We start from the raw sequence: 70,983 nt of genomic DNA on the forward strand, positions 1-70,983 counted from the left end.
GCGCTCTACCACTGAGCTAAATCCCCAACCCGCAGGCCGACATCTTAGGTTTAACAACATTGTCAGGATGCTAAAACCTCGGGAACGGCTTCATGCATACATAGCTATCTAGACCAAAGGCAGAGGGGTCTTAAACAGAAGGATACTTGGTAAGGATCCATTACAGCAGCTAAAAGCTTCGTGGCAGATGATATAGCCTTTCCTTTCAGGTGTTCCATTCCTCAACAATGGCGTCTCGATATACAAATATACAACAGGTTGGATGCAAGAGTAACCGCTGGTCCAAGTCAAAGAAGGAGTCTGGGACGCCTTCCCACGGATCTAGTCATCAAACATAATACAGCAGAAGTGATGTAAGGCGGATTCCACATCTAGGTTTTTCTCTTTCACTCTCGTAGAAGCCAGCTACCACGTAAGGATATTCAGGCTGACAATCTACATGATGGACGAGAGGCTAAATACATGATGAGATTCCCGGATGGGGAACAGCAGATTGCTCCAGCAGAAAGGAAGCACCAAGTTCAGTAGCGCAAGGGAAGCCACGTAGACTTTCCTTCCAGTCCCGGTTGACATCGCAAAGCAAGGCCTGTCGATCTCTACCGGACAGTGCTTAAACTCCTCACCCTGGAATGGTGAGCAATAGAGCATTTTCTATAGATCTACGTCCTAGAGTGGTATGCTACCCAACAGTAGACGACAAATATCAAGTCGTTTTGGTTGGACACAAAGGGGTTTCGAAATAGTTACATTTGGAGACAGCTATGAGTGGTCATGGCCAGGCAGCACGTTTGGGCTTCCCCAAATGAGATGTTACAACATGGAGGCAGTTTTCCATGAAGTTTTTATAGTAACAGAACAAAGAAAGTGATAAAAATCAAGACACTTTTAAAATATAGAGATATCAGAGGTGGGCTGTAGCGAGGAGAAATCTCAGCTACAGGCTTCAGACACTATCTGATAACACTTAGCTTTAGAGTGAGTGAAAGCTAGTGGTCTGCTCAGTTAACACATGCCAGTGGAAAACTAGTGCTCTGTGCACTCCAGGTGATTTACCTAATGGCCACAAAGCTACCACGTCAGATCCACAGGAGAGTAATAAATGGCTAGCAAGAGAGCTAAAGCTGGCTTGAGAGAACTTGGCTCTGGACCTGCAAAATCCCAAACTCTCCAAGTTATTGACGTTCTAATCAGTCAGCCATGCAAAGGTTAATTTGAAGGTGTAGCTCTTTCTTGGAAGATTTGCTCACCCTTATCTATTTGGGATTTTTAAATTGCTACTTTTTCACAATGCCTATGATTATTGATAGTTCTAGAGGCTAATGGACATCGTTCCCAAATATCTGATTTACATGTTAGCTAACAAAAGAGAATTTAGTTGTTTCTATGTTATCACCTTGTTACCCTTTTATTAACTTTTTGAAATAATTATAACTAAATGTAAAACTATTCATAAGGAATAATTTGGTGTCCTTAACAAATACAGAATCTCTCACAAAGTAAAGTGCCTTGCTTTTCGAGGGGGAAAGTTGGGGTTAGAGAAATGGCTCATCAGTTAAGAACATTTTGTTCTTCTAAAGAAGCACAACCATTCCCAGCACTCACATATGTCTGTAACTAGTTTCAAGGGACTCATTTGATCTCGGTAGGCACTGCACACGCATGCCGTATAAACAAAGACACAGATACACATAAACAAAAATAATAAAAGTAAATATTTTAAAATGGAGACAACGGGGGGGCCTAAAAGGATGGTTCAGAGGTGAAGAACATTTGATGCTTTTGCAGAGGACCAAGGTTCGGTTCCTAGTATGTACAAGGTGGTTCACAACCATTGTCACCGGATTCAACGCCCTCTCCTAGCCTCTACCAGCAATGAGTGGTGTACATACAGGTATAGATACACAGAAACAGTAAATATTTTTAATAGAAAAACCCGACTTTAAAGGCGTGTCTGGAATCGGATCTGCGTCAGAGCACCTTGGCTTTGTGCAATGACTAGGGCTTCAAATAGAGGACGCTGCGGCTTGCAGTGAAGAGCATGAAGGGCAGCTATTGGACCGTTACTGGTTTTCTCTTATCAGGGGCCACGAAAAAGAGCTGTTAAGACAGGAAAATCTGATTATGGAATTGGAAAATTGGGTGAGTAAGAAGGGAGCAACACAACAATGGAGCACAGCGGGTAGCAGACCCGCGGGGTGGGGCGGGTGGAACGCAAGGCTTTTGTGTGCGCGCGAGCGGAAGGGGAGGGACAGACGGAAGGTCGGACGCTGGCGAGCGGAAGGGGCGGGGACGTGCCTCAGGTCTTTGTGGCTAATGTCCGCCCCCTGTGCTGCTCTTGCGCTGTACCTGGGGCTCCGGTCGGCGGGAAGGCGTGTGGCAGGTCCTGAAGAGACCCCTCGACCGCCGCTTTCCGCTGGACAACCCCCGTGGTGCCCCTTCTGGCACGCGCCTACTCTGTGCTTTAACCCGGAAGCTAAAAATAAGGTGCGTTGCGGCGAAGGTGTGGGGCGGGTGTCTTGTTAGCCGGTATGGGTAGCAGTGGTGTCAGCTCTTGGGATCCTTTCACTTGGGACTGAGGTAGAGGGAGGGAGCGGACCGAGCGACTGAGAAGCGCAGGGCGAGCGGGTCAGCGTCTGGGTGAGAGCCGCTTGAACGCCGCGCCAGGTAGTACGGGGGTCAGGAGTTCCAGCTTGCAAGGACGCAGGCTTAGTTAATGTGACCCGCGCTGGTTGTCTGTAGGGGAAGCAAGGCATACTGACATTAGACTACTTGACAGGGGTCAGATTTCTCTGGTGTGGGAGTGGGGCTGGGTTAATGTGTAAACGGGGAGACCAGATATTAACACGCACTGGCGGGTGGTGGGGAGGGCTCTCATTCTGCTCAGCCTTGTGAGCTTAGGGCCGGGTTTTAACATAAATGAAGGAGCATATAAGTCTCTGTATACATTAGAGTCGTGTCTGCTCTTTATCTCCAAATCTAGTAAATGATTACTGCCATATTTCATTTGAATTTGGAATACTCAGGCTTTTGAGAGCGAAGTTGACTTTTGGCGTCCATAGTAACATGTTTTTAATCCAAGCTAAGCACTTTACAGTTAAGAGAATTCCTCACTAAATTCATTCATAAGCCAATCCTTTCCTCAATACTGGCTCAGAACAAAGTCCACACAAAGTAAGGGCCTCCACGTTTTTGAAAATTTCAGTATATGAATGGGACCTAATGACAAATATACAATATTTTAAAGAAATTTATGTTCAGTGCGGATTTTAAAATTTTAAAACCTTAAATGCAGACCAACACTACAGTTACTTTAGTATACACAGTTACTATAAACAGTAACTAAAGAAAAAAAATTAAAGCCAAAAGCTGGGTTTGGTTCTGCATGCCTTTAATCGAAGAACTGCAGGGGCAGGAAAGCTCTGAGTTCAAGACCAGCCTAGTCTACATAGCAGGTTCCAGGACTACATAGAGACCCTGTTTTAAAAACAAACAGGAGAAATCTGCAGCCTGTATTTTATTAAAATTGTCTGTGGTTGGGGATGCAGCCCTGTGGTGGAATGTTTGTCTAGCAAGAACCTGAGTTCACTGTCAAGGGTGGGCAAGGATGTAGGAAACTAAAATGTTTGGCCTACTGTTTCTAAGGCCCTGAATTCATTCCCCGCCGGAGGAGAGTCATGAATTCCATCAGGACTGAAAGATAACTGAAAAGGACAGTCATATTAATTTGCATTCTTATACTTCTAAAAGAGTTTTTGTCAGTGGTAGGAGTTCTACACAGTAGATGATTGTTAATGCTTTGTCTATATTTAGTCTTGAACCTGTTTATTTTCAATGTTACAAGTTTTTAGAGTTGTTTTTTTTCCTACGCTGTAAGTTAAAATGCTTTCATGTATTGTAGGAAAGAAGAGGTTACTTGGGAAACTCCTCCCCAAGCACAAAACCCAACTGTACTAAGCTTTTTGTGAGCTATTTCAGCCCAGAATGGCTATGGAATCCAGAGCAATTTCAACTTTAAAACCTCAGGATCATCAAGAAGAATTAATACTCGTGAAAATAGAAGACAGCAGCTTTTCTTGGAGCCAGAAATGTAAACAGAATGGGAGTGCCCAGTCTTGCCAAGAACTGTTTCGCCAGCAATTCAGGAAGTTTTGCTATCATGAAACACCTGGGCCCCGAGAGGCTCTGGGAAGACTCCAGGAACTCTGCCATCAGTGGCTAATGCCAGAGTTGCACACAAAGGAGCAGATCCTGGAACTGCTAGTGCTGGAGCAGTTCCTGAGCATCCTCCCTGAAGAGCTGAAGATATGGGTTCAACAGCACGGCCCAAAGAGCGGTGAGGAAGTTGTGACTCTGCTGGAAGATTTGGAGAAAGAGTTTGATGATCCAGGGCAGCAGGTGGGAACAGAGATGATGTGTTTTGGAGAAAAAGTTGCAGTCCTAGTTGTAGTATCTTCTCTGGTTAGAACATTGTCTCTGAGGAACCATGACCTTGATGTCACATACTTACCGCCTTTACCCTTTTTCTCCCTATCCTTCATCCGTGGCAGTGGTCTTATTAACCATGTAAGAGTCTTACTAATTATATTGTGCTGGTTTTAGGTCCCAGATAATCCACAAGGACCATCAGTGTCATGGAAAGATTTGACATATCTCAGAACATCCCAAGATTCAACAAGCATCCAAGTCCGGCCTCTGAAGACACAGCTGAAATCCTGGAAACCTTGTCTTTCCTCTAAAAATGGTAGGAATAGAAACTTATTTTCAGATTTATGGAAGTTAGGCCTCTGGTTTTGTAGATGCAGACTTGCATTTATAAACTTATTCCACATGAACACTTGTATTAATCAAAACCAGAGGTGCTCACTTGAGTGGCTTTGTATTCAACGACCCTCACAGGAATTGCAGTCATCCTTCCTTGTGTGAGTTTCCCTGTCATTGATTCATTTAACCATTTTATAACTTTGCAAAGTGCTAAATTGTCTAATACTATGGTAGACACCATGTTTTCATCTTCAAGTAATTTTCAGACCTTCATTAGTGGTTCATAGAAAAGCAGAAGCATCCTAGGCGGTCTAATGGGTGCCATGGCAGCACAAAGTGACACCAAGCTCAATATGAGAATCAAGAAGGGTTGGAAAGTTGGCTTAGTGGTTAAGAGCATTTGTAGCCCTTGCAGTGGACCTGGGTTCAATTCTTAGCACTCAAATGGCGGCTTGCAACTATCTGTGACTCCAGATCTGACACCATTTATTGACCACCTCCACTACCACGTATGCACACGACCCATAACATACATGCATGCAAAACACCTGTACACATGAAAGAGTCTAAAAATAAATAAATAAATGAATAAAATTTAAAGAAATACTCAAGGAATACTTCCTGGAGGAAGAAATACCTAAGCTATAATTTGAATTATGAGCAGGAGAAAGTCAGGTAAATAGGTAGTACAGAGCCAGTAAAGTGAGAATACAACCTATTACAGACATTTAGGTACTTCAGTTTGACTTGGAAACTGATAAGGAATAATGAAAGAGAAACTAAAGGAGGAAATGAGGTCCAAGTTGTTAAAGCCTTTCACTCTATTCATTTCATACCTGTGAGGAAGTGGCATTATTGGATTTGTTGCTTAGAACTCAGCTTCAGAGTACAGAAATGATTTGAGACTGGAGGTTTATTAAGAGACTTGGAATCCCAGAGGCCACAGTAAATGAGGAAACCTGTGTTACTCTGGGGCATAAAAAAGACTGAAGCTGAAATCTGTTCCTCAGCATTCAAAGTGCACTGTAGTAGGAGGTCGTCATCAAAAGCAAATCATGAAAGAGAAACAACTTGATTAATAATGGTATTGTTAAGGAAAAGAAAAAAATCTGATGTTTGATTATGGGGCATTTGAGTCCAAATACAAGCAAAAATCCAGTATGACAGTCTAGAGTTTAAAGTAGACTTGGAGATCTAAGAAGACGTGATTGTAGTAATTGACATCTAGGGTAATTTCCACAGTGAGGATACATTAAAACACAGAACAGATGCTGAGGGAACATAGTTTTTGAGTTACACGCTCCAAAATAGAAAGGAAAGTCTGGGAAGTGGGAGGGTACCCAGAGGAGAGTCATGTGTAGTGTCTCACGTTTTTAATTCTACCTTTCGTGACTGCAGGATTGCCCTAAGTTTGAGGACAGTCTGGACTGCAGAGTAAAACCCTGTCTCAAGAAGAAAAATAGAACAGTGGAAGGTGTGGGTCTCCGTGTCATGCTATAGAAAGGCTAAGATCCAAAAAGTACCCATTCAATTACGTACAGTTATAAAATCAGTGACCTTGACAAGATTCCTATCAATAGAAGTAGCAGAGTTCAAGAAGGTAAACTAGAAACCAGGCTGCAGACTTTAGACAAACCCATTAGAGAAATTTAATTGTGAATGTAAATGAGGCTACTTAACAGATACATAAGCAAGGAGCTTGGTTTTTAAGAAAGGAGGGGTGATTTCAGCTTAAGCTGTTAAGTAGGATTATCTTAGATTTGTTTTGGGTTTCTGATAAAATACCAAGGCAAAAGCAATTTAGAGGTGAAACAGTTTAAGTTCATGATTCCAAATTCTATTTCATCATTAAAGGACAGTCAGGACAGTGAGAACTTGAAGCAACTAGTCACATCCACAGTAAAGAGCAGGGAAAGTATGACTACATCATGCCTACCGCTAGACTTACTTCTTCCACATCATCACAGTTTAGGACCTATATCCAAAAACTATCTAGTCAACAATGGACTGGGTCCTTTCACATCAGTTAACATAATCAGGACATCTCCAGCCCTTCTTCCCCCAAGACATCCACACAAGCAGACCTGATCTAGTCTGAGACATTCTTCCTAGCTGATGTCAGGTTGATAATTAAACACTAACCATTACAGGAAAGAGATTGAAAATAATAATAGTGATCAGTTGAAGTCTTAAAGGGAAGAAAAGATGAGTCAAAAGGAAGGTGTAGACTTTAGCATTGGGAAAGAGAAAAGATCCCAAGGGACAATGTCATCTTTGTAAATAGACCCTTCTATTTCCTCTTATAGAAAAGGAGACTAAGCTAGCCATAGTGGAGAGGAGTTATAGTCCCAACTACTTGGAAAGCTGGGTAGAAGAATCCCTTGAAACCAGAAGTCTCAGGCTAACCTGTGGAACATAGCAAAATCCTTTCTTATTTTTTTTAAAGACAATGACTTCAGAATAACTGAAGAAATGTAAACTCTAGGATTTTATTAATTTTATTTTGCTTTACCATTTCAGATTCTAAGAATAATGAAACAACAGCAAAAGAGGACATTTCAGAAGAAAAAGCACCAGAATTCTCTTGGGATCCTTCATTTAGAGGTGTCAGCGAGCACAAAAGCAATTTAGAATGGCAGCAAAGAAGTTCCCCTCTCCACAGGGGCAGCTTTAGTCAAGTGATCTTCACACACAAATCCTTAGCAAAGAGAGACCATCATGATGAGTCTCAAAGATGCTTGATTCTAAGTACAAACTCTGTTACATGTCAGAAAGTTTCTACAGATGACAGACCTTATAGATGTGACGTATGTGGGCATAGCTTTAAACAACATTTCTCTCTAACACAACATCAGAGAATACACACTGGAGAAAAGCCCTATAAATGTAATCAGTGTGGGAAGGCCTTTAGTTTGAGGTCATATCTTATTATTCATCAGAAAATCCATAGTGGTGAAAAAGCATATGAGTGCAATGAATGTGGAAAGGCCTTCAATCAGAGCTCAGCTCTCACTAGACATCGGAAAATTCATACAGGTGAGAAAGCTTGTAAATGTAATGAGTGTGGAAAAGCATTCAGTCAAAGTTCTTATTTAATCATACATCAAAGAATCCACACTGGTGAGAAACCCTACAGGTGTAATGAATGTGGGAAAACCTTTAGCCAGAGTTCAAAGCTTATTAGACACCAGCGGATTCATACGGGAGAGAGACCATATGAATGTAATGAATGTGGCAAAGCTTTCAAGCAGAGCTCAGAGCTGATTACCCATCAGAGGATACACAGTGGAGAGAAACCTTACGAATGTAACGAGTGTGGAAAAGCCTTCAGTCTGAACTCAAACCTCATAAGACATCAGAGAATCCACAGTGGAGAGGAGCCTTATCAGTGTAATGACTGTGGCAAAACCTTCAAAAGGAGCTCAGCCCTTGTTCAGCACCAGAGAATCCACTCTGGAGATGAAGCTTATATATGTAATGAGTGTGGGAAGGCTTTTAGGCACAGGTCAGTGTTGATGCGCCATCAGAGAGTCCACGATATTAAGTAACTTAATACAATGATTTGTAAATACATCCGTATATTTTTCTCTATTAGTCATAAGGTTGATTTTGGAGCAAGATTCCATAAAGGTAGTTTAAAAAAAAAAGTTTTTAGTTAGTCTAACTTGCTTTGTGCAGCACTTCCCCAGTGCTAATGAAAAAGATACAAGACCATCACTTTAAGCTTTGTAACATTAGGAATACTCAGGTTAAAAAAAAAAAAGTAATGCAATATTGAGACCTCATTTTCCATGAGAATGACATGGGAAAAGGCTTCATTCTGCCATTCTGTCAGTGTGCCAGGTTTGTGAGACAGTATGGTCTGCATTAAGAGACTGCTTAAGGAACTCAAAGTCAACAAGACAACGGAGAAGACAGTTTCATTGATGATTTGTTGATCTGAAGACAGGCCCAAAATGAAATCAGCTTGAAAAGTAAAAGATACGAGTTAATTTACACAAGTGGAAAGTCCCATCTCTTCCCTACTGCCATGCTGGGAACTGAACTTAGGGCTTAACATGCTAGGCAAGTGGGCAGGCCTATGTAATTTTTTAATACTTGTTTTGTGTCAGGGACTAGGAATATAATGGGGTAGGGGGGAATGATTTCTACAGTTTAATAGCTATTACTAGTCAGATAATAAAATGACACTTAGTGTGGTCAGTCTATTAGACTTTTAAGAGTGCTTCTTAAGCACTTTCCCCAGTTCCTTGTCCAAGAACTTGGATAAAGGAAATTGAAATAAGAAGATTGAGGAGTTAACCAGGAAGGAAAGCCAGGTAACAAGAAAGGAAGAGATCTTTGTGTTTAATGGCAGGAACAAACCATGGAACATTGCCTAGAGTTCAGACTTGGCATCACATCTGTGAGAAGTATGACTGCAGGCAGGCTCTCACGCACTGCAGAGGAGCCTAGGAAGACAATGGTAGGAGTAGACTATATAAGAGAACAGCCTAGATAGAGACCCGTTGAATTCCTTAGAATACTGGAGTTGCTGGAGTTGATGTGTTAGAAGATGCCACAGCAACTGTGCTTAGAGCTGCTTCTCCACCATTTTTCCATCTTGGCATGACTGCCTGCACTTGGGTGCTCAAAAATTGTCAGTTTCTAGGTCTTTGGATTTTTCTCCAGATACTTCACACATGTCTTATGTTAGCAATATTTAGCAGTATCTTGAAAAAATGTAAGGACCTTGCTAGAGAAGGGACAACAAAAGTGTAATTCCTGTTAGTTAGGACTTCCTCTCTTCTGAGGAACCCATCAGAAGAGAACGGTAAGGCTGGTGCATAGTGCAAGGAGGAAGTTAATCAACTCAAGCCTCGTCATCCCTGTACCCTGGACAGTGAGACAAAAGAAGGTTGAAGCATCCCTGGCTAATTTAAGCTACATAATAGGCCCTAGGACCCCATCTCAAAATACTGGGGAAAAAAGCTGTTTGGAGGAGTAACACACCAAACTCAAGTCTATGTAAAAAGAGAAAAACAATTTTTATGAGGACACAAAAGTAATCCTGTCTTGGACATTTATAGGTGAGTATGTACTAACCAGTAAGAATAACAAGCCAAATGCCTAATGTAGTTGTTAAGTAGGATAATGTTTACAAAAGGGAAATATTCTGGAGCTCTTACATAGATCAGAGAGAGATGTAACAGGTGCTTGCCAAGGGCTTTGTGTATGTGTTAGTCATTAGTACAAATCATATTTTGTACATAGGAAATGGAGACTTGTAGTTACAAGGTCAGAATTTGAAATCAGAACCCTTTTCTGGGAGCACATTAACACTATCCATGAAAAAATTGATTAACATTTTAACAGATCCCAGAAGTGCCACTCAACAATCCATTTATGTTCGGTCTTACACCATCATATTGGCGCAAGAATGAAAGTGATACTTGTTTTTCATATAAAATTAATAAGGATTCAGGCAAATTAGGACTCTCTTGCTGATGGATGTGACTGCATATTTCTGCCAATCAATATCAGAAGCCTTAAGCACTCACTGCCTTTGTCTTTGAAATTCTACCCAGAAATATATTTAAACCATGACCATGCAGTCTTAGCTGTTAAAATGTGTTGAAGATTCATAATATATTAAATACATAATCTATACAACAGTGACCCCATGTAAAACACATGCATTAAAATAGAAACATACAATGTCAAGATGTTACAGTAGTTACTTCTGGGTGGTAAAGCTACAGGTAATGTCCTTTTTTATATTTCAGGTTTTACTACAAAATCTAATACTGCGTATAGAGCCAGGGGCTAGAGAATAATTCAGTTGTAAATCATGAGCTCACTGTGTTTAAGGCCCATGCTTGATCCCAGCCCTGTGTGGCTGGTAGGGAACAAAAACAGCCCAAAACAGCAGTAAGAGTAAGTACTCGCTTCCTCTAACCCCTGCCTTAGCTCTAACAGACTTAGCTCTGGTCTGTCACTGTGATGAGTTCAATGCACACTTACCTGCTCCATAATGTACAAGAGTCCCCTTCCAGTCTCCTGTGTGGGTAACTCACATGCTTAAAGATCTACGGCTGAGAAAAGCGAGTCTTGTAGGTGGTTAACAGCTTTGGTCATTAGTGCTTTCCCATGAATTCAGCAGGCATACACAAGTTATCTTGACTATATTCTCATGTTAAAGAGCTGAAGATGATCTTAAGTTTCAGTCTTTATGAAACAGAGTGGACACCAACATGAGCTGAAAGAAAAAGTTGTTTTGTCTTTCAACAGCCTTTTCTTTTTCTTTTTTTTAAAGATTTATTTATTTTATGTACAGCACTCTGCCTGCATATGTGACTGCAGGCCAGAAGAGGGCACCAGATCTCATTACAGATGGTTGTGAGCCACCATGTGGTGGCTGGGAATTGAACTCATGACCTCTGGAAGAGCAGTCAGTGCTCTTAACCGCTGAGCCATCTCTTCAGCCCTCAACAACCTTTTCTGAAAGAAAATAATGCCCTTTTCTCTGCTCCATGCCTTTCTCCCCTTTGCTCCAGAGGCTGTCTAAAAAGTCTAGAAAGCAGCACTTGCCTTACATGACTCTTAAATCAGTCACCCTTTTTCTTCCTCATTTCCACTGCCCGCAACCAAAACTGAGAGACTTGAACTTTAAGACATTTGACAATGGCCTAATAACCTACTTTTGTTTGTGAACTGCCAAGGAGAAAGTCACATCTCTTGGGCCAGCCTAGGCTTTTATGTGAAACCCTGTCTCAAAATTACTCAAAACATAGGACTAGAGAGAGAGCTCAGTGGTTAAGAGCAGGACTACTCTTACAGAGGGTCAGAGTTCCATTCCCAGAACCCACATTGGGTGGTGTACCCCTGTAACTCTACTTCAAGTGTCCTCTTCTGGCTTCTGCAGGCATTTGCATTCACATACACATAATTCTGGAGTAGTGATTCCAAAGGTCTTTCTTAGTATTGAAGAAGGAGGATATCTAGGTGGATTTGTTCTCCTTCTCTTCAACAACTCAACCTTAAAGTCTGAGCTTCCTGATGCTATTTATTTAATCCAAGAAGTAGAAATTAAGTGTGCTACTTCTCTTTTCTACCCTTTCCACCCTCCAGCATAACTCCACTCATGTTCTGTTCTTTACTGGAATGATTTAAAAGCAAAACTTTAAAATTTCAGTTTTATTACAGTACATTACCATTACACGCTGACAGTACTAAGCAGCTGGAGTGCAAACTGAACATATAAATGTTAAAGGTTAGCAAAGTCACACTAGATTCTTACCAAAACTATTAGAATTGGGGAAAAACTTTAATAGGAAGTTCAAAAGTTAATTTTGCTATGGGTAATGGGATTATGGATGACTTGATTTATCAACATTCACAATTAGAAAAAGGATAAATATTTAAAACATTGACTCATTCACTTGTCACCTATAAGAAAAGGCAATTCACTGTCCATTTGAATGATCCCTTTATGGTAGATCTTAAATGATAAATTGCACAACCTTTAGAAGTACCATATCCAATGTCACCTCATTTACTCACAATAGCGATTATTACCAAGTGTTTTGTTTTTTTTTTAAAGTACACTCCTAGGTAGAAATTACCCACAGCAATTGTGGATTAATTAAAACTGCCAAATTAAACTCAAGGAAGAATTCTGTAGAATCCGAAGGACTGGCTCTGTATTTCCCTCAAGTGGCTTATCATCTGCAAACCTAATGCCAAGGACGCTCCAGACTCCAGTGTCCTTCAGCTTCCCATGCCTGCTGTTTCCTTAGTATACAGGCATGACTTTAGAAACACCAGTTTTATTTTCTATCATAATTCTGAATACTTCTAGATCATGTAGGTCACTTATGATGTGAAATACATTATCCAACTCAGGCTATTACCAACAGGAGAAGAAACCAATCTGGCTTCTGAACGAGGGTCAAAATACAGGAATGTCTCCATATCCTCTTCTCATCGTGCCATGTATGCTATGACCTCTGCCTCTGTTCTGCCATTAGCCAAGCTGCTGCTTCTACATTTTTACATCTCAATATCACATCCAAGGAATTTTTAGTTAACTCATAGATCAGAAAACATCTCTGATATGTCTTCCAACAGAACCCTGAATTTATCTGGCAGTTATTGCCACACACTTAAATATGTATATTCTATTAGCCTTTAATTTGGAGAGTGCAATGACCAAGCCTGTTCTCCAGTGGCTAAGCCCAGCAATTTCCAAATAAGGAAATAGACTGCAGCAGAAAGCTAAGGGTTAAAAGCACTAACAAGGGTGCTTTTCCATTCCTCAGATATGAAACTGATCCAGGACATGACATTTCATAGCCTCAATTAAACATTTCAGGGTTCAGTAATTCTTAAAATATCCTGTCAGGCACAAACACTAGACAGATCTTATAGAGATCTTAGGATCTGTGCCTCAGTCATGGACTTACATGAAGGTGCTCAATGGCAGTTCTATCTGCAGTGAAGTGGGATGAAGAACAGATGGGTTAGAGTCCTCATCCAGAAATGAGTCAGTCTTTTCCCCCCTTAGAAAATACCATTCTTTGTAGACAAGTTCTGGATAAAATTCTTCTTTCAATATGCAAGCATTTTGTGTGGATCTCTTTTTTTCAGAAAAGAACTGGGCTGGAAAGACAAAAGTCCTGCCATTAGGAAACTTCTCTATCTTCTGTGGAGTCTTGCCTTCAAAGAGAATTCCTTACATTTCACAGTTGTACAACCACTTACCCTCAGAGTTTAACTCTGGTGTGTGTTCTCTGATGTCGCACAAGGCCTGACCTATGCCTAAATGTTTTCCTACATTCATTACATTCATAAGGTTTCTCCCCAGAGTGAGTTCTTTGGTGAACAGTGAGTGCTGTGCTTCTATTAAAGGACTTTCCACATTCATTACATTGATAAGGTTTCTCACCAGTGTGGATTCTTTGATGTTCCCTAAGAACATAACTTGTCCAAAAAGTTTTCCCACATTCAGTGCATTTAAAGCCTTTATCTCCACTGTGAATCTTCTTATGCTGAATAAGAGCAGAACTCTGGACGAAGGCTCTTCCACATTCTTCACAACTGTAAGGTTTCTCTCCACTGTGAATCTTCTTATGCTGAATAAGAGTAGAACACTGACTGAAGGCTCTCCCACACTCATCACAACCATAAGGTTTCTCTCCAGTATGAATTCTCCTATGCCTAGTAAGCCCTGTGTTGTTCCCAAAAGCTTTTCCACAGTCACAGCATTTATAGGGTTTTTCACCACTGTGAATTCTCTGATGTCTAACAAGGTCTGCTCTGAAACCAAAGGCCTTTCCACATTCTTTACATGCATAAGGTCTCTCTCCAGTATGACTTCTCTGATGTCTAATCAGCTTTGACCTATTGCAAAAAGCTTTCCCACAATCCATGCATGCATAGAGCAGTTTCCCTGTGTCAGTTCTGGGCTGTGTAGTACCATGTAAGTTTTGACTAAGGATCCCTTCACTTTCATTATACTCAAAGATGTTCTGTTCTGTAGGCGTTTTCTTGCTAAAGGGTGCCAAACTGAAACCGCCTTCCTGAGAAGAAAGCGGACTCGTTTTGTTGCTTGTATCATCACTTCCTTGTTGCTTCTCGTTGTCCAGAAATTCCATAGTTTCTTCAACTCTCTGTACTGGAGAAGTTTCCCTAGGAAGTCTTCCTGGAGATTCCATGGCCACTGATGCAACACATTCAATCCCTTCTTGCTTTGCTGTCAATGCTTTCCCAGTTGCCATCTTGCTGTCTAAAAATATGGATAGGATGTGTCATTTCTTTTTCATGTTAAAAAAAGTTGAAGAAGGAACAACAAGTAAACCAAAGGAAAAGGTAAGTGCTGGGTTCGGAGAGGCAGCTCAGTGATTTAAGGTGCATTTTCGTCTTGCAGGGACGCACTTCAGTTTCTAGCACCCGCATGGTGGCTCACAACTATCCCTAACTTCAGTTCCAGGAACTCCAACACCCCTGCCTCTGTGGGACCAGGCATGCAGGTGATACACGTATGAACATACAGGCAAACATGCACATTTTTTAAAAAAAACAAAACAGGGATGGACATATAGCCAAATGACAGACTGTTTACAAACACAAGGCCCTGGGTTTGATCTTCAGGAATAGGGAAGGGATACGGCTGGGGAAATGACAATTACATTCCCAATATAGAAACATTTAAGAGAATAAAATGGACAAAGAATGTAAGTCAGTATTGAAGATGTTGTGTAGTGAACAAGAAAACAATACTTTGAGGTAACAAACACTTCATATCAGCCATAAGCCAGAAAGAGACTATTCTAAATTAGCTGATGTGAGAGAAGAGGTAATACAAGATAACCAGGAATAAAATGTCTTAAGAGTTGTACATCAGTGCAATGTCTAGCAAAGTAGGAGAGCACGTAATACTATAAAATGTTTGGGGGATAAGAATTAGACAAAGGGAATGGGCAGGACACAGAAAGCAAGAAGGCATTTGCAAATTCTCACAGGTTCCAAATAGGGCAAATATAAGTGTTATATTTATGTATATTTGTATACTTACATATTTATATATAGTATATAATTTTATATAAAAAATTTACTGGGATTGGGGATTTGGCTCAGTGGTAGAGCGCTTGCCTAGCAAGCGCAAGGCCCTGGGTTCGGTCCCCAGCTCAGAAAAAAAAAAAAAATTTACTTAAAAGGTTTATGTGTTCAAATACAATTTTTATATTTCAATATATATAAACATAAGCTATATATAAATATATGCAAATATAAATGTAAGTAGAGAAAGAAAAAGCATTTAAAAAGAAACACTCTGGGTTCCTTACTCATTCTTGCTCAAGTACAAGTATTACCAAATTCATCTCATAAGTCTAGATGGGGCGGGGGGTGGGGGGATGATGCAAACAGTTGCCTAAGGGCCTAATCAAATCCAGCTATCTTATAGCATGTCTTTTTATGTCAAAATTTCCAGTATCTCAAAACAAGAACCACTAGATATAGTTGATATAAATTGAGTTCTTTTAAGGGTAAAATCTGAACTGTTAAATTATTTTTATTCTGTCAAAAATCCTCTAAATATATACATTTTATAAACCAGGGAACAAAAGCTTTCAAGAGTTTTGGGAGATTATTCATCGATAGTCAAGATTAAAGATCGCTAACTTCCATGTAAGGTCTCTCCCAGGTGACTTGCCTGACTTTTTGGAAGCAGAGCTGTAGTTGTACTTAAAAGAAAAATAATTTAAAACTCATTTTAATTCATCTGTGGAGAAGGGATAGTTTTACATGAAAAAAAAAAATAAACACTTCTGATAGTCAAGTTTCACAACACCTTGAAAACAATATAGCATTACAGTGAATTCTAGCAAAGCTGAGAGCAAGCTGGCTTCCTTTTCTGTCATTCCTTATGAAAAATCAGAGAAAACAGATAAAATCTGAAATGAAATTTGCACTGTACTTGGATTTCAGAAATTTATATCATTAGTTATATCGACAACTTCCTCAAGGCTGTGCTTATTTTAAAAGTTATGAGAAAAGGCTAGATGGTGGTACTCAAATTAAATCCTAATACTCATGAGACAAAGACAGGCAAATAGGCCTGTCTTTGAGTATGAGGCCAGCCTCATCTACATCCAGAGTTCCAAGACAGCCAGGGTTGTAACCCATATCTCAAATAAATAAAAAGAATAAAATACTCAACAAACCACTAGTATATAATAAAATCATAAAAACAGGGTATTTGTCAGGTGTAGTGATGCACACCTTTAATCCCAGTATTTGGGACGCAGAGGCAAGTGGATTTCTGTGAGTTCTTGGCCAGCCTGGTCTGCACAGTCTCAAAAACAAAACAACAAAAATACATACAGCAAGTACATGAAGTTAAAGGATGTGATCAGAGAAAGGTTGACCTTGGATGCATAAATCAGAAAAAACTATTTTTTTCCTGTTGCCCAAAAGACAGCAGGTGTGAAGGAGACAGTAATCTCACTTTTAATCTCATGCCCAAAATGTACATTCACAGCCTAAGGCACTAAGAGCTTCAACCTATGATGCACAACCTGAGCTGGAAATTAGAGCTGGATCTGTAAGTTAGAGTCTAAGTTAGTCTAATATAGCAGAGTCTGTAAAGACCTTAATAAAACCGAGCAAGGGCCAGGTGTGTGGCATACGACTTTTAACCCAGGCCCTCGGAAGGCAGAGGAACATGGCTGGTCTATATATTGAGTATCAGGTTCAGGACAAAAAACAAAAACCAGAGAGAAGAGGGGACTAGATATATCTGCCCTAAAAGACTTAAGAGATTGTTATGGTCTGAATGCTATTCTCTAAAGCTTATCTGTTGGGAGCTTAGTCCCTGTATGGTGATGTCAACTGATGTAACCTTTCAGCTGGTGAGCTGTTAGGAGACCCCAAGTTAACTGTGATGCCCTCAAAAAGGATTAAGGCGGGCTGGAGAGATGGCTCAGCGGTTAAGAGCACCCGACTGCTCTTCCAGAGGTCATGAGTTCAATTCCCAGCAACCACATGGTGGCTCACAACCATCTGTAAAGAGATCTGATGCCCTCTTCTGGTGTATCTGAAGACAGCTACAGTGTACTTATATATAATAAATAAATAAATCTTTAAAAAAAAAAAAAAAGGATTAAGGTGCTTCTCATAGGGTTCTGGTTAGTTCCCACAGTTGGTGGTCTCTGCTTCCTGCTTCTGTATGATAACTTGCTTCTGCCTATATTCTCATAACTAACATTAGGTATAATGTAGAAAGATCCCAAACCAGAAATAAGCCAAAGAAGCTAACATAGCCTTAAACCTCTAAATGCATGAGGTAACAAACCACTTTTTTCTTTATAACGTTAGTTGCGTCAGGTATCTCATTGTACTTATAACTAATATGATTCCTTTGGTGAACTGCCAAAGTCTGAGGTGAGGCTCTCAGGCTTCCGTCCTTGTATTCCTAGTTCTACCAACATACAGTGAACAGGTTTACATCTTAGGGTAGAGTCCTACTAACCAAGCACTTGTAACTGCAGTATAACTATAGTAAGAATGAGTGATGTAATATAGGGCTGGAGAGATGGCTCAGCAATTAAGAGGTCCTGAGTTCAATTCCCAGTAACTACATGATGGCTCACAACCATCTGTAATGGGCATCTGAGGCCCTCTTCTGGTGTGTCTGAAGACAGCGACAGTGTACCCACATGCATGAAATAAATAAATCTTTAAAAAAAATGAGTAATGTAAATTGCATAGGCTTGAATGAATTGAGTCAACAAGATTGCTTTGGCACCTGTGATATTTTCTATCCATAATACTGGCATCATGTTAGCCCATGCATTTTATCAGTTGAGAGAATTGGAAGGACAGTGGAGGAGACTTCTGTTCATTTCTCACAGCATGTAGGACACCCAACAACATATGCCCCAATAAATCTTAGAGAAACTGTCCTCCTCGGCAGCTTCCCAGCAAATTTTATGTTACATCACATTTCCTGCCAGGCTTTTGGCGCCCTAAAGGTGGCTCCTACTAAATCTAGCCTGCCGAGGATTTCGGAGAACATCTCTACTGCCATCTGTGACTGTGCCCTCTAACAAGATCGGATCTCAGGCCTAGCAGGAGCAGATGACACATGGCACCCTCTTGCATGTGTGTTCTCCTGAGGACTTTACCTTAGCCTTGTACTTCCTAGAGTTTGGCTTTTAGTTATACTACATAGTGGTCAATGCCTTGCTACTTTTCTTCTTCTTTGAGACCATCTCATGTAGTCCAGGCTAGCCTGTAACATGCAACCCTCCTACCTCTCAGCCTTTCACGTCAGTACTGGTATTATAGGTGTATGCCACCACATCTGGCTTGCAGCTGAGGATTTTTTTAATATTAAGTTTTTCCTTTTCCAAGTTATTATGAGACTTTAGCTTCTGACAGTATTTTCATCCCTCTTAGAAACTGTCTTGTCAGTGTGACAAAAATGTTTTAAAAACAGTTATTAGTCTTGAATATGGCATTAGGAAATCTTACTAAAGACTACTTTTAATCCAAGTTAAAATTATATTAAAATTTCAGATTCTAGGCTGAGTCAATTAATGACTATTTCGAGGCTAGCAGGGCTTTCCAACAATACTTAGTGACAGTCATTAAGAAAGTAAACCTTGGCACATTCAATAATCCTCACCTTCATCCTCAACCCTAAATGGTAGGGTCGCCTTGTCTCTCTCATGGAAAACCTGGGGCTCCTGAAGTTCACTCTTGCAATGGTTTTCCAAGGACTGCAGTGGACTACTCAGAGACTCCGACATTCCCATGAGTGTCGTTTCTTTGCAGATCATTTCTTGACCATGAGCTGTGTTCTAGAGTAACAAGTACCAGTGACTGAGTGCAGATAAGAGAAAAACCCTACAGCAACAGGGCAAGATGAAGAAGCAGAAAACTGTCAGATGACTACAAAACAAAACAATAACAACAAAAAAAAAAAAAAAAAAAAACACCCCAGTGCTACAAACCCCCATGATTTGAACTAATGGGTAAATGAATAATTTACCAAGAGACAGAAACTGATTAAGTTCCCTGAGAGCTGAGTGAGTGCTACTCATCCTGGCTTCTCTATTGAACACAAGAGAACAAAACCAGCAAAAACCTGACATCTTACCTGGTGCTTGGGTTCATCAAATTCTCTCTCCAGCTCCTCCAACAGAGTCACAGCCTCCTCTCCATTTCTGGGCCCGTGTTCTTGCACCCAGGCCTTTAGCTCCATAGGCAAGATGGTCAGAAACTGCTCCAGCACCAGCAGCTCAAGGATCTGCTCCTTGGAGTGCTCCTCTGGCCTCAGCCATTGCTGGCAAAACTTCTGCAGTTGGTTCAGAGCCTGCCGGGGCCCAGTGAAATCAGAGTAGCCAAACTGTCTGAACTGCTGACGGAAAACCTCCTGGCTCTGGAGGTGTCCCTGGAAACCAAAGTCCTGCTTCCAAACACCATCTTTCTCTTCAGTTTTCACAAAGCTGAGCCCACTTTGTCCTTTTGGAGCACGACAGGCCAAGGCCGCTGTTTCTCTGGACATCCTGAACAGAATAATACAAAAGGCTACCTAGCTGAGGCAGAGAGGAGGTAGATCCAAAGAACCCCTGGGGTGGACAGTGTGCGTGTCACACAGGGAAAGCAGGCACCTGCAATGTAATACGTGTCTATGAAGGATACCCACTATATCTATGAAGGACACCCACCATATACCACTGCTAAATGTACTACGTGTCTATGAAGGACACCCACTATATACCACTGCTAAATGTACTACGTGTCTATGAAGGACACCCACTATATACCACTGCTAAATGTACTACGTGTCTATGAAGGACACCCACCATATACCACTGCTAAAACATGCAGAGCCGTGGGATGCAGCTCAGTGATCACAGTGCCTGGTAAGTGAACGGGCATTTCCATACAAATGATGATCTACAGATCATTCAAGACTGTTTTCAGGATGTGAGACAGAAGGTAATGTATTACCTTTAGTAAGAGCATTAGATAATAACATCAAGGATACTAAGCTAGTGCTCCTTATGAACCATCATCTTTCTGTCCATTCTCCAAATGAGGCTTCCGAGGGTGATAAGCTGACCAAAGGCACACAGCTAGTAAACAGAGCTGCAATGTTGCAAGTAAAGTACTTAGCTCTACTATACCATGGAGTCTCCCCAAAGATGGGGACTCAAAACCTAACGCTTGCTGTGGGCAGTTTACATGAGTTACTTATTGGGTCTCAACAATACCACTGTGCAGTAAATAGCCCCATGTTTGCAGATGAAGAAGCCAAGCATCTTGAATTTCCCCAAGTCACCAAACTGGTCAGGATGTTAACCTAGGATTGCCCGACTCTCAATCACTAGCTGTTTTTATTCCAGAATGGATTGTCCAGACCAACCTTGGTAGTTCTTGCAAATTAGAATGATGACAAGAATGTAAGGATGAGGGTCATGGGAAATCCCCATGAGTGCATAAAGAAGGAAAGCCAGAGCACAAGAGTCATGGGTTCCCTTCGTTATTTCACAAATACTTTAAAATTTACTATGTACTATACAGACTGCTAAACAGAAGTCTTGAATTAAGTTCTCTTCCGAGGGACTCTGAGTTCAGTTTGGGAAAGCAACAGGTAAATAATATGATCAATGAAATTACAGGACAATCAAAGAAAGGCAAACACGAGGAAAAGACCAATGCCTAAGAGCAGAGAGAGGCAGCCAGAAGAGCCAGAATGAGCTGCCTGCAAGATAAAAAATAGGAGTTTGACCTGAGTGACACAAATGGGTGTGAGAAAACACTGCCCACTGAAAAAACTGATGGGAGTTTAGGAATAGCCGACTAATGGTTGTCACCTCCAGTTATAGCTCAATTATCGGTCATAGAAGATGGGCCCTAAGACAGATTCAGTCAGAATCCCCAGGAATACGGCTTTAGTAAATGCCCCAGGTATGTCTATGCACCCAGGTTTAAAAGTATATGCCAGACTCTGGAACACTAATGGACAGTAAGAGAAAAATACACCTTTAGTAGAACAGCCAAGCCATCCATGGTGTGAGTAGTGGAACCCCAAGGCCACAAGCATGGCTGGAAGGTCTGACTCCCATGCTGAGCAGTGTGCAGAAGAATGGGCTACAGCCATTGGAGCGTGAGACCATAATGGCTTGAAGGATAGAAGACAAAGATGCAGAAACTAAACAGGTCTTAGAGTCCTATTTATCTGATAAGGGTTTAGAAGATAGAGGAGTCAAGACTAGGAATAATGTTTCAAGCCTATACTCCAACATTTACTAGGGTGGAGAAAGACTTTGTGAATTCCAAAGCTACATAGTGAGTTCTTACCTATACTCTGAGACCCTATCTCTAAAGAACAATGAATTCAGGTTTCTGGGCAACTCTACTGACTGGGAGCTGATTGTGCCCTATCTGAACTATTAAATAACAAAGTTAGGTCTGAGATACCTACAAAGTAACATCTCCTCAGTGCTTTGACAGATATTAACAGATGTTTCATAAATAGTCAAACATAAACCCATGGGTAAACAACATGGGCACTATATGGAGTATGTGTCTTAAGACAGGGTCTTACTATGCAGCTAGGACTAGCCCCCAAACTCGACAATCTTCCTCCTAAGCACCATCTGCTATATTTTAGTATAAGAGAAATAATTCCTTTTTTTCTTACTAGGTAAGTTGGTATTTAGGAAACATCAGGGCTACATAGTGATACCTTGTTTGGGGGTTGTGGGAGTAGAAGGACAGGATGGGACAGTACACATTTGTCACCAAACCTGACCTGAGTATGATACCTGGAACACAAAGGGTAAAAAGAGAATCCTGGAATTCTCTGCACACAAGCACACATGCGCTCACACACATCAAATAAATTAAAATATAAACAAAGGGAAACAAATGACGTGTGCCATGCTGTCAGACGTTTATGCCGTATTACAGCACTTGCCAGGGTTGCCCACTGATGTCTGTTCTTTAGTGATCAGCACTGTTATGTCTCTAGCCTTTTGATCCCAGTATTTGTGATACTCCTCATTTCTTTTTAAGATTTATTTTTAATTACATATAGGTATGTGTCAATGTATGGGTTGTGCTCATGAATGCAGTGCACACTGAGGCTAGAAAAGGACACTGGATTCCCTGGAGCTAGAGTTACAGGTGGTTGTGAGCCAGCCAACTTGGACGCTAGAAACCAAACTGAGGTCCTCTGCCAAGAGCAGTCAGTATAAACCCTCACCAGCCCTTACTCAATCTTTATTACAAATACTATGTCTCTATAGCATGTAAGCACGTGGGAGAAGTTAGAAGTTTTTGTTTCTGCTCCTCCAATTCCTTCCCAGTGCCCCCAGAAAGTTAGTCCAAGCATTTCCCCTTACTGTCCCTCTCCATGTCTCCCTCACTTTCAGCTAATATCCATCACCTAGTCTAGAACTCCCTCCAGATCTCCATACCTAGTTACTCACAGTTGCTCAATCTCATCATGCATTCTCTTGAATATCTCCAAAGGATTTCAATAGAATAGCTATCTGCCTGTTAGCAAGTAACCAACACATCTAACAGTCCTCTCCAACCCCTTCCTTCTATTCAAATTAATCCCTATTCGAATTAGGTTTTATTTCCTATCTCTAGAGTCTTCAACTCCTCTTCTAGCCATCACCTAAAACTATCCCAGGTACCAAATCATACAGCTTACCACTTGGCTTTGCTCACAGTGGTGTTTACTGATCAGGTCAGCTGTTGGTTTTGACTTTTGATACCTAATGTCATTGTAATGTGCTATCAGGACTTACTGGGAGGATGGAGGGATGGCTCAGGGGTTAGGAGCACTGGCTGCTCTTCCAGAGAATCTGACAGAGTTCAGCACATACGTGGCAGCTGACAGCAGTCTACAACTTGAGTTCCAGAGGATCTAATGCCCTCTTCTGGCTTCCAAGGGCACTGCAAACATTCAGAACAGAACATGTACATACATTAATCTTAAAAATATGTACATGTGTGTATATATAAATATATTATTAGTAAGAATGCTATATATGTGCCCTTCATATGTGTCTGGCTATTTTTTTAAAACACAAACTTTAATGTACTTATTCACTCAGGCTGTGTTCTAGCTCAGTCAGACGCTCCTAAATCAGATCCCAATCAAGCCACAAATCATTCTGAGATGTCAATGCTGAGAACCCTGACTTAGTCAAGAACCCATAAAAGACAAGGGTAAAGGGAACTGCATTTCTTTCAAAGCCCTTGACTTTTTGTCAAGAAACACACGACTAGAAGGTGAACTAGAGATGGCTCAGTGGTTACACCCACTGCTCTTACAGAGAACCCAGGCTCAGTTCCTAGCACCGACACAGTGGCTCACAACCTTCTATTACTCTAGTTCCAAGGACTCCCATGCACATGGGCCACATAAACTCACACAGACTCACACAGACAAATACATAAATTAATTCACACACCTTAATGGGACTTCTGGTCTTGTCCATGACTACACAAACTACAATGTTTCTGTCACTCAACCCAATGAATCACATGACACTGTACATTATATACAGGATTATAACACTGAACATATATGCACATGTATACATATGTATGCATATAATATGCACATATATACATATATATTTACATGTGTCATAATAAAAATATAATTTCCAGGATGCACTGATCAACACTATACAAACTGAGAAACATTCCCACAGCAGTTAGCAGGTTTCAAGTAGTGATGTAACTCACGAAAACCCCTAGTGTTGAAGTCAGACAATCCTAATCAGTCAGTCAGGTAATCATGGCGAGATTCTGGGATTCCACTCTCCTGGAAAGAGCTAATACCGTAAGTACAGTAGCTAGTGCTGCACAGTATGCTAAGCCCCCTTTTATTTCGATGCTTTCACAGTCCCTCTCAGGGCTAGACAGTTCCCATAGCAGTAAGCAATTCAGCAAGGACTTCCTTTCCCTGGAAACCAACAGACCCAGAATCCCCTCCTTCCAAGTTTTCAGTGAGGCTCTCATCCTCAAGACCATCAATTTCCTATACTAATCTCTTCAAGGTCAGCACCAAACAAGCAGGGAAATCCCTATCTCCCAGAGTGCACTGCTGCTTCACCTGATCATCTTATAGAAACCACAGCTAAGATTCTTACCATTTCCCCTTGTACTTTCTGCCCTCTGACTCCAAGGCTTTCCTATTGAGGCACTCCACATCTCTTGAGCACTGAAGGAACAAACTATCTTACCAACACAAACCATCTCCTTTTAAAAAACACAGGTCAAAACTGTCCCAGTAAGATATTCAAGATAAGGGGCTGGAGAAATGGCTCAGTGGTTAAGAACTCTGACTGCTCTTCCAGAGGTCCTGAGTTCAATTCCCAGCAACCACATGGTGGCTCACAACCATCTGTAATGAGACCTGATGCTCTCTTCTGACATGTCTGAAGACAGCTACCGTGTACTTATATGAATAACATAAATAAATCTTTGGGCTGGAGACATGGCTCAGTGGTTAAGAGCACTGACTGCTCTTCCAGAGGTCCTGAGTTCAAATCCCAGCAACCACATGGTGGCTCACAACCATCTGTAATGAGCGCTGAGGCCCTCTTCTTGTGTGTCTGAAGACAGCTACAGTGCACTCATATATAATAAATAAATCTTTAAAAAAAAAAAAAAACAGAGATTCAAGATAAGAAGCAAATTCCACTTTACAAGGAATGGGTTAAAGAATAGGCGTCACTGTGAAAAACTTACCAAAAGAACAGTTACTAAAAACAAGCCCAGGCCCAACTTCCATCCTCTCACAGGAGACTGTAGAGAGAGGCATTCCAGGGTTTCAGGGCACTCGCTCCTTAGGATACAAGTCTGAGGAAGCAAACTTGTCTGCAAGGGTATAAGGTAACTGATTCTGATCAGAAAAGCTGGATTTAGGTGTCACCCAGCAAGTGGTGAAAGGGAAGAGAGGGGGAGGCCCTGAACCTGGGAGGGAGCCCACCCCCACTTCTGGAAGATCAATCCCTGGCCCCCCTAGATGGCTAATCCGCCTGACGAGGGCACTTCTGGGTAACCAACCCTCTGCTGGCTGAGGCAGGCGGCTGTTATTAATGTATCTGCACTAAAACGAAATGTGTCAGAATGTTACTGCTTGATCATGCTATGGTGTAAATTCCACTCTTTCAACATATGCAAGTTGTCCCATCTTATGTGGCTTGTGGGGTAATCTGGACTGTTGTTTTTGTTGGGTTTGGTTTGGTTTGGTGTTTTGGGCCAGGGGCTCACCATATTTGAGCCAGCCTTTACTGACTTGATCCTCCTGCCTCCGCCACCTGAGTGCTGGGATTATGGGTCTAACTCCAGGTCCACAGTCTCGGATGAGTCCTCTGCTGGCTCATACACACTTTCCTCACAAAGTCCAAGTGCTCATTAGAAGAGACTTCACATTTTACAAGATCGTTAATATTTATTGTGTACAGGCACTAAGGGCTGAGCAGTTATCAAGACATTGCCCCTGCCATTACAGAACTTAACATCAGGGAGAGATATGTATTAAACAGAAGCACACATCTAATTGTGAATACAAATTACAAAAGGCCAGACCTCGTGGCCCAGGACTGACTGGATCTAGCTACTTGGGAGGCTGAGGTAGAAGTTCTCCAAATTCAAGGTCAGCCTGGGCTAGAGTGAGCTCTGGGCCACCCTGGGTAATTAGTGATATTGTGTCTCAGACTTTAAAACACTACTAAATTTAAAAACCTACATAGGACTTGGTGCTTTGAAAGTGTCTAATAAAGGGGAAAGCTAAGACCGTGATGAGACCTGGCCCTGTAATGAGCTTTGTCCACTAAGGCGCTTGCCAGCACCAACACACAGGAGGCGCTGGTAAGTGGAAGAGTAATCCGGTAAGTGCAATAGAACCCTAGGAGGACACACAGCGAGCAAAGGCACCCGCAGAGGAATAAGCAACCCGCGAATCTGCGAAGTGGCCTAGGCACAGCTCCAGGCTCTCCCCAAGCGGGCTCGGAGCGAGGGATAGAGGGAAGAATGTACAGGAGGATTGCGCCCCATCAGAGGGACCTGGAAGGCATCGAAGCTGCACCCTCGCACTCACCTCGCTCCGCACGTTACCTGCACAGCCCTGGGAAGCCGGAAAGCCACCGTGCTCGAGCGCCGGAAGTGGGAACGAGAGTGCCCCTCTAGGAAACCTGAAGGACTACTCTTCTATGGTTTCATGTACCATTTTGAGGGTGTCACAGTGACTGAATATATGATAAAACTGCAAGCAAAGATTACAGTGAGCCAGACCTTAAGAGTTGAATCAAGTCAGTGCGTGAAAGAGACTATTAGGTTTTCAATGTGTGTTCAAATGACTTAAAATACAAGTGTACTTTCCTCTCACACTGATCGACCCTCTGTTGGTGATTCTCAACTTTATGAAGAGTATTGTTTTAAGAGATAGAGTTTTCCTGAGTGTCAGAAAAGGATTAAATCAAAATACTGGTATTGGGCCTGATATAATACATAACTAAATTAAAATGGTTTTGAAATGCCTTTCAGAAACCAACACCCATGTTCTTTCAAGGACTCAGATTGTAAAGTAAATAAGTAAAATTTGGTCATTTTTATGCATTGCTTATTTTGTTAGATAAACCATGACTGCAGACGACAGCAGAAAGGATAATGTTCTTGCTCTTTTCTCTGGCCCTAGTTCTGTTCTCCACTGAGCTTTGAACACTGTAATTGTGTAGTCCTGACACCTGATTTTGTGTGCATCTCCCTACTTCCCCATGGGTCTCCTAACTGAAAGGACTGAGGCTCAGGCTTTTGAAGGCCATTCTAAATGCTGTGCTATGCTGTGGCACAGAGTGTAATATAGAAATACTTGTTGAATGAATAAATTCACATAGTCCTAAAAACATTTCTAATGTTAGCAAGGCACATAATCTCAGAATTTAGGAGGCAGAGGCAGGTGGAGCTCCATGAGTTCCAGGCCAGCCTGGTCTACATAATGTGTTCCAGAAAAGCCAGAACTACATAATAGAGACCCTGTCTCAAAATTAAAACACTAACAATCAATGATACTGTTAACCCGAGGTTTGATTCAATGATTGTGTGGTTCGACCTACACTTGTGACTCCTTGCCTGACTGCTCTCCTCCATTTTATTCCTAACTTCCTTTCTGTCTTGTCAGTATCAAACTCAGCATTACCCTCATTGGCATGAGAGATTTCCCTTTACACACACACACACACACACACACACACACATATTTATATATGCAACTACTATTGTGCTCCTCTGATTGAACAATGATGCTATACCAGTAAAGAACATAGTTTCATGACCAAAATGGGGGTGTAATAGTGCACACCTAAAATTTCATCACTCGGGATCCTAAGGCAGGAAGACTGTCAGGAGTTCAAGGCCAGCCTGGGTTGCATAGTAAGTTCCAGGTCAACCAGAGCTACACACTTAGATCTAGTCACAAAAAAAGAACACAACCAACCCCCACCACAAACAACAACAAAAACTCCACCACACAAAGGCCTGCAAGATGGCTCAAGGATAAAGGACCTGGCTGCCAAGGCTAACAGCCTGAATCTGATTCCTGGGGCTCAACACAACGGAGAAAGACAACGGACTGATGTAGTTTTGTCTGTGATTTCCATGCTATGCTATGACATGTGCAAAGACACGCACATAGTAAATAAATAATGTAAATTATTTTCAAGAAGGGGGCAGAATAAGAACTCAACCAGGTCTAGTAACACATGCCTGTAATAGCAGCAACTCCCGAGACTCGAGCAGAAGGACTGAAAATTCAAGGTCTGAGTAGGGGAGTGATATAGTAGCTGGTCTTATGTCAACTTAACACAAGCTAAAGCTACCTGAATGGAAGGAACCTTAATTGAAAAAAAAAAAATGCCTCCATAAGATCTGACTGTAAGGCGTTTTCTTTATTAGTTATTGACAGGGGAGAGCCCAGCCCATTGTGGGTGGAGCTATCCCTGGACTGGTGGTTCGGGATCCTATGAAAAAGCTAACTAAGCAAGCCAGTAAGTGCACACCTCCATATCATCTGCATCAGCTCCTGACTTCAGGTTCCTATCCTGCTTGAGTTCCTGTCCTGACTTCCTCGGATAATGAACAGCAATATGGTAGTGTAAGACAAACCCTTTTCTCCACAACCTGCTGTTTGGTCGTGTTGTTTCGTTTCGACTATAGAAACCGTAACTAAGACAGGTGGGATGAGGGAGGTTGTATGAAAGGATAGTTAGGGTAGAAAGTTTAACTAGTGTGTTCAGTCCCCTAGATGGATGGTGGACGGATGGCAGGAAAGAAGGAAGGGAGAAGGAGGAAAAAAGAGGAATAAGCTTAGGAAGTTCACTTAGGAAAGGAATTAAGTTTTGGGAAGGAGAGAGTGAGAAAAGAAACCGATAAAGAAGTAGGTCACAGTTAATATCTGGTCAGAAAAAAATAAACGGCCCTAGAGAGTTTTTCCAAAAGATGATGGATTTGACATTCATCTCAAGTACCACAGCAATGTATGAGCTTTGAGCTAAGCGGGCCCCTTAAGCTAAAGCTAGGAGTCACTTTTGGAGAACGTCCAGGTTCCTATATCACCGAGCAAGCGCACGCGAGGTGCACCATAGAGCTGTGATCCTCCCCGGTTCCTAGAGCGGCCAAGCGAGGGTTGTCTCTGTGCCTTGCATCCAAACGGAAGTTGGAGAAATTGTGGGTGGTGGCGTTTGACCGGTAGTTTCTTCAGCGCCGGAGAATTAGGGTGGCTTCCTGGGCAGAGAGAGCAGATCGGTTCCTGGCCTAACATTCTGTGGACAGCAAGTCTGCTCACTGGTCCTTTCATTCAACTGCATGAACGTCCGAAATGTTGGGGCTGATGCCATAACGGAGTGGATGAGCCCACACCAATCAGCCTGCAGAGCTGGAAAAGAGATACCTGACCTGTGAGTGTTAGAATCGAAGGGAAGACAGAGAATAACATAACCTTAATTTCTAAAGCAAATATTAACCCTGCCCGTTATCGTTCCAGTTACACCCCTATTTTAGTATTAATTCATCTCCAATCTTGGTTTGAACATCTCTTCCCTTGTAAGGGGAATTGTGTCACAGAGGGTTAATGTCCACATCCTAGGTGATCGGTAGGGAAGCTATCACTAAGAGGAAGCACGTGGAAGTTAAAAAATACTTCTCTCCTTTACTTTTTTCATATCTAGAAACTCTAGTCTCAGAAATGACATCACTCCTCTGTACAACGATTCTCATCTGAGCTCGGAGCTACCAAGTTGCCTGCTGGCTTCAGACCATTATGTGGACAAGAGGATCCTACAGAAGAAATGGTAATTCTCCAGCTGCTTACTGAGGTGTCCAGTTCTGCCCTATGGAGATCCAATTCAGTTACGAATCTCAAGACCATCACTTTCTCTCAGGTGAGTCAGTGCATTTCGGATTACTTGGGTGACACCAGTATTCTCCACTGTCTACCCTTTCTCTGCTAAGTAATACTGTGTTTTTAGTGCTCCAAGCAAAGTCTTATGGTTTTGTGTTGAGTTTTAGCGATCCGGTACTTAATTCAGTTGCATCTTTCTTTTAAAAACAGATTCTTTTATTCTTTGACAATTTCATACATGTAAACAATGCATTTTGATTGCATTCAACCTCAACGCACCTGAGTTCCCCCAGACGCACTTCCTGCTTCGTGTCATCTCTCTTTTTCCTAAGCTGCCTGTAGGAATGTTGACATACCTTACTGGCTTGCTCTTATATACATAATTGGGGCTTTGATAAGGACAGTGACCACATCATGTCTAAAAGATAGCATTTCACAGCACTCCTCACCATCTTCCAACATATTGAGTCTTTCTGCCCTCTCTTCTGGGATGTTCCAAAGCTGAGGGAATAGGAATGTTATAATAAATATCCCGTTTAGAATTTAGTACTCAATGGTCACTTCTTCTTAGTATTTTGACCAGTTATTAGTCACTGCATTAACTGCTGGCCACTACAGAAATGTGTTCTCTCCGCAGTAGGAGAACCCCCATGACTTTTGGGCCATTATTGTACTAGTAGGCACATCTTGCCTGGCAGTGCAATGTTTTGACTCTCTAATGCTGTGCTAAGATATCATGAACAAGGCAAGATAGAGAAGGGCTTATTGGAAGCCTACTTATAGTTTCAGAGAGTTAATGTCCATAACTATCAAGTCAAAGAGTATGGCAGTAGGCATGGTACTGAAGCAATTATCCTAGAATTCACATCTTAAGACACAACCACAAGGCAGAGAAAGCTAACTGGGAATGAATAGTGTGGGCTTTTAAAAATCTCAAAAAAGCCCACCCCCAGTGACACACCCCCAACAAGGCCACACCTCCTAATCCTTCCCTAACAGTCCTACCAACTGAGGACAAAGCATTCAAATATGAGCCTAGATGATCCATTGTCATTCAGATCACCATAGTAGGTATTATAGCATACAGTGCTTGCAGATGAGTAATACCATGGTTGAGTTTTCTCTCTCAGTGGCTGGCAGAGAACATTCAAGCCCTCTGAATTCTAGCCTTCAGGGAGAACATTTTCAGGTCAGTTTCAGCTTCATTTCTCTGTCTTGCATCCAGAATTCGTTGAATGTTAATAGTCTCACCTCATAGTTGTAGTGGTTAGCCAGGAGCAATGGCATTAGCAAGTGTCGTTTTGGGGGGAGCTTGACATTAACTCACAGGGAGGTAGCTCATGCCTGGCATTAAGGTTTTCATTTTACAATTTTTTTTTTTTTAATGTATGTGAGTACACTGTCTCTGTCTGTCTCTGTCTTCAGACGCACCGGAAGAGGACATCAGATCCCATTACAGATGGTTATGAACCACCATGTGGTTGCTGAGAATTGAACTCAGGACCTCTGGAAGAGCAGTCAGTGCTCTTAACCACTGAGCCGTCTCTCCAGCTCATTTTCATTTTATAACCAAGATTTTCATTTTATAACCCATGTCTGGGGGGGGGGGTGCATTGTCCCCTCCATGCATAAGGGGTATTGCTATGACAGACCTGACTATGTTTCTGGGAGGATTGTGGAAAGGCTTTGGAACTTTGTGCAGTAAAAGTCAGTGCAAGATAAGAATGTTGAGAGCAAGGCAGAGGATGGAGGCCTGGCTTGTGAAGTGTCAGAAGAAAGTTTAAAGACTCTGTGTTGTCTCTTTGCTCACCTTTTTTTTTTTTTTCCGGAGCTGGGGACCGAACCCAGGGCCTTGCACTTCCTAGGCAAGCACTCTACTGCTGAGCTAAATCCCCAACCCCTGTGTTGTCTCTTTAAGTTAAGATTCTGTCATTCTAATCAGTTGGTGCTAAAGAGTCAGCCATGGTTAATAAATTGGCAGCACTGATGTGAAACCTTTGCATTACTGGGACAATTGGTGCTGGTTAGCAGTGATGAAGAAGAGACAGGCGTCACTCAGGTAAACTCTTCTTGGAAGTGTTTCTTCAGGGTCAGCTCACACAAACTGTTCCTGAAGCAGCCAAAATTATACCTTGTTCTAGCAGGTGAACTTGGTAGTGTAGGAGCCTCCTAGGTGGTACTGGCTTTGAGAGCGTGAAGGGGTCATGGAAAACAGCTGAGACACTTGGAGAGACTTGAAGAGTGTGGCCGTTGAAAGCCCAGGAGGGAAGGGGTTGTGAGGAGAAGTTGAGGCTTGACACCATGAGAGGCTACTGGGAAAAGTACAGCCCTGTTGCAGCAACAAATGCCAGTACCATGGGATGATCGCCAAGAATGGCAGTGCTAGTGTAGTGGAACCTGCCAAGAAGGAGCATGCACGCGCGACACACACACACACACACACACACACACACACACACACACACACACACGCACGCACTGGTGGGGGTGGGGGTGGGGGTGGGGCTCAAGCTCTTTACCTGAAGCACCACCCGCTGGTAGCTGTGAGCTATAAGAAAGCAGGCTGAAGAAGCCAAAAGGCAGCACTCCTCACGGCCCTGCATCAGCTCCAGGTTCCTGCCCTGTTTAAATTACTGCATTAGCCTCCCTCACTGGGCTATGGCAGTGAATCTGTAAGCTAAAAACCATTCCTCCCCAAGTTGCTTTTGGTCCTGCTGTTTCCCTACAGCAACGTAACCTTAAGTAAGACAGCTACTCCACCCTCGACTCCTATGAACTGCATAGATTTTTTGGCCATCAAAATAAATAGAGCTTTTTTCCTTCTCTTTGTCTTTTGTCTTAGGGTACATAGTGTATCGTTTATGACAGCACCCCCAACTCAACCTTTAGGTCATTTCTTTGTAATCCCAGTCTAGGTTCTTCTGGATGATGGGGCATACAGTAAATCGCAGGAGTTACGACTATGAGCTCACTGCTAGACTTCCTTTTCTGGAGGTAGTATCATGTAGGATAGCCTGGTAACAAACAGAATCTCCACAAGTTTGTATCCACACTATCAATTTAATTATTTGAAAACAATTGTCTGCCATTTTTCATGACAAAACTGACCCCATGCACTGAATCTGCCTCCAGTACACAGTGGCTGCTCCCTCTCCAGGAAACGTCACCTCCGTGGTGTGCAGTATTGTCTTTGGTTGTTGCCTGTGGCCATATCGAGTTGGTAATAGGCATTTCTACCTGGGAGAGAGGAGATCCACATTTGGAAGCTGTATATGGCGTTCAACCTGCTGCCAGACCATTCTGTACACAATCAGTTGTGCTAATGTGAGAATAGAAGCTGATTGACCTGTGCTCAGCTCTCCCTGTCTTCCTTCTTGAGAGGCTTCTTCACAACGGATACTCTCTGCTGACAGTTTTCCAAGTACACAAGTAGATTTGCATACTTTGCCCACTCCAGGAGGCTTATCCTTATGTTTCTCCCAGAACCCTTGTTCCTTTCTAGTCTTCCAACCGTGCTCTTGTCATATACTTGATAACTGACGTGTCTCTAGCCATGAGTCAATCCAGCTTATACCCTAGACTGTTTCCTTTCATAAAAGGCAGACAGCCCATTTTGTCTTCTAAAGTTCTGTCTGTGGAAGACTTTGCTTTCAGAAGTGTGTCTGAGGCCATCGCTGGATAGGGATGTCAGTGAAAGGGTGCAGGCCTGCCTTGGCAACCCATTCTGAAACCACTTGTGTGTGCAATTTACTTACCAGGTGAACTTGATTTTTCAGTGGAATGCTGGTTTGTGTGTCCAATTTTGGATTCAGTAGGTCAAAGCCATCTGGTCTATAACAAGCAGTTTAGGGGTTGGGGATTTAGCTCAGTGGTAGAGCGCTTGCCTAGCAACCGCAAGGCCCTGGGTTCGGTCCCCAGCTCCAGAAAAAAAAAAAAAAAAAAAACACAAGCAGTTTAGTGTCCTGCAGTCAGGAAGTCCCATCAGTGCCTAGTAAACAGTAATCCGGGATTTGTTCTTCACTTGGAAGACTAATATTAGCAGAAGCATATACAGCAGTAATCCACTGGGTTCTCTTCAGATCCTCCATGTAGTATCTCTAACCATCACCTCTAATGCCAGTAGTTGTCCTTGAGATGAGGTCAGATCTAACTCAGAAGTAGCAACCCTGGCCAGGTAGCATACATCTGTATCCCAGCACGAGTGAACACTAGGCAGGAAGGCTGCCATGAGTTCAGGGTCATTTCGGGCTACACAGTGATTTCAAGGCCAGCCAAGGCTATACTATAGGACCATGTCTCAAACAAAAGTGGGGGGTCGGGGTGGGGTACAGCCAATCCCTGTTTTCTCAACACTCAAGAGTTGAGGTAGGAGAGTTGCCATGAGTTCCAGAACAACATGGACTGTAGAGTAGTATCTCAACAACAGAAGTAGCAAACCAACTATTTAGTCATTCCAGGGGACAGTGGATTGGCTTAGAGCTGCACTTGGCACCAGACTGCCAACCTGAGTTTGAGGCACAAGACCCATATGGTACAAGGAGAGAACCAGGTAACTTCCACAATTGATCCTCGGACTTCCCACAAATGTCTTTCTGTGTGTATTCATCCGGGTATCTCTTTCTTTTGCATATACATCAGTTCTGTTGGATTAGAACTCTACCTTGTGATCTTCTCTGACCTTCTTAAGGGCCTTATCTCTAAATACCCGTCACTTGAGAGTTAAGATTTCAACCTATGGGGCTGGAGAGGTGGCTCAGTGGTTAAGAGCACTGACTGCTCTTCCAGAGGTCCTGAGTTCAAATCCCAGCAACCACATAATGGCTCACAACCATCTGTCATGGGATCTGATGCCCTCTTCTGGTGTGTCTGAAGACACACAGAACTACAGTGTACTTATATATAATAAATAAATAAATCTTAAAAAAAAAAAGATTTCAACCTATGAATGACAGTAGAGAGGGGCACAGTTCACGTCAGAACATATGGAAAACCAAACAATAGTTTCCTTAAAACCAATGTTTGGTAAATATCTCAACAAAAGCTCAGAAGAAACACAGAGTTCAGCATACACATTACTAGACTAGGTAGAGAAAGAGGTTGGAGGTCACAGGAACAGAAAGCATGCTGGGAACTCTGAGAACATTTCTGGCAATTTTGCTTTTCTTAAACTAAAAGAGTTTAGTTTCTTTTTTTCCCCATTGTTGTTTTTTGCTTTTGTGTTTGTTTGGTTGATTAGTTCAGTTTTTTGGTATTTTGAGACAGGATTTCTCTGTGTAGCCCTGGCTGTCCTGGAACCCGCTTTGTAGATCAGGCTGGCCTTGCATTAGAAGATCCATCTACCTCTGCCTCCCAAGAGCTGGTGTTGAAGACCTGTGCACCACTGCCCCACTAGTTTCATTTCTTTGAATTGTCTATATCTGTAGATATATAAGTAGGTGTATATACTTTTCTGTGTATAAAAAACTAATAACCTTAATTTTAAAACATTAATGTTTTCAAGGAAATTACTTTATGTGGTTCACTTATAACATAATTTAAATATGTATATGCGTATTTTCTTTGTTTTTTTTTTTTCATCATTTATGCATAGGTTTCCATTCTAAGGCTTTGGGTTTTTTTTTTTTTCATTCTCTATTATCACAGTCTGTCTCAGCTGTGTTTCTATAAATGACTCGAGCCATTGCAAATAATGTTTTATTACTGCTCATATATATCACGCACAAAATAATTTTAAAACCATCATTTATTCATTTTTGTGTATATATATGCTTTATCACAGCATCCTAGCAACAGAAAGCTAATTTCTGCAGAAATTGTACCAGGCATGGGGTGTTGCTGTGATAAATTCTGTGACCTAAAGCAACTTGGAATGGAAGGGGTTTGTTTCAGCTTAGAGTTTACAGTCCATCGTGAAGGGAAATCAGGGCAGGAATCTAGAGGCAGGAATCCTAGAGGAATGCAGCTTACTGACTTGTTCTCCATAGCTTGTTCAGCTTGCTTTCTTATATCACCCAGGATCATCTGCTAACATACACACACGCACACACGCACACACATATATTGGGCCCCACCCACATCAATCATTAATCAAGAAAATACCCCACAGATTTTTTTGCCCACAGGCATTTTTATTATCAATTTAGGTTCCTTTGTCCGACATGACCCTAGCTTGTGTTAAGTTGACATACACACACACACACACACACACACACACACACACACAATCAGCAAAACTGGCATAGGCGAAATACTGATACAGACATGGCCTTTTAGAAAAAGTTATTAGAGGCTCCAGAGTTCAAGATAGTTAATACCCAAGTATCTGATCAACTGTGCAATACTTCTCTACTTTTTGCCTGTTAATGAATCAGTAGTGGGGAGGTAATTGCAGGCCAAATTTAGGAATCATATTTGTGACAGTCAGTTTTAAGTGTCAAGTCGATACAATCTACATTAACTGAGTATAGAGTCTCAGTTATGGTTATGTGATTGCTTGTGTCACTTGGGTTTGCCTGTGGACATGACTGTTGGGGATTGTCTTAATTAAGTTAGTAGATGTGGGAAAATCGAACCCACTGGGGGCTGCACTGTTCCCTAGTGGAGAAATAAATCAAGCTCAGTATAAGCAAGCAGGCTGGCATGACTCTCTGCTCTCTGCTCTTGACTGTAGATGTGTTGTGACCAGCTGCTTAAAGCCCCTGCCACTGTAACTTCCCCCACAATGATGAGCTATAATGTGGAATTTTAAAGGAAGCTAAACCCTTTCTTTCCTAAGTAGCTTGTTGCCAAGATATTTTAGCAACTGAAATTAAACTAGAACAATATTCAAAGATAGCTGTCCAAATTGCCCATCAGTTGGCTGGAGGTCCCTTGGCACAACCTGGAAAAACTCATAGGTAGAGGAGGAGAAGCTCATCAAGTGCCGATCTCTGGCAGCCATTGTCTCCCTCAGTGTGTGGCGACAGTGAACAGAATAGGCAGAAACGACGCCCTCTTCTACTGCAGTCGTTGTGTGCACCTTGAGTATTGGGACCAGCAGTTCTTCCTGGGCTTACACTGGGACTCTGAATGGTAAGGCCAGGGGTGAGAAAGGAAGGGTTAGAACCTGGGAAGAGGAGGGACGCCATGGCATCTCACGTCTCAGTATCTGAAACATTGGACCACACTTCACAGTGAAACTGTCGGTAGCCCTGGGGCCAGTCCATTGCCTGTCTTCTCAAGCAGGACCTGGGCAAGGAACAAGGTCCAGCACTCCTTGCTCCATCCACAGGGTTTCAAAGGGCCTTCGATTGTACCTCGTCTCCAACGTGGTGGCTGTCAAACTCTTCCACCAGCTAAAGCCTGCAGTTTCCCTTCTCCTGCTCCTCACAGCTGTTCGTTCTTCCAGCTCAGCTCTCTCTCCTTGGGCTCACTCCCACTGCCCTGCTCCTTGTCCTGACCATGTTTGTTTAGTAGCTGGTGGGAAAGCAGGCTCCCTCGTCTCTACTGTCTCAGTGTCTCTAGGGCTGTCTTGTAGTACCAGCTCAGCCCACACCACTAACGGTAGGCAGGAAAAGGTACTTGTATCCGGTCTAATGTTACCACTGGGAGCGACAGAGAAAACCTCTCTGAGTGTCTTGGTTAATCTAAGAAGAGGTGTTTAAGCCACCGAAACGTTTCATTTGGCCCCGTTGCAGCTGATTGTTTAGACAGTCCCAGCCCTCCTCTCAGCAGCAAAGGCAGTTGTTGGGCCAGGCTCTTTTAACACTAGTCATGGCAGTGTCTCCTAGACACCAGGGCCAGTGCACCCTCCTCTCAGCCTCGGCGAAGGTGGTCACAGAGTCATATAGAATATATTGGGGCTTGTGATAAAAACTCTGGTCAAAACTCCTTCAGACAGCCCTGGAGAGCCTGTGCAAACAGCTGTGATCTTCCTGTTGTGTTCTCAAGGCTCAAGGCGTCTGTGGAGTCTTACAGATAATAGCTAATTATAGCTGGCTGTTTGGTTGTTTAGGTTTTTTTTATTTTTACTTTTCTAATTCAAGTTAGCCAGGGCAGCAAGGCAGATGGGTGTCAGCATCTCGTTCTGTTAACAGGAAACTAAATGTAAAGAATTCACCTCTGACACTAATAGTGATTTTTAGCTCATGTTAATAGTACTAGGACATTTCTGTTGCCCGGAGAGAGCTCAGATGAAGCATCCATGCTGAGACGGCAGGCACTGAACTCTCAAATGGTGTCCCAGCTGTGTTGAAGCTGCCATTACTGTCCTGTAGGAGAGCTTTCTCACCCACTGAATGGTTACCAGACTCATTCTCCTGCAACAGCCAGTCATTGCAGTGTGTCTTGAGTATGTATATGAAAGTTTCCACCTGCCTAGGCGTGTATCTGTACTGCATACGGGGGGACGGGTCTGATTACTAGGGGCAGAAACCAGGTAAATTACTAGCACTTTGGCTGCTTTGCTTAGATGGAAGTTAATTAGCCTAATGTCTAAGGGAAAAGTAAAGAGTCTGGTGATTTATGTGCTGAACAGTACAGAACGTGGGTCACTTCTAGAAAGTTCTTGCTGAAGGTCCAGGTGCTGAAGAGTTCAGAGCTAAGAGCCAGACTCCGAAAAGGAGACCACTGCCAGAGAGTCCCGCTGGGGGTCACGCTGGAGAGTTTGGCCTTATGAGTGGGGTGCACAGTCAGTGGTGCCGAGGCAGTGGCACTGTGAAGGTCAGCACTGAGGTGATCCTGAAGGGTCAGCTGGTGAAGAACAGGCTCTGGAGGTCACTCTTTAGAGGTCAGTGCTGAGGGAACAGGCTCTTGAAAGTTCGGCACTGAGGGGACTGGATCCTGATAAGCTGACTGGGGGTTGGGAGACTTCCTGCTAAAGAGGCTCCCAGAGGAGTTATTGCTAAGGAGTCCAGGGTGGACAAGTTTTCTCTGACAAGTGGAGTCATAGTTCACACAAGGACTCGGAAGCTACAGAGTTCAACAGTAAGCAAGAGGTAGCCAGACGATGGCTGCACTTCCTGTGGCTTGTACACTCAGGTAGACTTTCTGCTTGCCTGTCCAAATGCTGATTTGCTTTAACTTCTAAGGGAAATGATGGCCCTTCTAGACATGTTTGCCTCCAAATGAATCCACAGCTCCCACAGAGGTCACCTGAAGGGTTCCTTAGGGATGTAAGAACGCAACCCATGATGGCCTTGACATTAACCAGTCTATTTGTGCCCCTGATCACTGCCCATGGACAGCCAGCCTTCCCCCTTGTCAGCATAGTGCTGCTGGGTATTTGTGGACAGGTCTTATGCTTTCCGGTGGTGTGGAGTCTGGTGATGCCCTGCCACAGTAGACTGGACATCAGTAGACATCTTCAGTTGGCTCTATGAAGATTTGGAATATAACTTCGGTGTGTGGAAAGGACCTAGACCACTCACCCAAAAACACATTGAAAGTCAGTGCATGGTAAAGGAGAGTGAAGAGGTTCACTAGAGTTCCTGAGTCCAGACTTTTGATAGAACTGCTAAGCTGTGCTCTAGATAAGGAACCAGGTATTTATTCTCCATATCATTCAGAGTCTTGTGGGTTTGGAGGTAAATATGGTCCATGCTTGGTTACCTGCAGGTCTGGGGTGTAACTCAGTGCTAGAGCCCTTGACTGTGAGGTAAAAAGTCCTGAATCAGTCCCTTGCATGTTCAAAACTACCACTAAAACAAAGTATGGCTAGTTAAACATCACAAAGTCCCACTTAATAGGTGCATTTTTAGCAACAAGCCAGGCAGGAATTACCTTTTCAAATCTAGTAGCAACAAATGATCCTGACCCCTGATCCTGCTGCCTCCCCTCCATAAGTGGTAGGGTCATAGGAAAGGGCCCTGAAACCTCACTGGAGTCGGAAGGTTAATTAGTAAGTTGTAGTAGTGTTCACACTGTGGCATATGTGGAGACAGGAGTTCTGTGTGCTGGCACAGAGGACCTGTGTGCTGCTGTGTGGCCGTCTGGGATCCTAGTGTCTGCCAGTGCTGCAGTAGTTCAGTGCCGCCCGCAAGTTCTTGTTTTGTGTACATCATACATTGTTACTCCCATCGCACCCATGTCTTCATGCAACCCGGTTAGGCCCCTTCCTCCCTGTAAGTCCTCTCCCATTGATTCCTGTTTGGTTTGTTTTGATTTCAGCCTGGAGTATCTGTGTCAACAGGTTTGGGATTACCCATTGTATTCTGGTGGGCTCACTGTTTGATACAAACTTAAGGCAGTGATTGCCCCTCCCCCAGACTCCGTCAATCACCAAGAGCTTATCAGGTAGAGTTGAGTCCATTGAGCTTCTCCCTGATTTGTAATTAGGTTTTAACAGATCGTGCAAGCCCAGCACAGCAGCCACAGCTCCCGTGAGATCTTGTCTGCAATGGCTATGTCATACCTAAAAATAGTATTTTATGCCAGGCATTGGTGGTACACACCTTTAATCAGTACTTGGGAAGCAGAGGCAGGTGGATCTCTAAGTTCGAGGCCAACTTGGTGTATAGAGTTCCAGGCCAGCCAGGGCTAGCTACACAGTAAGACCCTGTCTCAAAAAAACTAAAAATTGGAAAAAATTTTATATATATACATATATATATATATATATATATATATATATATATATATATATATATATTTCCTGCCTCTTGTCCCTCTCTTCCAGCTCCTGCAGCATTCTTTCCACTCTTTCTTTCACAGTGTCCCCCAAGCTGCAAAGGGAGTAGCACAGATGTCCTGGTTAAGACTAAGACTACACTGTTATTTATTCTAAACATCCTGACAGCTGTAAGTCTGTGCTCTCTGCAAAGAGAAGTCTCTGTGATTAAGGATGATAGTGGTAGCAAGGAAGTAAGTTGAAGATAAGCTGGAAGCTTCCTCACTACTAGCTAGCTTTCATAGCTCCTGAAGGGAAGCTACTTGAGAGATGAGGCCTCAATATTCTTACTTCGCTGTGAACCCCACCAACTACAGTGCTGATTTGCCAAGCAAGATGGGGCTACCAGTATAATGGCAGCACAGCTGTTCTGAAGGCAAACAGTCACTGTTGGGTTACATTGAGGCCTGCTTGTCAGAAGAGAATACATGCTGATACCATTAAACCCAGTTGAAAACCCACAGCCAGCAAACAGACCGTAGTGAGTACTTTACCACTGTGTTTAACTAAATTGATATAGCACCAGGCTTCAGTCTAAATATTTATGTTTGTGCCTTTAATTTCTATGTATGCCAGTACACTGTAGCTGTTTCAGACACATCAGAAGAGGGATTTGAACTCAGGACCTCTGGAAGAGCAATCAGTGCTCTTAACCACTGAGCCATCTCTCCAGCCCGTGCCTTTAATTTCTAAGTTTGCCTTTGGAGGCTGGAGAGATGGCTCAGTGATTAAGAGTACTTGCTGTTCTTCTAGAGGACCCAGGTTCACCAACCAGCAGCCATGTGGAACAGTTCACAACTGCCAGGAGATCCTACACCCTCCTCTGGCTTCTAAGGACAGTGTACACACATGGCATAAGCACATACACACAAATACACGTGAATTTAAGTGTCCTGGCACCCATGTAAAAAACAAAATGAAACCAGTCTTTGTGTCAAAATTGATTTCTTGTTACTCTCATTAATGCGTGAAGTTTGAGAAAGCGGGAACAACTTGGCCGTCTCATTACTCTGACCCCCTTGCTTGGGACACCAAATTCAGTTCCATCTGGACGAGATAATAAGTAGTGTCAGAGTTCCTTTGCACTGGATAGATATCGTTGCCTGGAAATTCAGTGTTAAACTGATTGCTGTCCTGGAAAGAACACAGTATATGTTCTATGGATATAACAACTGTTACACTGTTTCTTTTCTTTTTTTTTTTTTTTTTTTTTTTTTCTTCCCCCCCCCCCCCCCCCGGAGCTGGGGACCGAACCCAGGGCCTTGTGCTTCCTAGGCAAGCGCTCTACCACTGAGCTAAATCCCCAACCCCCCCCCCTTTTTTTTTTTTGGTTCTTTTTTTTTTTTTAATTATACTGTTTCTTAAAGGCAGATGCAAAGGAATTATTTTTATTTCCCTTTCGTTATTTTTCTTTAGCACTTTACTTTTAGCCTAAATATCTGAGCACTGCAAGATAAAATCAAACCCACTTTCCTTTCCTACATTTTTGTGCTGTTTAGCTATATTAATAAGTTATCAGCTTTAATTTATACTTTTATTATCGCAGTGACTCAATCTCATTATTCCCAGGCCTCTTGCAAAAATCATACCTTTGTCTCTTATAAGGACCTTCTACAAATGCGCGATCCATATTTATTGAATCTTCCCAGTTTTCCCCAAACTTGAGAAAGCCTCCCCTTTCGTTTGAGTTCACCGCCTGCAGTCTGTCAACCACGTGGGCCCTGTTACCACGTCCTCCCCTCTTATTGTAGCATCTACAGGTAAATACTGCTCTGCTTCACCTGGAACTTCCTTACACATGCGCACATTTTCATTTAGATTTTGTTTATTTTCCAGATGGTGAGGTTCAGATCAAGATCGGAGAGCCAGCCACAGAGGAGGAAATGACAGGAGAGATTGAAACACTGACTGAAGAGTCTGGCAGCTCCCAGGCTGATGATGCCCACAATTCCAAAGGCAGCGGATTCTTTGAGTTTGGGGATGAATTGAATGATCAGATGCTCTTTGGAAGAAGACAGTATAACTGCGACGAATGTGGCCAAAGCTTTGCTTGGAATACAGGTCTTATTAGGCACCAAAGAACTCACTGGAAACCTTACGAATGTGAAGAATGTGGAAAGGCCTTTCGGATGAGCTCAGCCCTGGTTCTACATCAGAGAATTCATACTGGAGAAAAGCCCTATCCTTGTAGTTGGTGTATTAAAAGTTTTAGTCGGAGCTCAGACCTTATTAAACATCAAAGAGTCCACACGGGTGAAAAACCTTACAAGTGTGATGAGTGTGGGAAGGCCTTCAGTCAGAGCTCAGACCTTATGACACACCAGAGAATCCACACAGGAGAAAAACCCTACCAATGTAGTCATTGTAGTAAAAGCTTTAGCCAGCACTCAGGCATGGTTAAACATCTGAGAATCCACACTGGAGAGAAACCTTATATGTGTAACCATTGTTACAAACATTTCAGTCAGAGCTCTGATCTCATAAAACATGAGAGAATCCACACTGGGGAGAAGCCGTATAAGTGTGATGTGTGTGGGAAGGCCTTCAGTCAGAGCTCAGATCGTATTCTCCATCAAAGAATTCACACTGGGGAGAAGCCATATCCATGTGCTCAGTGTAACAAGAGTTTTAGTCAGAATTCAGACCTTATTAAACACAGAAGGATTCACACTGGCGAGAAGCCATATCAGTGCAGTGAATGTGGGAAGGCTTTTAACCAGAGCTCAGTCCTTATTCTGCATCAAAGAATTCATACTGGAGAGAAACCCTATCCATGTAATCAGTGTGCCAAAAGCTTCAGTAGGCTTTCAGATCTTATTAACCATCAACGAATTCACACCGGAGAGAAGCCTTACCCATGTAGTCAGTGCAGTAAAATGTTTAGTAGAAGGTCCGATCTTGTTAAACATTATCGAATCCACACTGGGGAGAAGCCCTATGAGTGTGATAAATGTGGCAAGACTTTCAGTCAGAGTTCCAACCTTATTCTCCACCAGAGAATCCACACTGGAGAAAAACCATACCCTTGCAACAGTTGTTCTAAAAGTTTTAGTCGAGGTTCAGATCTCATAAAGCATCAAAGAGTACACACTGGAGAAAAACCATATACTTGTAATCTGTGCAATAAGAGCTTTAGTCAAAGTTCAGACCTCACTAAACATCAGAGAGTGCATTCTGGCGAGAAGCCCTACCACTGTAGTAGTTGTAACAAAGCCTTTCGTCAGAGCTCTGACCTTATTCTCCACTACAGAGTTCACACAGGAGAAAGACCATATGCGTGTACACAGTGCACCAGAAGTTTCAGTCAAAAGTCAGACCTTATTAAACACCAGAGAGTTCACACTGGAGAGAAGCCATATAAATGTGTGTGTGGGAAGGCCTTCAGTCAGTGCTCAGCCTTTACCCTTCATCAGAGAATCCACACTGGAGAGAGGCCATATCCATGTGCTCAGTGTGGCAAAAGCTTCACCCAGCGCTCTGATCTAGTTAACCATCAAAGAGTCCACACTGGTCAAAAGCCACAAATGTAATACCTGTGTGAAACCTTCAGCGCCATGACCAGTCTTACCGGATAGCAGAGGGTGTGCCCAGAGCCATTAGCAGCTTTTCTGAAATGGGAAAAAGTGAGAAAGTCCTGCTTGACAGGCAGATTTCCCGGCCTGCTTATGGAAAAATAAGAGAAGGTGTGCTTGAGGCTCAAGGTGAGGGGCCGAAGATTTGACCTTGGTGGAAGAAACAGGGAGGTTATTTGATGGGAACAGATGTCTTACTGTATATTGCAGCAAATTGCTTCTGTTGGCTTATGGCTTTGCTTCCACAATACTGTAGCATAAGAAGGCTGTGAGAACTACACTCACTGCTGGCGTGGCATAGATCTGCGGCCCTCCCGTACCTGTCTTGCATCTTTTTTTTTTTTTTTTTATCTTTCCTATAATCAGCCTCACTCTCCCCACAGAGACTGTTCAACTTTGTGCCATCCAGACTAATACCAGGATCCACATAAAAGAACTTCTGATCTCATGTTCAGGGTAGCTGATATTTTAACAAATCTTATCTTGGTGATTTTAAGTAAATCCATTCTAGGCAGGCACATGTCTTTAATTTTAGCACTTGGGAGGCAGAGGCAAGTGGATCTCTAACTTCAAGGCTCTCCAGGGCTACATAGAAAAGTCTGAGGGGTTGGGGATTTAGCTCAGCGGTAGAGCGCTTGCCTATCGAGCGCAAGGCCCTGGGTTCGGTCCCCAGCTCTGAAAAAAAGAAAAGAAAAAAAAAAAAGGTCTGCCTTGGGAAAAAAATAGAACAAATGAAGGGTGGGAGGAGAAGAGAAGGAGATTCATTCTGAGGAGAAAGACTCCATAAATGTGGGAAAGCCTGTAGAGTACAAATTTGGAGACCATACTAAAACAGAATCTTACCAATGCTATAATGATCATGAATAGGTTTTAATCAATGTTCAACCCATGCTTCACTTAAAAATACTAGAAGATGAATTTTTATAACAATTTACCTTAGATCTGAGAATTACTGGTATTGAGGAAATCCTAAGGCGCTCTGGGAGTTGTATGAAAATCTTCATTGTTTGTAATTTTTTTAAGTGAGTCAATATGCAAAAATAAAAATTCTTACCTTTGCTGTGGTCTAAGAAAATCTCTTCTTGGGGCACAGTTCACAGAGATTTACATTATAAAAATGTATAAAATTAATGCAGAATTTATCAATTAAGTATCAGTGTTGAAGATCTCAATAAAAAGTCAAAGGGAAATATATTCATCTTAGAAGCTCTGCCTTTACTGAGTCTAAATTACCAGCTGCGTATCAGAAGTTATTTTAGGGGCTGGAGAGATGGCTCAGTGGTTAAGAGCACTGACTGCTCTTCCAGAGATCCTGAGTTCAATTCCCAGCAACCACATGGTGGCTCACAACCATCTGTAATGGGATCTGATGCCCTCTTCTGGTGCGTCTGAAGACAGCTACTGTGTACTCATACAAAATAAAATCTTTTAAAAAGTTATTTTAGAGGTTGGAGAGTGTAGTGGTTGTTCTTGGTTGTCAACTTGACCATATATCTGGAATGAACTACAATCCAGAATTAGAAGGCTCACCTGGATCCTGATCTTAAGGCTGGGAGGTTCAATTATCTGACCTGGATCTTAGCATGGAGATCTTGAGGCATAGTGGCTATGAATCCCAGGAGACTAAGCAAGGAGATCTCTGAGTTCAAGGTCATCTAGGACAAAGCAAGTCCCAGATCCAGGCGTGATGGTACACACCTTAATCTGGGTCACACCTGCTGGAGTCCTACAGAAGGACATTGGAACTAGATTCTCCTCTTCGACTGCTTGTGGGACTGAGCAACTTCTAGATCCTTGGGCTTCATTCACAGCTGCTGTTGACCATTGTTGGGGAGTTGGACTACAGACCATAAGTCATCAAATTCCCTTACTCTCTAGAGACTACCCATAAGTTCTGTGACTCTAGAGAAACCGTAAATCCTATAATTAAAATGTTATTAATATTGGCATCACACAAGTGCCCTGTGCTCATGCTGAATGCCTATAAATTCTCTGTTTAACCCTGAGCCACTTTGTCTCTGGGATTTGATGGCAGAGGTCTGGTTTGGGTTTTCCTAGTGAGCATGAGTTCCCATGATGCACACAACGACATTAGCTTTACTTTCTTTACTGCATTCACAGTAATGCAGACCAACCCAAATTTTATTGGTCTGAAGTCGCTTCACACCCTCGGAACACATGGAAACTTTTTTTAAAGAAATGTATGTAAAAACTGAATATTTTCTCATCTATTGAACAAAAACGGAGCCGTGGTATTGTAGGACTATAACTCCAGTTGTCCCACCGTATCCAGAGGGATGTCCCAAGGCATAGAATCAGTCAGTTGATAGTCCCCCTAAATTCAGGTAGACCACGACTAGGCACAGTGATACCTTAGCTGATAGACCAGCAGTTCTCAGTTCCTAACATTAACAGCTCCAAACAGCGCCATCGACTTGAGTCCTAGTGTCAGTTTAGCTACCGGCAGGTCTTGTAATTTTTTCAACAAATGGCAGTAGCTGTTCCAGTCACTGGTTACTAGCCACTCCCAGTGATAACGGCTCTAGGGAAACCAGTCAGCCTGCTTTATCCAGAGATCATAAATACGTCCAACCATCCAGAGGAGATGTCACTGGTACGTATGCTGTGACAATGCATGGGCTGGCCAGATAAGGATGAGAGGAGGGACAGGTTATACAGGCAACGGGGATAGACTTCCATGTATTCCTGTCCTGTTGGTGAACTGCAGACTACAGGTGTATGTTGTGAGGGGGAGGGGCCCTTCTAGGTGTGAATGGAGACCACTGACTGACGCAGCTAAAGGAGGGCGGCATCATACTGCAAGCCTTCTGTGCAGACAAAGCAGTCTCTCACTGTGGCTGTCTGCATTTCGGAAGATTCCGTCCTGCTGTATCACTTGGTCAGTACTTCATCCTAACACCGTTTCCCTGCTTAAGTACTTACTGTGCACTGTGTCCATAACTTGGAATTTGAGGTGTCAGAATAATAATACATTTTCCTTTACAATTTCACAAAAGATTCATTCTTACTGTAGACCTTAACATCCCCAGATTTTTTTTTTCCCTCCAATGAAAGCCTTCCGCTTTCCCACTTACAGATGATAGCAGTCCTCCACGTAGCTTAGTTGGTAGCATCTTTACTCTTCGTCATTGAGTACAGTACGGATTATTTGAACGTAAGCAATGAGAATATGCAGGCTGAATCTGATGACCCAGACAGTTACCAAGTGACTACTGGGGAAGGCAACACATGCAAAATGGACACCCTGGACAAGGCAGTGATTCACACGCTGGAGGATACGCAGAAGGTTCAAGGTTTTATACTCTTCATACATTGAATTATTAATTTCCCATTTCTATTTTAAGAACAAGGTGAACTAGGTTACTAAACTTCAGAGACCCAAACCGTGGAAGCAGGTATATTTGACCATCATCTGACATGTAATTTCTAAAACCCTTGGGCCTCCCTAAGTTATGAGAACAGTTAAGATAGGGGCTGAAGAGATGGTTCAACAGTTGAGAGCACTGGCTGCTTTTCCAGAGGACTTGGGTTCAAATCCCAACACCCACATGGCAGCTCACAGCTATCTGTAACTCCAGTTCCAGGGGACCCAGTCACTTCTGAGCTCTGAAGTAACCAGGCATTCATGGTGTACATACAGACAAAATACCATATACAGAATTGTTTTTAAGTCCTTAAACAACTGTCTTGTTACAACAAACCTCTTTCAGCCTCCCCCAAATTTCTTACTGAAGTAATTTTGGAAAGATAACCGTGAGAGCATGTTGCCAAGGGAACCAAACAATTAGAAATTGGAACTCGGTTGGGGATTTAGCTCAGTGGTAGAGTGTTTGCCTAGGAAGCGCAAGGCCCTGGGTTCGGTCCCCAGCTCCGAAAAAAAAAGAACCAAAAAAAAAAAAAAAAGAAAATTGGAACTCAGTCCCAACTTTGTTCCAACTTGACCTCCAAGAAAGAAGAACTGGAGATGAAGTTCAATTACCAGATTTGTTAATATATCTGTAAGGAATCCAGAGAAAGCATAAAGGACAGGATTCAGTGCATCCAGGTTAAAAGATGGCACTCTTGAACATGAAAAGTCCATCCCAACTCCTTGTCATATGTATCTCTCCTGACATTTTGGGTTGTATTTATAATAACCACTAAGTATCTCCTTTATTCAATGGATTCCTTGTAGCAAGTGATCAAACCCATGGATGGGTTTGTAGAAACTTCTGGCAGATCTTTAGCCCAAAGAACCAGTGAAAAAACAAATGTGCAATCATTGGCTGAAGTTGGAGGGGACAGCCTTAGGGAACTGAGACCTTCACCTGCAGGCACTGTGTCCTCTGACCTCACATGTATCATGGCACATGTGCACGCACGCACGCACGCACGCACACACACACACAAATATGTCATTTGTTTTTAGACATTTAAAGTTCCTGACATGAGATCTGTTTCGTAGATCAGTTGGCATTATTTCCTTTCAGCTCTCAATATTATTCCTTATTTATTTTTGACAACTTGAGTATGTCAGGAGAGGTTCTTCTCTGTTCGTATCTTTTAAACACACTGCATTTAGATGTCTGCTTTTCTAGGTCATCTAATCTTGCTTTTACCCTTGTTTCCTCTTTTAGCCTGTGTACTCTTAGGTTTGGTTTTGTGATCCTTTCCTAGAGTCTCAGAAGTCTTGGTGATGCTTTCCTGTATTTTGATTTAATTGGTGGGTTGGTTTGGTTTTCCTTATTGATGTTTGAATGTAGTATTTCCTTGACGTTATCTTCCATCTGCAACAATCTTTCTTCAGCACACTCAAACATTTTGATTTTCCACCGTATTTTTTTTTAATTAACTTGAGTATTTCTTATATACATTTCAAGTGTTATTCCCTTTCCCGGTTTCCGGGCAAACATCCCCCTCCCCCCTCCCCTTCCTTATGGGTATTCCCCTCCCAACCCTCCCCCCACTGCCGCCCTCCCCCCATAGTCTAGTTCACTGGGGGTTCAGTCTTAGCAGGACCCAGGGCTTCCCCTTCCACTGTTCCACCGTATTTTTAATTTAGTTCCGTGGATTTTTTGTTTCCAGTTGCTCTGCTCTTCCCCCCAATTTCAACTCCCATGCTTACCCTTTCTTCTCACCTGCCTTTTCATCCACGGGACTGAAAACACCCATTTTGCTGGCTTTTCTCCTAGGATCTGGATGAATTCGTATCCCTTTTCGTCTCCTCTCCGAGGTCCCTGCTCAGTTACTAGTGTATTGGTTGCTTTTTTCATTGCTGTGACAAAATGCCTAAACCAAGGCAACTTAAGGGGCTTACGCAATGTAAGAGCTTGGGCTCGTTTTGAGGGTACAGCCCATCACAGCAGGGAAAGCACAGCACCAGGAGTGTGAGGATTATATAACATATATACGCGGAAACAGAATGACAGACACCAGTGTACAATCACTTTCTGCCTTGTACGAGCACTGTTTGCACACTTTACACACATCTTTTGTGTAAAGATATGAAGGGTGAAGTCAACACCGGGGTCTTCCTCAATGGCTCTGTACCTGATTTCTGAGACAAGGTCTCTCACTAAGTCTGGAGTTTATGAATGGGCTAGATAGGCTGGCCAATGAGGATGTCTCCTTCCCACCAATACCGAGGTTAAGGATGTGTGTCACCATGACTGACTTTGACGTTGGTTCTGGAGATCTGAATTTGTGTCCTTAAGTTTACACAGAAAACACGTTCGGCCCACTGGACCACCTCCCCAGGTCTTCACTTTCTCCATTTTAGTTTTGGACCACAACCTATGTGATGGTGTAACTTAACATTCAGGGTGGCTCTTCTGTCCTGAGTTAAAACCCGGTACTGTCCAGGCAAACCTAACTGTATTTCCCAGGTGGTTCTAAATCTCCTCACGTTGACACTGATATGGATTAACCATCATGAGTTCACCCTTGGTCAAACTGACATCCATGCACATCATTTTTATATCATCCATTCCACCCTTGGCCCGCAAAGGCTCATGTCCATTTCATAATGCAAAATTCACTCAGTCCAGCTTCAAAGCTCTCTCCCATAGTCTTTAACATACCCAACACTTCAAATGTCTAGTCTTTTCTGAGACTTAAAGCAGTGATCCCTGTAAAATCAAAGCGTGAATTATATACTTCTAAATTACACTGGCACAAAATAGACATTCCCATTCAGGCTACTTCTAAAAGTGTCTTAATTAGCTTATCAAATGGCAGGTTTCACGACTTTCGTGCATGCTTTTGGTTAACCCTGCCCCCACTTATCTTTCTGCCCCCAGGCCTTTTAAACACTTCCACCTTCAATGTCCCTTGCATGGTCATATTTCATGTGTTCTACTACTCCCCCTCACTTTTTTTTACACAACAAACACTTTTAGGACATCTCTCTCTCCCTCGAAGTTTCTTTCGACCTTTCGTGGGCTCCTTTCTGACTTATTGGCCTCTGTATGCACTCCCACATAAATACACAAGTACAAAAGCTAGAAGCTAGTATGTGCATATGAGATGCACATATGTGCACATATGTGAACAGCCTACGATACCTCTGTTCTCAAGATAGAGTTTCTCAGTGTAGCACTGGAACTTGCTCTGCAAACCAGGCTGGCCTCAAATTCACAGAGATCCACCTACCTCTGCCTCTCAAGTGCTAGGTGGGACTAAAGACCGAGCCACAACCACCCAGCTAATTTCATTTTTATGGCTAAAAAAAAAAAAAATCCATTGTGTATATCTAACATTATACTGGACCTTGCACATATTTTGTTAAACTTAGAACTAAGAATTTTGTTTTTAAAGGCTAAGAACTAAAAACAAAAAAATGTAAAATGTCATAAGTTTTTGGTTTGATTTTGCAATGCAGTGAGCCTAACCCAGAACTTTGTGCGTGTTGACAAGCACCTTACCACTGAGCTATACTACCACCATATACTTCATTGATGTGTCTTATGGTTTCTACTTCTGCAATAAAACATGACCAAAAGCAAGAGGTGAGAGAGGGCGTTCTCTCACCTCACAGCTCTCAGGTCTCCATCACTGGGGGAGGCCAGGGTAAGAATTGGAGCCAGGGCTGTGGCAGAACTGATGACTGGCTTGCTGCTGCTGAGGCTTTCTTACACACACAGGACTATCTGTCCACGGCTGGCACTGCCCACTTTGTGTTTGGCCCACCCACATCAGTCATTAAGAAAATGCCCATGGTCCTTGCCCCGAACCTTCCAACAGCAGCCTCCGCCGCTGCCCCGTGACGCCTGCTCCCCGTCGTCTGCCGAGCCCCACGCCATGACCCTCGTCTCCGCTCCACAGCGAGATCTCGCTCTGGGCGGCCGCCTAGCGCCGCTTGGGTTCCTCGGGGCCCCTCCCGATGGTGAGCCCGGCCCCGCTGCCCTTGCCGCGCCTTCCCGACCCGTGCGCTCTGCCACCCACCCTCTTCCTGCCGCACTTCCTCGGAGGGGACAGACCGTGCCTGGCGCCCGCGCCTCGCACCCCTGCGCCGTCCGGCTGCAGCTTGGTCCCGGCCGCTGCTCCACCACCCGCAGCGCCCAAGAAGCGGCGGAAGAAGAAGGTGCGGGCCAGCCCGGCCGGGCAGCTCCCAAGCCGCTTCCACCAGTTTCAGCAGCACCGGCCGAGCCTGGAGGGTGGCCGCAGCCTGGCACCGGGATCGATCGCAGCGCAGGAGGAGCGGGGTCCAGCGGCCACTGCCCTGCTATACAGATAGCCCCCACTCGCGAAGGAGGTTTTACAATCAAAGATGGGAAAATCGGAGAAAATCGCCCCTCCCCACGGCCAGCTCCTGCGTGGTATACACTTGTGGGAACAACCAAAGATAAGCAGACAGAAAAGCAAATTAACTTGCCACTAACCAAGATCACTTCTGCAAAAAGGAGCGAAAATGACTTTTTGGCAAGATTCTGCTTCCTCTGATAGAATGCAGAAGCAGGAAAAGAAAAAGTCTCTGAAAAATACTGAGAACATTAGGAATAACCATTTGAAGAAATCAGCATTTCTGACAGAAGGGAGCCAAAAGGAAAATTATGCCGGAGCCAAGTTCAACGACCCACCGTCCCCTGGTGTCCTCCCAAAGCCTCCGAGTCACTGGATGGGAAGAGCCACTGAAACTCCCAGCCAGAGCCGGGAGCTGATGGCAGTGCGCTTGAAAACGCTCCAAGTGCACACCGAGGCTCCAGTCTGCAGTGTGTACTAAACACAGATTCCCCGCGTCTTTGGACTAAAGGAAATGGATACGGCAGTGGAAACTTGCCATGTCGCAGCACCCGACACAATGAGCTTAAGTCACACAAGCAGCTTGTATTATATTTTGTATTTTGTAAATACTGTATACCATGTATTATGTGTATATATTCATACTTGAGAGGTACATTATAGTTTTGTTATGAAAGTATGTATTTTGCCCTGCAGATGTGGTGGGTGGTTTGTATATACAGTGGAGATATTTTAAGTGGGTGCCAAGGCACGTGGAAGACTTTATTTGCACAGGGAGCGAGGTTTTTTTTAAGAACAGCTGTCAAATCTCAAAAGTGAAGATCTAAATGTGAACAGTTTACCTAATGTACTACCGAAGCTTAAGTCTGGCACAGTCACTGTAAACATGGACTTTGTGTTTCTCTAAATTGACTTTACTTTTCATCTGTAATTGCTAGAAAGCTTTCTATTTTTACCAAACTTGACTTCCGGATATCAGTATATTGCCATTATTGAAAAGATTTAAAACACTTGTAATTTTAAATGCCAACCAAATTGGTTATAATCAAATTTTAAATCAATAATAATAATTTGGCCTCCACCCTTAAAAAAAAAAGAACAAGAAAAAAAGAAAATGCCCACAACTTGCCTATGGGGAGTAGGATGGAGGCGTTTTCTTACTTGAGGTTCTTCTCTTGCAGATAAACTTAGCATGGGTCAAGTTGGCAAAAATAACAACTAAGAGGTACAATTCTAAACATTCTTTTTCTTTTTTTTCGGAGCTGGAGACCGAACTCAGGGCCTTGCGCTTGCTAGGCAAGCGCTCTACCACTGAGCTAAATCCCCAACCCCTAATTCTAAACATTTTTGATCGGATCCCAAATATGTGTGTTTTGTTACGTGGTCTTACCACATAACCTAGATTAGCCTTCAAGTCCTGATCCTCTTTGACTGCTTCTTGAGTGATGGGATATGCTACCACACCAGGCTTTAGAGTGTGTCTTGCTGGCTGCTGGATATCTTAATGTAATTGTTCTGGGATCTACTGGTTTTTATCCTCCCAAGCCCTAGTTTTTAAGATTTCATTCAAGGTATTATTTTTGTTTTGTTTTAAGATTATTTTTTAGATTTAACAAGACTCTTCCTAGATGAGGGTGTAGGTGAGGGGCGGGGAAGAGACTTCCTGGTATTCTAACCCCAGAGTTCTCAATTTCACCACAAGCCATCTGTCCTAATAATATAGTTATGCAATCAATGCACAGTGTTCAGCTATCCGTCTGGCTTTTGCCCATTAGATGCCAGCAGTGGCCATACTCCATGGTGTGACAGTCAAAACTGTTCAGACACTGCCTCCCCTTCAGGCAAAAATCACTCTTTAAAAACACCAGAGAGGGGCTGGAGAGATGGCTCTACAGTTAAGAACACTCATTGATCTTCCAGAGGACCTGGGTTCAATTCCCAGCACCCACGTGGCAGCTCACGACTGTCTGTAAACTCAGTTACAGGGGACTTGACATCCTCACAGAGACATGCAGGCAAAACATTAAATTACAAAACAAAACCCACCAGAGAATGTTCTGGGGGTTGTGAGGTCTAGTGGTTCTCTATCCCAAAGATTGTTCTTTACCCAGTTTCACATGTGCCCATAACTCTTCGAATACCTGGGCAGAATCTTCTGGAGAACACGTCCTGTTTTCTCCCGGCAGATTGTGTCTTACATCCCAAGAGTCCAGCCACACTGGACTCCTGGGTCCATTTCCACTTTGGGAGACCACTAGGCTTTGCTCCTCCCTCTCCATGTGGTTACCTAGAAACTCCAGTAATAACCCAAAGTAATAACTAATCCACCAAATTAGTCTCTCATCTCACCATCCTTTGCTTCTAATATGTACTCACTACTAATTCAGAGAGGTGAGACCTGGTCCCCGTAACTCCACTTTGACTGAAAAACTTCTGAGTGATTAAAAAGCCAGCATATTAAGCTAATTAAGAAAAATGCCAAAGAGAAGAATGTTTGGTATTGTGAGAGGTGAGTGGGTAGGGGAGAACCTGGGTCCAGTGGTAGAGTTAACTTTAGACAGAAGCACCCAGCTATCTCAAGGCAAAGTAACAAGCCAACATATGGACACTTAGGGTTATAGCTGTATTCTTCTAAGTGTATATGATTGTGTGTATGCATCACCATTTACTCAAGTTTCCCAGGGAGGGTTTCATCGAGAGACTTAGTTTGAGGAAAGATACACATGAGAATATAACTATGAAGAACTGGATGTACTTGAGATGATAAGAGCAGACGGTTGGAGCAGTGTGACCACAGTGGAGCCTCCTGTGAGGACAGAGATCCAGTTAGCACTGGCTGAGTTTGGACTTTTCTTCTGAATGCACTGAGAGCCTATGAGGAGTTCTACGCAAAAAGCAACATGACGGCTAAGACTAGTGTGGAAACAAGGACCATACAGTTTTAACTCTTAAATGCTTTACTGGGTTGGGGTTTTTGTTGTTTGAGACAGATTATGTAGACCAAACTGGCCTGAAACTCAAGATCTGCTGGGATTAAAGGCATCTACCAGCACCACATCCTTATGTATTTTCTTATGAGGGTTTACAGTAGAAAATAGATAAAATAAAAAAAAAAATACCCAAAACTTAACTTGAGGCCACAGTCCAAGTAGTATTCTAACACTATAGATTTCATTGGTGCGAAACTATACTGTGTGTAAACTTTATGCATGTTTAAGCCATATTTTTATATGGTTTATATACATATATACACATGTATTTGTGTATCTTAGGGTTTCTATTGTGATACAACACCAGAACCAAAGGCAACTTTGGAAGTAAACAGTCCATTCTGCTTAGATTTACACATCACAGTTCATCGTGGAAGAACTCGGGGCGGGAACTCAAACTGAATGGGCAGAGACCTTGGAAGTGCACTGCTTACTGGTTTGCTCACTGTTTGCTCAGCTCACACTCTCAGACCATCCAGGATCATCTGGCCAGGGTTGTCCCCACCCACAATGGGCTGGGCCCTTCCCCAACCATCAGTCAAGAAAATGCCCTGCAGCCTTGCATAAAAGTCTTTCCCCAAATCAGGAATTAGGTTTGAGTGAGTAATAGAATGTCCCCTCTCCCAAACCCATGTCAGATAAAGGTAATTTTGAAGGACTCCACGTACCACACATGTGAGTTTTAAGACAACGCCCTAAGAGTTAGCCAGGTACAGCAGTGTGCTGGCGGCCAGCATGACACAAGCTCGTCATTCTGGAAGAGGGAATCGTAACTGAAAATGTGCCATCACCACAATAGCCTGTGGGCAGGCATGTGCTGCATTTTCTTGATGACTGATGGGAGAGGGCCCAAGTTCACTGTGGGTGCTGCCAGCCCTGGACTAGTGGCCTGGGTGCTGTAAGAAAGCAGGTTCAAGAAGCCGTCAGGTAAAAGCCAATAACCAGCATCCTCCATGGCCTCTGCATCAGTTCTTGCCTCCAAGTGTCTGTCTTGAGTTCCTGTCTTGTCCCTGCAGACAGGAGTTAAGTCAGGGCAGGGACTTAAAAGGAGTTGTTTGATGGAATAAACCCTTTCCTCCTCAAGTTGCTTTGGGTCTTGGTGTCTTATCAGAGCAATAGAAGCCCTAAGACAAGCATAGGTTTATCATACCTGGACCCAAATGAATCTGGATTGAGAACTGTGGGAGGCAATGTTTGAAAGTAGTTCAGACATGAGAGCCAGAATTCAGCAACCATTAGAATGTCAAGAATGTGAGTGGTTGTGGGAATCGGGGAGGAGAAAGACTAAAGTAACACATGGCAGAGGTTAACAGAGCCCAAATCATAGAAGGCCATGCTAATTTTATTAACTTATATAATGCATGAAGTCTCTAATTTTAAAACTACAAAGGTTTGCTACAAGTCAGTAAGAAAATACAAATACCCTATATATAATCAGGACAGAGGCCAAATGTGATTATCTTAAACAAGAAAGGGACTTCATTGGCTCAAAAATCTTTAAAGTCCAGAGGTAGGGCAGGCTTTAGGCACATCTGGATCTAGGGCCCCCAGAAAATATCAGAACTTAAGTTTTCTCACCATCCCTGCTGGCCTGAATTTCTCCTCAGTTATTCTCTCCATATGGTAAGTGTGCAGGTTCACATTGTCCTTGGGTCTCCAGCATCTCCAAAGCCTTTTTGCCAGTGGTTGCGGCTCCTGAGCACTCTCCCTGGCCTGCTTTACACTGTATGCCTACTCTCTAAGCGCTGTGGTTAGGATGCTGTGTGGCTCAGGCCAGGCCTGCTCACGTGCTCACCAAAGCCATATGGGATGGGTTATCCACAATCAATATGGATACTGTTACCATAAATGAGGGGAGAAGTGCAGAACAGATACCCATACATAACCCAATACAAAGGCACAGAAGCTATGAATGAACAACCCTCAGGGAATTGTAAATGACCAATAAAGAACTCCAACTTCAGGATTCATCAGGGAAGGCAGGTAAGGACAGTTTCCTTTTCCTCTATCAAGTGTAGGTAAGGCTATGTGGGGAAATGGACACTTTTCAGAGCTGATGAAGATTACACTGATGACTAGAGCATCTTAATAGCTAACCATGCACCTCACAGGAATTTAAATACCATAATATTTAAGACAAAGGTATCTTAAAAATCCTATATAATCCTGTTTATTTGAAAGGTGTTCACGTTTCTGCATATTCACATGGAAATGTGTAGATACTGTACCAGGATATACAGCACACTTAAAAGTGGAACCAACCAGAAGCCCTGAAGAAAACAGTCTCTTCTCTGACACTTGTCTATCTTAAGTTTTGTATGGTGTTAACTTTAGTAATTTATACTTTCAGAAATAAAGAAATGGGCAAGACCAGACAAGGACATAAAAATAGCCAACAGACAAAAAATATCCCATCTTACTAATAAAGGTACAGCAAAAAAGTGGGAAAAAAGAACGGGTCTCCAGGATGAGCATCAGATAGGAGTGCGGCAAACAGGCATTACTAATGGAGTTATAAAATTAGTACAAGGTGGACCCCCCCCAAATGCCAATATGTACTTTATGAGCCAATAAATCCATTTCTAGTTATTTGTGTTAGACACAACTACATAGGTAGTAAATGTATGTCTACAGATGTTAGCCATATCTATTATGTATAAAGAACCTACTAACCCTTCACTATGGAGCTGGTTAGATGGACTGTGTTTTCATGCAGTGGAATACTATATAGCTATGAAAATGTGCACATCAGTGTGGGGAGTCTCACCACAGATGTACAATGGAGACGTCACTACCTCAGGTTTGCTGAGGACTAAAGCACGGTAAAGCACTATAGTTGGTGTGTGCTGTACTCAACCTCGAAGGTCAGCTATTAATTTAAAAGACGTTTGCTTAAACAGGTACAGAGCTAAATTTGGAAGGATAAGAAACCAGATTACCACTATTTCTGCTAAATCTGTTATCTTTGCTCATCTTTTGTTTTTGCTTTGTGAAAAAGTCAAATGGCTTTTCAAGTTTTTTTTTTTCTTTTTTTTCCGGAGCTGGGAACCGAACCCAGGGCCTTGTGCTTGCTAGGTAAGCGCTCTACCACTGAGCTAAATCTCCAACCCCACTTTTCAAGTTTGTTAAATGGAAAAAAAACAAAAGATGTAGGACTTAAATTCCATCAAAACCAATCAAAAAACCCAGCCTTGGGAATTTTAGCTCTACCATGTCCAAGTCACACATTCTTTGGGTCTTGTTTTTCCCACAGATTCCAATCCAATGCTTAGCAATTGTTTCAGTAGAGAAAATGTCCCCTAAGCTCACACAGGTGTAAGACAGGCTGCAATGGTCAAACATCAACTAGGTGTGATTATTCAAAATCACTAAAAGCCACTAAACTGTCTGTTGGGCCAGTTAGTCTGCAGGCCTTAACAGAACTGCTAACCAGAAAGGTGCTGGTTAGGCCACTGCTTGGCAACTGCTACAGGCCTACTTCATTACTGTGCACCCCCAAAATATATGTCAGCAATCACTAACTGTAAATTAATTTGTTGAACAAAGTCAGTTAAATACAAACCCCATCGCTTCCTTTTCCTATATACCCTCAGGGTTTTAGCCCAGTCCCCTCTCACAGAGCCTTGTCTGAGCTTCCTTCCCAACAGGAACACGGTGTCAGAGCTGACAGACCTCACGTGTTCACCAACTCTAATGCTACCTTCTGTGCTTTCACGTCACCAAGCAGCTTTGGCCTTCGAGACAAATCTACCCTAAAGTTGTTAAGACTGACATTCCACCCAGAGGCTACTTACCCTTTACCTACCTAGCCTAAGAGTTCTGCCATCCCTGCAGGCTTTAATCCTACCGGGAAAGAAGCCAGGCATTAATAAATAAGTAAGGCAGGTTCAAGCCACTTTATCTTAGAGCAGAGGAGTTTCCAGCTTTATTGGACATTAACTTGTTTCCTCTCAGCCACAGAGAAAGACCCAAACAAAAGTCCCTACATTTTCTTGTATAACTTAAAAATACATTATAGCATTACTACATATTTATACCTCAATAAATCTTCATTTATAAAGCACATTTCTTATAATTGTTCTCAGAAAATCATGAACAAGCGTCATTCTGCCTCACCTCAGCAGCGGTGCTGCATTTTTTACTGCTTTTCACCAGGTTCACTCAAAAACCTCACTTTTCACGTTAAAATTTGACGAAGCACCAGATAGGACCCAAATAACTGGAGCTATAAAATATTTGTACTTGCATGGATAATTTTCCATGTAACAATGCCTGTCTTACATACAAAACAAAACAAAACCAAACAAAACCTCTTCTCTTACCCAATGCTTTAACTTCCAGAGTTTTCCATTAAACAGTAGAACCACAGTACTTGGATTCTTAGCCAAGGCATACAGAATCCTACTACTAAAATGTATTACTTTTAATACTTCTTTAAAAAAATGTGTTAAGACTGTAGATTAGAAAATCAATTCTGACCGTTAATAAACTAGTAATTAATAGCTTAGTTGTTTAAAGTACAGTCCATTCAATGTGTAGCTACAACCACAATGCTACTAGAAATGTTTGGATTTTTAAGATTCATAAACTTTCAAACTAAGAGTGTGTCTTGAGCTCAGCTCTGAAGAACGCTAAGAGCTGACCAGCTAGCTCTCCCTCCAAACACAACACACTGGCAAGAGAACTACAGCTCTGGCGCTCTCAGAGGTGGCTGGGAATGGTGATGGGGAAACCCCTCATGACTTACAGTGGAGCGAATACCTACCTGCTTAGGTAGGATTACAGTACCCAGCACAGTGCACTGTCAGTAGAAACGTTTAATAAGAAATGTATGGCTGTTTTAGCCTGGTGTTCAACCCTTTTGTACCAAAGGAATAAAAATAGCAAACCTGATATTGCTGCCCACCCTATCACGGAATTCCCTGTCCTTAACTAGGATGAGGCAAAATGAGTTAAGAATTTTTCTAAAAGCCATGTCATACATATAATTACTTTAATTTTACATTTGCCTTTCAATATCACTACATTCTTCCTTAGTGTTTGATTTACCATCACTTCTACAATTGTCTGTGTTTACACAGGAAAACCATTTTAGTTAGTAAGATTCCCACAAGTTAGGTAAAATCACTTTTCCTTTGGAGGTTTCCTGTAGACTGACTGTACTTAAGAGACATGCTTCACCAGGGAACTTCCCCAGTTGTCCCTCCGCTCCTGGAAGTTTTGCTGCCATCTCTCGTCTGAGACTTAAGGCTTATCTGACTGCGGCTTTGGCCGTTATCTTCTCAACCTGAACAAAAGGAAGCTAAGCTTTCAAGGATGGTTCTAAACCTTGAAGATGGGCTTTAGATTTTACAATTCCTGTGTTGCCCTTTAAAACAAAAAGGTGTGCACCCTCACAGAACACCCCTCCAGTGATCAACACAGAAATAAAGTAGCTGTCTGAAAAAGGGGAGGGACAGAGAACCAGGCATCTAATTACTTGGGGAGAAAAAAAGAAAATATAAACATCACATGGAAAATTTAGGTTATTAACACCTGAATTATTTAAAATTTCGGTTTCTAGGCAGGTATAACACCATTTCTTTCAAGGTAATAATGGTGAATGAAGATTTTTTTTTTTTTTATTTCCCAGTAGATTTTCTCAGTCAATGGGGAAAAATAGTTTCCATATCTCTTCACTTTTTAATTTTGTCTTCATTTCTGAAGAAAAAGACCTGAGTGCTGATTGTTTCCTCATAATTTCTTAAACCTTCACAACATTTAAAAGTTTTTCTGCATTGTGTCTTCTCTGATGTCTAAAAAGATTTGAGCTTTGACTATAGGATTTCCCACACTGAACACATTCATACGGTTTCTCCCCAGTGTGGATTCGCTGATGGTTAATGAGCCCAGAATTCTGGCTAAAGGCTTTCCCACATTCGAGACACTTGTAGGGTTTTTCTCCAGTATGGACTCTCTGGTGCTGCACCAGGATGGAGCTTCTGCTGAAGGCTTTCCCACATTCGACACATCCGTAAGGCTTCTCCCCGCTGTGGATTCTCTGATGAAGAATAAGGGCAGAGCCCTGACTGAAGTGTTTCCCACACTCGTCACATATGTGTTGTTTCTTTCTGGAAGGATTTCTCTTTCTTTCAAACCTGCCCTTGGGAAAACAGGTTTCTCCATATTTGAAAATCTGAGGAACACCTATGTTGAGAGTGCCAGGAACCTCGTGAGACTCTCCCGCTGAAGCGATCTCCTGCTTTGGGGCCAGAGCTCCATTCTCTGCCGTAGCATCATCATCTGAAATAAAGAGAAAATGTAAGTATCACTCAGTGCCTAGTTGGAGAGAGAAGGACTTAAGGAAAGAAGTGGGTTTTGTTGTTGTTGAGGCAAGGTCTCACTATGCAGCTGCTGCCAGCCTCAAACTTCCTATGCAGACCAGGCTGGCCTCGAATTCAGAGATCTGCCTGCCTGCGCCTCCCAAATGCTGGGATTAAAAGTATGTGCCACCATGCTTGGCAAAAAGAAGATAACTTTTTCATGAACTAAAAATAAATAGTTTGTGCACATCTGAGTATATAAGGTTGACTACTCTCAAAAAAAAAAAAAAAGAAGATTATGCAGTTAATGAGCTAATGGCATGGCAGCAAAATGACACGAAAGGTTTTATCTAAATTTAACACAGGGGCTAGAGAGATGGCTTGGCCATTAAGAGCACTTGATCCTTCAGAGAACCCAAGTTCGGTTCCCAGCACCTATCCTGGGAAGCTCACAACCATTACAACATCAGCTCTAGGGGATCCACCTTCCTCTTCTGACCTCTTGGGTACAGGAACAAGTGACACACACACACATACATAATACACACATTTAAAAAAATAGAATAGGTGACAAACAGATTATCAGATAAGGGGGGAAATCAAACTGATATGGTTAGGTATGAAAAAACTTTGGAATAAAAAACAATTACCATTAAAAAATGTTTTTAAAGAAATTACATCAAAATAAAGGTATAACATAAAAAGTCTGTCAAGGGGACTGGAGAGATGGCTCAGAGGTTAAGAGCACTGACTGCTCTTCCAGAGGTCCTGAGTTCAAATCCCAGCAACCACATGGTGGCTCACAACCATCTGTAATGGGATCTGATTCCCTCTTCTGGTGTGTCTGAAGATAATGACAGTGTGCTCATATACATAAAGTAAATACATCTTAAAAAAAAAAAAAAGTCTGTCAAACAGTAGCTACTGCTGAAAAAGGTTAGTATGTCACGGCCAATGCTGAACTTAGAGCAGAACACAGGAGTCCTGATGGAAAAAAAGGCCAAGAACTGTGTATGGTAACTTACACTTTAACTCCAACACTCACAGAAGGCAAGGGGAGGAAGAAGTCTGAATCCAACGCCAATTCCAAGAACAAAGCAAGTTCCAGTCAGGACACAAAGACCAAGTCTCAAAGAACAGGACAAAAAAGCTAAGGCTAATCTGAGGCCACCTACATTAACTAAAGCTCTGACACTTCAAACTCCAATACACAATAAATGAAAGGTTCCCCATTAAAGAAATGTGCTCCAACTTGGAATTTGTCATGATAGCTGGAAAAATTGTTCAAGTCTTAGAAGTATATGTCTAGAAAAAAAGCCTCAAGTTTAAGCAGCAGCACTGTCTGCCCACAGGCAGGGGTAAGAGCAAGTCGCACCAATTTTTCTGGAACTTTAACAGTAGAGAGAGGACAGTTGTCACACAGAGCAGCAGCACTCAAAAGTCACCAGTGATGAATGACACAAGGGTTGATCAAGGGAGAAAGCAGAAGAGTGGGAGAGCCAAGGGCCTGAGGGGTCATGAGGCTTACAGGCTTGAAAAGTCAAGTATGAGGGGCCGGTGGACACACGACCTGAAATAAATGGAATGTTCTGGATGTGAAAGCGACTGGAGTGCTAAAATGAGGCCGACAGGGAAAGCTACCCTGACATTCAGGAAGAGGACATGTTCTCTACCCACGAAAGACATCTTGAAAGGATACAGCTCCGGAACTATCCAATGGAACGAGGTCCCATGACAGGTAAAACCAGTGTTGCACATTACACCTGAACCCCAGTTCTGGTTTGTAGCACCCCTCTAAGGAGAAGAACGCTGCTCATATCTTAATTTGTGGCATGCTGGTTATTATTTCCACCTACTCCGAGGACTGATCCTGAAGCAATCTCAAACAAGATATCGCAGAAGCAAACTGCAGCCCGCGAGTTTAGCATATACTAGGTCACATAAACAAGTGCACAGCATTAAGTACCTGTACTGCAATGCTCTCTCCTGACCTCTGATGGTACCTGCACACACATGCACACACTCGTGCACAAGTTACACATAAGCCTTAAAAGACAGATAAATCTTTTTCAGGGAGCTGGGGAGAAGTTCAGTGGTTGAGCATGGACTACTCTTCCAGGGTTAATTTCCAGCACCGACAAGGCAGCCCACAAACATCTGTAACTCCAGCTCCCGGAGAGCTGACATCGTCTTTTGATTTCCAAGGGCACCCAGCACACACATGCTACAAAGACACACATGAAGGCAAATAAAGACTCTAGGGAATATTACAGGGAAAAACTGAAATAGTTGAAATTTTAGGAAAACTTCAGTGATACAATAAATAAAAAGGTTGTGGGAGGTTTCAGATAAACTCACCAGGTCAAGTGATAAAAGACACACGCGCGCCCGCAGTAAACAAGCAGTGAGTTGTTGTCTGCACGGCTGTTAAATATGCTCAGAATTTGGAGGGAAAAAAGATAAAAGAAATACGATGGGAATTTGCTTTGTGTCCGCAGGACTTTGACATAATTCGTCATGTTTTATGGTTTGTTTTTAGACTTGATTATAACTTCACATACACACACAGCCAAAATCATTGAAAGTGTAAGTTAAAAGAATAAAATATAATCCAACAATAAAAAAAAAATTCACTAGGTCAGTACAAAGGAGATGGAAAGCAAAAGAGCATGAAACGCAGCAGCTCAGGAATCCCATGAACAAAGCAGCCTTGGCTACAGGTCCTGGCTGAGAAACACACAAATGCTACATGGGCACAAATGTGAGCCCTACACAGGCAGGTCTTCATGAAAGAAGACGGCAAAACCGCTGAAGATGTTAATGTCTGGGAGTAAAAGTACCTCAGGCCAGTGAATCATCAGCAGAAAAAGACAAGCTCTTAATGCAGACATATTTCTAAAACTGCAGACTAAAAGGGGTTTGCCACAAGAACAAGCAAAGCACTCTGGGGAAAGTCAACATGGTGTCCTGGTCCTCACCACAGTGCCTCAGAGAGTGGAGTTCCCAGGATGCCCACTTGAGCTGGTTCTCTACGGCGTCAAGCTCAGAACTCGGTAATCCCTGAGCGTCTTCTTGAGATGCTATCTCTTCTACAAGTACTTCCCGTTTCCGCCGACGGAGAGAAACCTGAAAACAAGATTTGAGTTTGGTTGAGAAGGGACTCTGACACTAAGCAGTATAACAGAACATACAGAAGACATGAGAATCCTAGCTAGCAGCACAGCGGAGGTCCTGCCGAGTTGCAAGGACACTGGAGGGAGGTACAGATATAACTTAGCCAAGTGCAGTTAATCCAGCAGTTTGCCTACTGCTATGTTAGTGTCCTGCCTTGGGGAAATGAGTCAAGCATGCTCACCGGCTGTCCAGGGTCATCAAGTTCACTCTCCAAGTCCTCTAGAACAGTCACTGCCTCCTCTCCGTTCTCTGGGTGATGCTCTCGAACCAAAGTCTGTAGCTCCCTGGGGAGGATGGCGACAAACTGCTCCAAAACCACCAGCTCCAGTATCTGCTCCTTCGTGTGCGTCTCCGGTCTGAGCCACAGGCGGCACAGTTCTCGGAGCTGGCTCACCGCCTCTCGCGGTCCTGGTGAATCCTGGTATCCAAACTGCCTGAACCGCTGCCGGAAAATCTCCGGGTCAGGGAGATGATTCCAGGAAATGCTCGATCCTTCTTCACCGTCAGGATCCTCCTCTAGTTTCACTCTCAGAATTTTTTCTTCTTCATCTGGATTTGGGATGATAAGTATTGAATCTTCTTCCACTGACTGGGCAGACATCCTGTTACAATACCTCCAAGAAAAGGCAACTGAGGCAAGGTACAGACCTCAGAAATACCCTGTTTTCCTCAAAAGTACTCCTAAGGTACAAGAAATAAAAAACACATAAATCACCAAGTACCCCATGATATTCGAAAAGCAGAAGGAAAAAAAAAGAGATACATTGCTTTACTTGATTAAAACTTGAAATCAATAACTTACACTGACTGAAAGTCTGCCATAGCTGGTAAACCACAGCCTATTTACCCTGCTGCCTGCTACACCATCCGTAGAGAAGTAGTGTAAACGTTTTAATGACTAAAAAAGTACAGAAATACTTCATGCTGAGAAAATATGATGTGTCTGTCTAGGACCAGCAAGGTTACTCATCTGGCAAAGGCCTGATGACTTGAGTCCAATGACCAACATGTACATAAGAGAAAAATTATTTCTGCAAGTCTGGTCTTCACAAGTGGGACAGACAGACACACACACAGAGACAGACAGACAAACACACACACAAGATGTAAAAATGTCTTTAAAAATGGTTTATGTACACTGTTGTTTTTGCTTGCATGTATGTCTGTGTGAGGATGTCAGACCCCTTAGAACTGGAGTTAGAGACAGTTGTGAGCTGCCATGTGGGTGCTGGGAATTGAACTTGGGTCCTCTGGAAGAGCAGCCAGTGCTCTTAACCACTGAGCCATCTCTCCAGCCCCATTAATATGTTTACATTTTGTGTATATAAGTCATTAAATTTAATCGTGGTTTGGGCTATAATGTGGTAGAGTTGACAGTATTCAATGATTTCAGCTAAGATCTAAAACAATGTAATATTTACCAGCTTGCTCTTTTTAGGAAAAAAAAAGATTGCTAATTTGTGACATATAGTCTACAAAGGGTAATTTAATAGCCTACAGTATCTGGGTAAGATGCAGTCTACCTCAGTGTTCTCCAAACGTCCTGAAGCTTGGGACTGGAGAGTTGGTTCAGCAGTTAAGAATGCATTCCCCTGCAGTGGACCCTGGTTTGTTTCCCTGAACCACAAACCCCTCTCTCTTCTCACCTCCTCAGGCACCAGGCAAACACACAGTGCAAATATACATAAAATAACAAACTAAGTATTCAGAACAGTAGGACACATAAAACATGTTTTTTGACATTTATTTCGTGTTGGAACACATCAGCACAGGTGTGGAGGTCAGGGGACATTAGTTCCCTCCTGCTATGTGCAATCTGGGATCTTGGGAACAAGCCCCCGACCTGATGAGGCACCCTACTTTTCATTTTTTGCAAACCTGGAGTAGGAAATAGATCAACCGTTCTCCCAGTTAGAATCCCCCAGAATGAGAGACTATCCTTACCCATCATGCTCTACTGCTGAGCTAATCCCCAGAATTGTCACAAATACTCTAATGTTTGTTTAGGAACTCCCTAAACTTAAAATATATGCGAAAAATGTTCACTAGTAGATAGGTATGCGCCCAAAAGCCCAACATTGTAGGCTTTACATGCAGAAGCAAGATTATGGTCATCCATGTGGCAAAGCCAACCTGGGCTATTAGATCTTGTCACAGACTTTCTTTTACACAGTTCAGTAACAGATCACATAACACTGGGGAAGGAACTATTTCACATAACATACAAATGTTACTCAGGCTTCCACCACACCATACATACATTTAAACTTACAGTGACAAGCTTCAACCACAGCAAATTCTATTAGGAAAAAGCACTCACAACTTCTCAGTGTACGGGAGTCTTTTCCCTGATGAAGCTTCCCCTAACTTTTCCTTTGGGGAAATCTGAGCTACTTTCTGATGCTTTTGGAATTTGCAAAATCATAGCCGTGCCACGGTTTACAGCACATAAAGAATAATAAGTTTACGGCTACTGTTTATTAGAGCCAAGAACTTAAGAGACAGAAACTTAAGAAAACCATATTGAAACCGATCAAGATGAAGACAAAAGATCAGAAAAGGCTGTCTCAAACTGACAGGTCATATAGACACTCAGGAGTGGGATGGCCTAATATCAAAATCTAAGTTCTTATTCCTGGACCCGATTCTATCAGCAATCAAGCATTTCTATGTGATAGAAACTGCTTTTTCTTTTACTTTGTACTGCACCAAGCTCGTGGGATGTGGAGGAACGCCGTCCGGCACTCGGCGGGATCCTGGTCTTCAGCGACCGCCCGCCTCACAGCGCTGAGCCCAGCCTGCCCCAGCAACTCGGACGTCCTCTTCCCAGCATTCACCAGGAAGGGCTGCAGAAGCCCCAGAACCACCCCGCCACACAGGACAGGCACTTCCGCCCGGGACCGGCGGGACTACAAATCCCAGCAGGTCGCGCGCGAGAACGGCCGGATCCCCCCTCGGCTTGAGCGTCTCCCAGAATCCTCCGCGAGCCGCTAGAGCCTCGAAATAGAACAAAACCGGCCCGTGGGGGAGGGGAAAGCAGGCCGGAGAGGATGCGGGCGCTGGAGGCTCTGCGGACCCCCGAAGTGCCGCAGGTCGCCGCCGCCCTTCCGCCCCCGCGGCCTTTTATGCGCACGCCCGGAATGCTGAGCGTCGCCGGCCTCTGGACCCTTACCTGAGCCCCCGCCTCCTCGAACCCTACCCCCGCGCGCTGCTGACCTCTGGCTCGGGACCCGCCACAGCCTCGTCGTCCCGGGCAGACGCTGCGCCGCCGCTTTCAGCCGCTTCCCACAAGCCCCCGGCGCGCACGGCTTCCGGTCCGCAGGACGGGGGGGGGGGGCGGGAGGGAATGGGGAAGCCGAAGCCCGGAGTTGCCATGGGGACGCGCGGTGAGCGGGGGAGGTGCCGCTTGATGACAATGGCCGCATTGAGGCTGCGCTTGGCCTTGCGCCTCTCACTGAGTGACTGTTGCTCTCTGTTCCACTTTAGAGAAAGGAAAGGGGAGCAGGAGGAACGTGGGCGGCAGTTTCACAAGTGCCCGGTGCTCCTCGCCGGAGCCCTCTGGAGTAACTAGCTTACTCCAGAGTTCTGAAACGTTCTGAAAACGTGCCATGATCGTGTCAGGCACCGTCGCTGTACAATACGTGTAAATCGTTTTTCTTTACCCGCACATCTTTACTTATTGAGCCTTTGGCCCTGAAACAAGGTTTGCCTCTAAACATGCCCCAAACCATTGTCTTCCACTACTGTGTTTCAAAGATTATGACAGATTATCAAAGAAACAAGATAGTTGAGACCTTTGTCACAGAGAATTGCAGAATATACTCATGCTGGTTGTTTGATGCCAAAAAAAGAGCTGCAGGCATAATCACTTAGATTGCCTCATTTCCCTATTTAAAGTGGATTTCAGCTACCTCAACTACCTTGACATTAAATAATTGTTACGTTGTTCTGTAGGCCGTCTCTGGTCTGTTGCCTGCCTTTGCCTTCTGACCATGCGTGACTTGGACTTATTGTACAGCCTCAGCCTCACTGACCAATGAACGCCCTTTCCTCCAGGTGGCCTCAAGATGCTTGTGGACACTCTGAGAAGTGATCGCATTACTTAGCTGTGCTTTGTTTGAAAGTCTTGTAAAAAGTTGGGTCCTCCCTGTCCCTAGTTTCAGGATGCTGGCTGGTACATAGAAAACTCAGTAAGCACACTTTGAATAAATGCATCAATTGTGGGCTGGTCACGTTGCCTGCGGCCTTTGCTAGGTCACATGTCAAGTCTCGGAAATCGCACAAAAGAGCTCTGTTTTGGAAAAAGTCTTGTTAGAAGCAAAGGTCAAGTTTGCAGAACACTTAAAGGATCCTCAAGCCTTGCCCTATTGTCTCATTCAGAAGGGCCTCTGCAAAGTGTCCTGGGCCTCTGCAAAGTGTCCTCGGCCTCTGCTTGTTAGTGAATGAGAGAGCAGTAAACAAGCAGCTCACAGAATAGCAAGACTTCCCATTCCAGCCAGAGCTCACCTTCCCACAACCCCTGTAACTTTTCACTCTTCACTGTGAGGTTTTAGTACAGCCTTCCCCCATCTCCTGTTTGGCTGTAGACAGGATCCGGCTTGGCTGTTCTCTGCAACCTTTTTGTCTATTGTGATTCCGAAGAGCTAACTCAAAGCATACTTTGTTTTGTTTCTTTAAGAGATTTTATAGCAAGTTAATACTGAAAAACATAATAAACCCACTCAAGTAAAAAATGTGACATTTTGTAATTTGCTTTGCCTTTTGATCCATTCTCAGTTAATTTTAAAGTAGTGAATGGGAAGGAACCATAGTGGGAATTTCCTTATGACATTACTTCTTTGCATGCACCCAGTTTGGAAAACTGTCATTTCAAGCCCTTTTTTCCAGAATGGTAACCCTCACTGTCTTCTTAAAAGTCTAGGCAACCTGGAGCTTGGAGCTGGAGAGACTGTCGGTTAAGAACTTGGTCTGCTGTTTAATAGCCCATATCTGCTTTCCAGCTCACAACCACCTGCCCTACAGCTCCAGGGGGTCCAACAACCTCTTCTGTCGCTACCACACTTGCATACACATCACACACAGTCAACATACATTTAAAAGATAAATGTTAAAATATTTAGAGCATCCTGTTCCTCTGGGTAGCCCAAGTGAGGGAGTAGTCCCATACCAGAGGTGATGACCTTGCACTCCATCCACACAGGCCTCATAGCTGAGGCTCGGTGGAATATCAGATCCTGTTGGAACAGATAGATGGGAGGCTTGTGAATACTTACTACCGGACCATTTCTTTCTGTGCCTCCCTAACAGGTTGTCCTTGACACCTTTTCACCTCCTCTTAGGTAATCATGGCACTGCCTTGCCTTCCTAGTTTAGGTACAAACTTTGAAACCCAAATTGATTAGCTACAAGAGGTTCTATAATTCACCCCACTCCTTTATATCGTTTGGGTGTAAGAGATGATCTAGCACCTCTGGCCGATCTTGCTTACATTCTCTTCTTGTAGAACCCAATCTACATGGTGGTACAAACCTTTAATCCTTGCACTTGGGAGACAGGCAGGCCGATCTACATATTAAGTTCCAAGCTAGGCAAGGCACCATGGTGAGACCCTGTCTCAACCCTAAAGAGGCTCATTTCTAATTTTTCTTAAGATTTAATTTTAGTTTTAATTATGTGTATGCATGTGTCCCTGTGCACCCTTGGAGGTCAGAGGGTGTCAGGGTATGATTACCTAGAGCTGGAGTTACAGGCATTTGTGAACTACTTGATGTAGGCATTTGGAACCACACAGTCCCCTCCCAGAGCAGTATGAGCTCTTAAGCACTGACTTATCTTTCCAACCCAAAGATTTATTCACTTTTATGACTTCAGATGTTTCCCCCGCTGTATGGATGTACGTGCACCACCTGTGTGGCTGGTGCCCTGGGCGGCCAAAGGAGGCATTGGATCCCCTGGAATCGGAGTTACAGATGGTTGTAAATTGCTGGTAACCTAATCTGGGTCTTTTGGAAGAACAGCCAGTGCCCTTAACTGCTGGCCTCATTTCTTGACCAGCTAAATCTTTTTAACCTCCTTATAAAAATGTCTCGTTTATTAATTGGCAAAAACAAGCTAATAGAAAGTAGACAGGCATCGCCTGGGTGCCAGAGTTTTAGAAATGAGTAAAATGAAATTAAGATTCTTTAAGAGGACTAACTTGCTAAGAAATAACGAGATTAGAAAGTATTTCTCCGGACTGTGGAAAAAGTAAAAAGAACAGAATAGCAGCATGGAGGGACATGTGCTGAGAGGGGAGGCAGGCACCCTGAGTGGATGGGCCCAGGCATGAATGGAACTGCCCCAAGGATAAGGTTTGTAGGAATAGGCTTGATTTTGTTTTTAGGTCTTTTTTTAAAAGGCTTCTTACTTATGTGTATGTTTGTGTATACCATGTACAAGCAGGTATTTGTGGAGGTCAAAAGCACTGGACCAGGTGATAATTTGAATGAGAATGGCCACCAGCTTGAGTGCTTAGTCCCCTGTTGGTGGAACTGTGTTTTTTTTTTTTTTTAAAGATTTATTTATTATGTACACAGCGTTCTACCTGCATGTACACGTGCAGGCCAGAAGAGGGCACCAGATCTCATTATAGATAGTTATGAGCCACCATGTGTTTCCTGGGAATTGAACTCATGACCTCCTGAAGAGCAGACAGTGCTCTTAACCTCTGAGCCATCTCTCCAGCCCTGGTGGAACTGTTTTTAAAAGAATAAGAGGAGGCCTTGTTGGAGGAGTTGTGTCACTAGGGGTGGGCTTTGAGTTTTCAAAATTGTAGTCCCAGTTCAATCGCTGGTGCACTTGCTCACCCATTCCCCTTAACCCCTCTCTGCCTCTGATT

At 43.0% G+C, this 70,983-nt stretch overlaps 4 protein-coding genes and 1 pseudogene across 53 annotated transcripts; 3 read left to right on the forward strand and 2 right to left on the reverse strand.

Moving 5' to 3' along the window:
• Nucleotides 1-2,291: 2,291 nt before the first annotated feature.
• On the forward strand, nt 2,292-13,361 carry Zfp397 (zinc finger protein 397). 2 transcript variants are annotated; one of them, XM_087592001.1, is made up of 6 exons: nt 2,292-2,484; nt 3,899-4,395; nt 4,600-4,741; nt 7,282-9,830; nt 10,527-12,566; nt 12,871-13,361. In XM_087592001.1, exons 2-4 carry the CDS (start codon nt 3,982-3,984, stop codon nt 8,307-8,309), a joined length of 1,584 nt encoding a protein of 527 aa, XP_087448127.1. In that variant the 5' UTR covers nt 2,292-2,484; nt 3,899-3,981; the 3' UTR covers nt 8,310-9,830; nt 10,527-12,566; nt 12,871-13,361. The 2 variants fall into 2 exon arrangements, with proteins under 2 accessions (XP_087448127.1, NP_001258404.1); NM_001271475.1 differs by lacking the exons at nt 10,527-12,566; nt 12,871-13,361 and having other exon boundaries at nt 2,329-2,484; nt 7,282-8,513.
• Nucleotides 3,806-26,433, reverse strand: Zscan30 (zinc finger and SCAN domain containing 30). Of its 44 annotated transcripts, XR_015642408.1 has the most exons (8): nt 26,387-26,423; nt 23,076-23,223; nt 19,406-19,814; nt 18,932-19,106; nt 13,504-14,527; nt 13,206-13,401; nt 10,765-10,999; nt 6,485-8,727 (listed from the first exon to the last, which is right to left on the reverse strand). XR_015642408.1 is itself a non-coding variant. In XM_087593213.1 (7 exons), the coding sequence occupies exons 4-6, from the start codon at nt 19,811-19,813 to the stop codon at nt 13,506-13,508; spliced, it is 1,605 nt and encodes a 534-aa protein (XP_087449339.1). In that variant the 5' UTR covers nt 19,814; nt 23,076-23,223; nt 25,033-25,089; nt 26,387-26,423; the 3' UTR covers nt 11,923-13,401; nt 13,504-13,505.
• A 2,653-nt stretch (nt 26,434-29,086) lies between these two features.
• On the forward strand, nt 29,087-44,585 carry Zfp35 (zinc finger protein 35). The gene is given in 3 exon segments (NM_001013141.2): nt 29,087-29,240; nt 29,511-29,723; nt 42,165-44,585. Coding segments are annotated over 2 exon segments (1,743 nt in total). The 5' UTR covers nt 29,087-29,240; nt 29,511-29,674; the 3' UTR covers nt 43,859-44,585.
• A 6,538-nt stretch (nt 44,586-51,123) lies between these two features.
• On the forward strand, nt 51,124-52,217 carry LOC147999688 (proline-rich nuclear receptor coactivator 1 pseudogene; annotated as a pseudogene).
• A 6,309-nt stretch (nt 52,218-58,526) lies between these two features.
• Nucleotides 58,527-67,403, reverse strand: Zfp24 (zinc finger protein 24). 6 transcript variants are annotated; one of them, XR_015642382.1, is made up of 4 exons: nt 67,323-67,403; nt 64,288-64,787; nt 63,291-64,058; nt 58,527-60,912 (listed from the first exon to the last, which is right to left on the reverse strand). XR_015642382.1 is itself a non-coding variant. In NM_001437525.1 (4 exon segments), coding segments are annotated over 3 exon segments (1,107 nt in total). In that variant the 5' UTR covers nt 64,708-64,787; nt 67,323-67,395; the 3' UTR covers nt 58,527-60,373.
• Nucleotides 67,404-70,983: the final 3,580 nt, after the last annotated feature.

This window comes from Rattus norvegicus, chromosome 18, assembly GCF_021556685.1.
Source record: "Rattus norvegicus strain SHRSP/BbbUtx chromosome 18, alternate assembly SHRSP_T2T, whole genome shotgun sequence".
Taxonomy (NCBI): domain Eukaryota; kingdom Metazoa; phylum Chordata; class Mammalia; order Rodentia; family Muridae; genus Rattus; species Rattus norvegicus.

Excerpts from the sequence above, each read along its gene's own strand:
- Zfp397 (XM_087592001.1), top strand. The coding sequence starts at position 3,982 with ATGGCTATGGAATCCAGAGCAATTTCAACTTTAAAACCTCAGGATCAT. Across the intron at positions 4,396-4,599 it reads TTGATGATCCAGGGCAGCAG|GTCCCAGATAATCCACAAGG; the intron begins GTGGGAACAGAG and ends TGCTGGTTTTAG. Across the intron at positions 4,742-7,281 it reads TTGTCTTTCCTCTAAAAATG|ATTCTAAGAATAATGAAACA; the intron begins GTAGGAATAGAA and ends TTACCATTTCAG.
- Zscan30 (XM_087593212.1), bottom strand. The coding sequence starts at position 19,813 with ATGTCCAGAGAAACAGCGGCCTTGGCCTGTCGTGCTCCAAAAGGACAA. Across the intron at positions 19,107-19,405 it reads TTGATGAACCCAAGCACCAG|AACACAGCTCATGGTCAAGA; the intron begins GTAAGATGTCAG and ends TTGTTACTCTAG. Across the intron at positions 14,528-18,931 it reads ATTTAGGGTTGAGGATGAAG|ACAGCAAGATGGCAACTGGG; the intron begins GTGAGGATTATT and ends CCATATTTTTAG.